Raw genomic sequence first — 72,089 nt, 5'->3', positions numbered from 1 at the left:
TTTTTTGTGGATATTTTGATGAAGTGGCAGCTGACATGGAACTGTGTTCTTCAAGTCATTGCAATATTTTTTGTTTGTTCGGATCTTTTAGATAATTGAAGTTAGTAGATTTTTTTCCAAGATGCGTAATAGCTAACAGAGTCAAATCAAATTTATAATGTTATTTTTTTTATTAAATTATCAATATGAAAAATAAAAAAGATTCTGCTTTCATTTTTTCAATTATTCATTTAAGCATAAAAAGTTCACTCTTTAAATTTTTTTAAGACTTACAATTATATTTCATATTTTTCCTCATATTACATTATTTCAATAGATAAATAATTCACTCTATAAATTAAAGGATTAATATCATAAAAATTCATCAACTTTACACGTTTTTTCATTTTAATCGCGCCATTTAAAAATCATCATTTTCATACACCAACTATCAATTTTTCTCAAATCCATACACCGTTCAAAAATCCGGTGAAAATCGCTGAGTTGGCAACCAGATAATGACATGTCATAACGAATCAGATAGTGACATGTCAGTAATTTTTGCCGGATTTTTGAACGATGTATGGATTTGAAAAAAATTGATAGTTGGTGTATGAAAATTACAATTTTTAAACGACGTGATTAAAATGAGAAAATATGTAAAGTTGGTAATTTTTTATGACATCACCCATAAATTAACTGCTGAACTTCTTAAATAGATCATATTTTTTTTACGTAAAATTTAGAGTCGAGGAATCAGGAAACGCACCCAAATATCTCAACTAGGTTGACACCCTCTTAGCGTAAACATCATTTTCCTCGAAACCAACAATAATATTAATGAAAAAAGGAGTTCGAGTACAAGAAAAATAAAGAACAAAAGACCCAAAGTTTTAGCAAAACTAAGGGATTACATAACCAGAAAATTCTGGAATAAGAAAAAATCTCCTAGGACTCAACTCAGATGAAATCCACTATCCAGGAAATCAATAAACTATGAATGAAGCCTATGTAAATATGAGAAGAATCATTCTGCTTCACTTGATTCCAGTAGCCAAAGTGCAAATCTCCACTTTACACAACCAATCAAAACCATCCAATATACCTTGCCACAGTAAATTGCAACTACCAAAGGAATTGTCAACTTAACATTAAACACAATAGCTCTAGAAACACATCCCAACTCTTTAGAAGAAACAACTCTGAGAAACAAAAACTCATCCTCAAACAGAAATCAACTAATTCTAAACCTTTCTTTGCCAGCCAAATCATCATACATTGAAATAGAGCAGAAGTCTGGAGCTTGATACCACCACATCATTCCTTGGATAGAAACTCCATGACGAGCCAGGGTATCCGCAACTATATTGCCTTCTCTATAAATATGAGAAACGACAAACCGAATGTTGCTAATGTAATTAAGGCAAGCAATCCATTTTAGTCTCAATTTCCACGGAATTTGCCAATCTCTTCTCTTGAATAAGTTCACAACATAAATTGAATAACATTCTAGCCAAAGGTGGTCAAAACCCATATCTTTCTCTTTTAAAACGGCAAAAATTGCAGTTTCGATCTCCGCCCAAAACGCGAAGGCAGAGCCAAGATTAACAGAGAAACAGCCCTTACAGAATCCCCTCGCATTTCTAAAAATGCCTCCACCGCCTGCAGGTCCCGGAGTTCCCAAAGCTGAACTGTCTGTATTAACTTTAATCCACCCTGAAGGAGGGGGACGCCAAAAAATTGAAGTTACCTTTAAAGGTTTAGGAGAAACATTCCTGATTCGAAGATTAGATAAAATTTGTAGTTCTGAAATGGAATTATTACTTGGGCGATGGGAGAAAGAATCACATTCTTTTAAGGCACAAGATAGCCTACGAATCAGATCATGAATATTCGGTTGATTATCTTCAAAAATTATCAAATTTTAATGATTCCAAAGTAACCCAACTGAAGTTACCACTGCTACATTCCAAATATCAAAAACTTGATGGCTGAAATTCTCATTGGAGGCCTCCAAAATCAGATTTTTCAAAGAATCATCAGTGTTAATCCTCCGGCCAAAAATCAAACCAACCGTATTCCATAGGTTTTGAGCGAAAGGACATCTGACAAAAATGTGCTCAATATCTTCTACCGCAGCATTACAAAAATTGCATCTTGAGGCCATATTAAAACCTTTTTTCTGCAAAGAGCAATCAGTGGGTAAATACCCAAGAAAGGCTCTCCAACAAGTCATCGATCTCGACGGAGGAAGATAAGCCTTCCAAATGAACTTCGACCAAGGAACCGGATTTCTCGCGCCAATGATCATGGAGTAATTCAGATTAACTTTGAAATTACCCTCCAGAGAATGAACCCATAAACAAGTATCTGAAGTATCATTACAAGGAATGATAAGACTGATTTCATTTGCAATGTCTAAAGGAATTTCATTAGGCAGGTGCCATGAACCATCAAAGAAATCTTTGGCGAGATCCGTCTTTTTAGACTGAATTGTGCAAATGGTAAATTCATCCGATTAGCAACTGAAGGAACAATTCATTCATCAGTCCAAAGATTAAGCTTCGAATTTTCTCCAATAATCCACCTACAATCAGCTTTAATTGAAGCATAAACCTCTTTGATTGAGCTCCAAACCGAGGAACCGATGGGGTGCTGCTTAGGAACACTAGAAACTGTTAAAAATCGAGTTTTTAAGACATTTAAAGGGAATACATCATAACTGATCATATCCCAAGCAATCTTAGAAAGCATAGCTTTATTCATAGCATGAAGGTTTTTCAAACCTAATCCTCCATCTTTATTAGCACGGCAACAGATTTTCCAAGGCACCGAAACAAGCTTAGATTTCTCAATGGAACCAGTTCACACAAAATTACGCATACATTTCTCTATATGGCTAATGAGACTTTTTGGCCATTTATAGATCGAGAAAGAGTGAAGAAGCGAGCTCATAATCACCGAGTTAACAAGAGTAACTCTCCCCGCCATAGATAACGCACTTCCTTTCCAACCAGAGAATTTAGAGGTAATTCTATCAGCAATTTTTTGTAAATAACATTTTCTAGGAGCGCCAATAAATAATGGAATATCGAGATAGTCGAAAGGAAGATTTCCTTGTTTAATATTCAAAAGAGAAGTAAGATTTCTTGCTCTATGATCAGTAACTGATTTTCCAAAAAATGCGGAAGATTTATCCCAACTCACCCATTGACCCGAAATAGAGCCATACATCTCAAAAATTGCTTTAATTGCTTTAGCATTTTTATCGAAGCTTTGCAGAAAAGCAATAAATCATCAGCATAAAACAAGTGAGAAATAAAGGAAGTACCTCTAGAATAACTCATGAGCTTGAGATCCCCAATTTGAACATAATAGGAGATTAAGCGAGATAAAAAATCCTCAGCAATGCAAAATAACAAAGGAGAAAGCGGGTCTCCTTGGCGAACACCACGAGAGCAAGAGAAATAGCCTTTAGTTGTACCATTAATCATAATAGAGATCCTTGCAGAAGAAAATATCTCCAGAATCCAGTCTCTGAAATGCAGGCTAAAGCCAAAGGCATCCAGAACTTCAAGAATGAAACCCCACTCCATAGTATCAAAGGCTTTTTTGATGTCTATTTTCATTGCCATATTACCACCAAAACAACTCTTGTTTAACACATTGATTCCCTCAGAAGCAGCTGCAATGCAATGAGAAATGGATCTATTTTTAACAAAACCAAATTGATTTTCTGATAAAATCCTTTCAGCAATGTTAGCCAGACGATTAGCCACAATTTTAGTAATCACTTTGAAGCAGAAATTGCTCAAAACAATAGGACGAAATTGCTCAATCATAATGGCCTCCTTAATCTTCGGGATGAGCACCATTATACTTGAGCAAAGACCCGAGGAGAGCTTGCCGAATTTGAAGAAATGAATCACCAGATTGCATAAATCTTTACCGACAATATCCCAACAATTCTTATAGAAAGCACCAGAGAAACCATCAGGACCGGGAGCACTAGAACCATCCATATCAAAAACAATTGCTTTGATATCCTCATTAGAAGGACATTTAACCAGCTCAACATTTTCCTCCTCTGTAACCATGTTGGGGATAATGGTTTTCACAATATCCAAATTAGGATAACTTAGAGGAGCAGCTTTAAATAAATTGTCGTAATAAGTGGTAATGTGATTCCCAATTTTCTCTGTATCATCAGTAAGAACCCCGTCAACAAGCATAGAATGGATTCCCGCTTTAGTCTTTCGAATATTACAAGAACGATGAAAGAATTCCGAATTTCGATCCCCCTCCTTGAGCCAAGAAATCCTGCTTTTGTCTTTCAAATAAATTTCTTTTTGTCTAAGAACCATGTCAAAAGCAGCATGGGCATCCATTTCTTGATTAAGCAATAAATCAGAGAAACCTGAATTGGAAATGTCATTTTGAATAGATAATAATTTATTTTCTGCAGCTTTGATGTTGGAGTCCAGATGGCCAAAAACATTTTTATTCCACTGCCTCAAATTCAATCTCAAATTCTTGAGTTTTCCCGAGAAGGAAATGAAAGGAGAAGTTTCATGAAAATGTTTTGTTAATTTTGGCAATTTATTTTAAATGAACAATTAAAAGTAATTGAGAGTGCTAGTCTAGTACAGAGTAATGTTATATAACCCAACATTTTTAACCCACCTTTTTGTACCGCCTGACGTGGTAATCAAAATCCACTCTTTGATTACCACGTCAGGCGGTACAAAAACGTGGGTTAAAAATGTTGGGTTATATAGCATTACTCAAAGCATTGCCTATAAAAAAGACAAGATTACGAAACTTTTCGAATTGATTTGTGCACTCTTTATTTTATTTACAAAAGGGAAAAGGGTCATTTATGCCCTTAAGGTTTGGCTTTAGGATCAAATAAGCCCTCAATGTACAAAAAGGTTCAAATATGCCCCTAACGTCTTAGAAAATGAACAATCAGGCCCCCGATTTGGACAACCAGGCCCCTAACGTTTCATTTATGCGTCAAAATTAGGGGCCTGGTTGTCAACATTTTAAGACGTTAGGGGCATATTTGAACCTTTCCGGACGTTGAGGGCTTAATTGATCTCGGAGATAAACCATAGGGGCATAAATGACCCTTTTCCCTTTACAAAATAACTTTTTGAAATTGAAAATACAATCATAATTTACAAATTTAAGATTTCTCTAAATTTCTTTTGTCAAAGTTAAATTATATTAAAATAAAATTCAAATACAACATAGTGAAGTATATATTAAAAAATTTAAAATAACAAAATATATTTAATAAATCTACTGAAAAAATTCGGATTACAGAAAGCTGTCAAACATATTTACTGCTAGCAGCACCGTTCCAACAACCAATCTCTTCTTTTTTGTGTGGAAACAGAAGAAAAGGGTAAGGCCAAAAGACCAGTCTTCTATTCATGCGAGGCAAAGAAACACCGATAATGTCATCCGTCAAGCAACCGAAGACCTTGTGAATCACATCGTCAAGAATTGTTAAGCCAACTGGTTGAGAAAACCCAGCATTAGCCATACGATCCTCACACCGGTTTCCTTCAAGCCACTCTCTTTTTTCAGCTTTGTGGTTTCCTTCCAGGACACTATATTTCTGCCTTCAATATTATTTTTGGTACATCTATATCATGTTCTGTATGTTAGTGGGTTAGCCGCACTCAGGACATGAGCCCTACGGACATTAGGTCTGCTTTCTTGATCACAGCCTACATGTAGTGACCGAATCTATGTATAATGAATGTCTTCTCTCATATGATCGTAGGTTAAAAGAATGAAATGAAAAAAAAATTATATATATATATATATATATATATATATATATATATATATATATATATGAACTCAAAATGATTTCTAGTTATATCTCATGCTCATTAAATTCTTGTATGGTTGTATTATTAATGATTTTAATTTGAATCAGTTCTGGAATCACCATCTAAATGCACTATATACTAGCAGTGGCTGAGACACATGAGAAGCAAGAGGGGCAATTGCCTCTCTTAATTTACAAAAAATAATAATTATCAAGTAATTTGTTTATTTTTTTTACATATTACATAAAAAATATTACACTTTGCCCCTCTTAGTTTTAATAAATTTTAGCTTTATATATAATATAATAAAAATATTACGTTTTGTCCCCCTTAACTAAAATTTATGGCTACGCCACTATGTATCCTGCCAACACAATGAATACCACGATCCAATTTTCTTTGATCTTATTTTAATAGGGAGACGAGACAATAAAGTTCGATATCTCAAATAAATTACTATGTGAAATACACTAAATCCTGATTTTTGAAAATAAAATTCCATCTTTGATAAAAAAAAAAAAAAATCCATCCCCTCTAATCAAAAGTTCACACGAAAAAAAAATTACCATTTGAAAATAAAACTCTAAAATTTATCAATATCTTCTTAATCACTTGAAGAAAAAAAATAAGTTGAAATTAATTACTATAGCTAATTAAGTAAAAAAATACATGATGATGATAAGAATTATGACAAAAAGAAACAAAAGCAGATATGATACTTTATATCAACAGCTACAAATTGTAGTATTAATTGAGCATGAAAATTTACTTGAATGCAAAAAGAAATAGGGGAAAGAATATAGAACCCACATATTTACACTGCAATAGTAGAATTGAAATTAACTTTTTAAATACATTTTTTTAGAAAAAAATTATCAAAGCCAATTGACTAAAACATCATAAAGATACTAATTTAGTTTTTCACGTGAATCAGTTGGACGGCTAAACTGGACTGCTTGACTGTCCATATAATCTCTGCGATCACCTATTAATTTTGCACTTGGTTTTGGAAACAGAGAGTCCCTGACTCCCAAAAAAACTGCAAACAAAGTTTCATTTTTGCTTGACTTGTAAAGTTGTAATTTATCTATAAATACGAAAATAAACTCATAAAATTATAATTCACAACTAAAAGTGATATTGCCCTTATCGATTAGATTTTAGAATCAATACTATTTATTTTTGTAAGTTTGCTTTAAATCAGAAACTCCCAAATATGTAGGCAAAAGAAACAGAGGAAAGCAATAGACCTTGGAAATGCATTAAAGCAAAGTAATGGATCTATATAATAATGATTCAAGTAAAAATAAATGGGTTTCTTTTTTAAAAATACTTCACTTTGTGAAATTTTTGTAGAAATACCCTTTTTATTTCGACTTCTACAACATTTTCTGTTGAGAAAATATCACAAGTGTACAATATCAAACAAATAATATAATACAAACTCTAGAAATTTGAATATCGATCCAACAAGGACAATACGACTCAACCACCAATATCAATTATTTTCTAATTGTTTAGCAATAAACGAGTATTTCTGTATTTAATTAATTAAATTGATAACTAAAATATCAATTAGGCGAACAATAAAACTAGACTACCAACTAAAATAAAAGCAATTATCAATTAACTTAATTAGGGTCTAAAACTATGGATTAAAAGATCAAGAGTTAGTATTATATCGTATGATTATTAATTTCAGGGATTATGGATATTCAAGCAAGAAAAGCAATTCAATGGAGAATCGAGCTATTCTAAATCATTAAACCCGCTCTTCCAAGTCTAAGATTAGAAAAACTATAATTTAACAAATTATTGAACACCTCACTTACTCTTGTATTATTAATCATGCAATTAGTTAATTAAACTATAATTATTAAGTAAACTCTAAAATTTCTTAATTAATCACTCATTTTCGAGTTATGATTTCTTAAGTTCTTAATTGCCGGTCTATCAAATTTTAATTCTCTCAAATTAAAAATCTAACACAAAACAATAATTTAGATGATCAAACTAAATTACGCATTAAGCAAAATAATTAAAAACAAAAATTGCTATTAATCCAAAATTCAAGCAATCAATAATTCATAATCAGATATCAGTTCCAAGAGAATTTAGCTACTCATTAAAATAAAATCAATAACAAGGAAAAGAGATGAAGAAAAATTCACAATTTAGAATTAAAAATACTAAAATTGATGAACTAATCTTCAATTTCTTGTCCGATTCTAAGATGAACTAATAAACATCCAAGAATTAAAGTGCTGGATATTATTAATGACTACTAAGAAAAGTTGCTAAACCTAAAACTAATTAAAAACTAAAGCTAAAACTATCTAAAAAATAATTTATCTAATTCTGAAATTATATGTAGTATTTATAGAGTACTTGCAAAATAGGAATAAAAGTTACCCTAATGCTTCTCTAATTAAGAGTAAAATAACCCAACCCAAAACCAATTTGGTTTTAAGTTGAAATAACGAACCGCGGGATCGTAAACTTGATTTTCCTTCCTCGGAGCATGTCTCGAACGAGACCATAATGGTACGACCGAAACAAGCATGTCTCGAACGGGATCATAAACTTGATTTTCCTTCCTCGGAGGATGTCCTTATTTGGAACGACAGATAAGTGTCTCGTTCGAAACACTGTCATTTTTCAATTCTTGCGGCCAACAATTCTGAATTCATACAAAGGGGCCAACAATTCTTTAATTCAGCTGCTTCTTTATTCTTCTTTTTGGCCAACTTAAACAAATTGATCTGCTTCCTTCTCAAATTGACTAGCTTATTTGATGCTTGCTTAGTTGGAGTGGCTTAATTGATTTCGATAAACACCCGACAATTCCGACTCTTCCAGATTACTTCGTCCCAAAATCCCGTGAAATTTACGGAGTAACACCTGAAACATTCAAATGACAAATAAGATCCGATATAATCAAAAATAATAATTAAACATGCGTTTTTTTATTCATAAAACAAACTAATCACTATAATTTTAGAAGTATTTTTACTCTTATCAAACATGCTTATACTTAACCTTTATTTGTCCTCAAAAAGGAAAATAACTCGCTCTATATACACACTAATCAACTCATAACATGCACCAAATACCAATCAACTTCGAATTCCCAACAATGATGAATTAAATGAATTAAGCTTTTAAACCCGACAACAATCAAGAATGCAAACAAAGTAATCGTGCAATTTCAGCGACATGAACCAATATCACCAAGAATACTATCACAATTTAACTCGACGATTCAAAATAAACATGCATTATACACTATCACTTGCGAATCACCAATGAAGTCAGATTATCACAAACTATCAACATGCATGGCACAAACTTATATAAGCGAAACACATGGCAATCAATCCTCACTAGGTTTTCACTCTGACACTCACGTGTTTAAGGGCAAGAATAAATTTAAGCTCACCATTGAAATACATGTGAATTTACCATAAGTTTGCCTATAATCCCGGACTCCACCACTTAGTTCGGTAATTGACACAAATCAAATGGACTTAAAATGGATTGTATTGAGGTTAAGGGTAAATAGTAGGTAAAAAGAGAAATTAGGTGTAATTGACTTGATAATATAATCATAAAAAGGAACTCTATTTTCAAAGATTAATCTAGCTCAGTTTTTGTAATTTGTTGAACACTTTTTTTTTTGATATTGCCTCTACTTTTTATATTTTCTGATTTGTATTTCTTTGAAAGTTCTATCTCTTTGATTTTTTTACTTCTTTTTCTTTTCTCTTTTCTATTAGCTTTTTCAAGGCAAATTTCTCTTTTAAGCACTAAAAAGTTCAACTTCAACGTATAGCTAGAATAACCAAAATTAAGTACTGATATATTGTTCCACAATACAACAAATACATCACCAAGTCAAAGGTAGAAAGAGGTATAAGCAGAAGGGTGAATGTGTTCAAAATTTAGTATAAACAAGAAATAAGCTAAAGCTCAAATTGGTTAAACTAATGGAAAAAAGGGTAATCTTTTTTAGTGGTTTTAGGAAAAATGTGTAATCCTAATGCCATTATCATTTTCATGCCAAAAACTCAACCATGTGGTTTTAAACGGATACAAGGCAAGTTCTAAAAATTCTACACGTAATCAATTCACACAACAAGAAAATTTGTAATTTAAGGCTCAAAAACTCTCCAAATTGGTTGTGTATTACCATGTTTTCCACATTACATAAGAAAATGTCATGCATGCCGAAATGTGACAAAATACAAAATTTAAAAATCTAGCACCAAAATATCAATGACTCGCATCAAGCTTTTAGGCATTGTCTCGATTTTCACGGTTTGCTAACTTGTGGATTTATCCTAGTCTTATTGATTCATGTCAAACAAACTCGCACTTTTTCTTTGGAAGTATACCGACCACTATCAAATGTAAAAATAAAATTCAACATCATTCATCAATCATCAGGGAATAAGAAATCAACTAGAATTTGATACTATCATAAGATGACTAGCATTCTTCTAAAATCAACAATTACAAGCCAAAGGTTAAGTAATACCGCTTTGCAAAATTTCAGAATTTAAGCAAAACAAACCTAAAATGAAAACTAAAGCAAACAAAATAAAGCAAAAAAAAAACAAACACGACTTATTTTCTACCCCCATCGTCACACTAATTTTAGCTATGTTCGTGAAGCTAAAAAATAAAAATAAAAACAAAAAATAAAAATATAAATGGAGTTTGGGTTAAGAAAAACAAATCTCAATCGAATTGTGATGGCAGTGGTGATGACTCGGGCGATGGATAAGTGCCTGTGCCGGTGCTCCTAATATACGCTTGTGAATTCCTGCACATCAAACCAAACCACATACCAAAATTAACTGAACAACAATACATTAAAACACACTAACTAATCAAACTAAACAAACAAAATAAAAATAAAATAATAACAACAAACCTTCTGAAATGCCTCCCAAGTGCGCTTTAGTTAGAGTCCAAAAGTAAACTCTTCACGTAAGGTTGTTAATGATACAGCCTAACATAAAGAAGCCGTCTTGGTAATATTTTTTCCTTTTTTCTTGTTAGTTCCTTTAAATAAAGATATGATAACATATAGTATGCTTTTACTCTATAATAAAGAACAAGAGGAGTATGAAGCATATACATATGTACTAACTATTGATGAAATCAATTTTTCAATTTGGGAACGATGCAATACACTTGTAATGTCTTGGATTTGTAGAGCAGTAAATCAAACTATAGGTCTTTGGTTGCTTGTCTTGATAATGCCCTAGAGATTTGGATTATTTTGAAAAATATATTTAAGGAGATTCGTACAAAATTGGTGATTTGTAAGAACAAATCTCTCCACTTTTTGGACAAATATCTCATCTCTTCCACATTCTGTAAATTTCAATAGTGGATCTATTGTTAGAGCCATCCTTCTTAGAGGAACCTCTGATCTGAGGTTTGCTTGTGGTTTATACTGCAACGGAAATTGCAGCTCTTATGTTTTTGCCATTTTCATTGTTCAAACAAATAATATTTAATATATGATTTCTCGTAACAGTGGTTATCCTCAAGTAGTTTGGTCTGCTAATAGAAACAACCTGTTATCATAATTGCGACCTTGAACTTCACGTCATATGGAGATTTGGCTTGGAAAGATAGTGATGGGATGATAGCCTGGTCGACTAATTTTGGCAAGTCTGTTTCGGGATTGAACTTGACTGAAATAGAAAATCTTGTGTTTTTTTTATAGTGATAGAAATAAAGTTATATGGATATCTTTTGATTATCCTACTGATTATTTGGTTCTTGGGCAGAAATTAATATCAAGGAAGACACTTCTTCCTAGTACTTCTTCATCAAATTATTGCGGTATAATTCAACAATATACTTAAAGGCGCAAGATGTCTCAATTGCGTCAAAGGACCGAAAAGAGAAGCGATGTAATTCAACTATGTTGTGGTCTATCCTTGGATCTATTTTTGTTTTATTTCTTATTATAGGAATTATAATAGTTTGGACACGTGATAAAAGAAATAACGATAAACATTATTTGGACCAAATACCAGGAAGGCTTACAAAATTTTGCTATGATAAATTGAAAGCGTTTACCGACAATTTTTCCAATATGATTGGTAAAGGAGGATTTGACACTGTTTATAAAGGGAGTTTAGTTGATGGACCAAGATAACAGTGAAGTATCTAAAAGATTTAGGCCAAGGAAAATCATTAGTGGCTAAAGTTGAATCTATCGAAAGCATCCATCATGTCAATTTGGTAAAATAGATTAAATTTTTTTGACGATAAATCTCACATGAGTCTCGTTTTTGAGTTCATGTAGAATGGATTATTGGACAAGTATATATTCCATCAAAACCAAGCTTTTGATTTGATTGTTAACATCGAAAGAAAATAATTCTTGAGTAGAAAAGGACTGACGTATCTTCATGAAAAATGTGAACATAAGATCTTTAACTTAGATATCAAACCAGAAAACATTCTCTTATGCCAGAAATTTAATGCGAAAATCTGTGATTTTGAATTGCCTAAATTGGTTGATCGAACAAAAGAAAAGATGTGACAGGCTTGGGATGAACTAGAGGCTATATGGCTCTTGAACTTTTCAAACTTCACCATGTGGTCTCAGAAAAAGCAGATATATATAGTTTCGAAGTTGTTTTGTTGGAAATACTATGCGGAACACGAAATTTGAATAATTCTTAGCCAAAGGATGAAATGTTTTTACTTAGTTTTTTCATGAAAAAAGCAGAAGAGGGTAAGCTATTAGATATGACATATAATAATTCCAGCATAACTATGGAGTTAAATAGAGAAAAATATTGAAGATGATGAAGCTTGTTGCATGGTGTTTGTTTATAGATTGTCCATAAAGGCCATCAATGTCCACGGTGGTTAAAATTGTAGAAGGTGTTGTAGAAGCTGAATGCATTTGGATTTTAACATATCTTATTCGTCATTCATAACCATTACTACTCCAATTTTTGATTCTATTCTATCAGGACCTAGATAATTAATTTAGTTTCCTTATATAACCGTGGACATGGATTGACTCTTTCATTTTCTATTTCAGTTTCACAAATGCTTATTTTATTACCAAATTTGTAGTCGTGTGTTATTTTATGTTATTGTTTACTTGTCTGAAACGTTTGATTACCCATATGCAAATCTCTCTACTTCTTGGAAAAATACCAAGTCTCTTCCACATTTTGCAAATTTCACTAATGGATCTATCGTTAGAGCCATCCTTCTAAGAGGAACCTTTGGTCCGAGGTTTTCTTGTGGTTTCTATCGTAATGGAATTTTTTGCTCTAATCTTTTTGCCACTTTCATTGTTCAAACGAATAACGTTTTGCATATTATCTCTCGTAACATTGCATTCAACTTCTACGACACCTTCCGTTTGCAGAGATCATGCAACAAGCTTCATCATCTTAAATGTTTTTTCTATTCAACCTCATAGTTACTTGAGATGATTATATGCCAGATCTATTAGCTTTCTCTCGTTGAAAAAGCGGAATCATAAACATTCAGATAAAACGGAAAGTCATTCAAGAAAACGAAATTAATTATCTACGTCCTGATAGAATAGAATCTAAAATTGGAGTTGTAGTGGTTATGAATGATGAATAAGATATGTTAAAACCCAAATTACATTCAGCTTCTACAACACCTTATACGACTTTAACCACCGTGGACATGGATGGCCTTTTTGGATGATCTATAAACAGACACCATGCAATAAGCTTCATCATCTTCAATGTTTTTTCTCTATTTAACTCCATAGTTATGCTTGAATTATTATATGCCATATCTAATAGCTTATATTCTTCTGCTTTTTTCATGAAAAAGCTAAGTAAAAACATTTCATCATTTGGCTAAGAGTTATTCAAATTTCGTGTTCTGCATAGTATTTCCAACAAAACAACTCCTAAGCTATATATATCTGCTTTTTCTGAGACCACATGGTGAAATTTGAAAAGTTCAAGAGCCATATAGCCTCTAGTTCCACCCGAGGCTATCACATCTTTTCTTTTGTCTTGATCAACCTATTTAGACAATTCAAAATCACAGATGTTCGCATTAAATTTCTGGCATAAGAGAATGTTTTCTGGTTTGATATCTAAGTGAAAGATCTTATGTTTATATTCTTCATGAAGATACGCCAGTCCTTTTCTATCTCAAGAATTATTTTCTTTCGATGTTAACGATCAAATCAAAAGTTTGGTTTTGATGGAATATCTACTTGTCCAATAATCCAATCTACATGAACTAAAAAACGAGACTCATGTAAGATTTACCGTCAAAAAATTCAATCAATTTTACCAAATTGACATGATGGATGATTTCGATAGATTCAACTTTAGCCAATAATGATTTTACTTGCCTAAATCTTTTCGACACTTCACCGTTATCTTGGTCCATCAACTAAACTCCCTTTGTAAACAGTGTCAAATCATCCTTTACCAAGCACCTCGAACAAATTGTCTGTAAACGGATTCACTTCATCGTAGCAAAATTTTGTAAGTATTCCTGATATTTGATCCAAATAATCTTTATCGCCGTTTCTTATATTATGTGCCCAGACTATTATAATTCTTATAATAAGAAACAAATTAAAAAATATATCCAACAATGGACCACATTATAGTTGAATTACAACTCTTCTCTTTTTACATATCGTGCTAACGAGGTCACTGGAATGATAATGGTCAAGTATAGTTTACTCGCTCAAACGAATTCGTAAATAAAGCAACTATTCCTTTTTTTGGAGTAACATAAGTTGTTCCTTTGTTTGTTTTTAGCCAACAAATGAAAAGTCGTTGTACTCTTACGGTGGACTAAACTCTACAGCAGGAAACATGCCTTGATAAGTTATCGAGAGCAAAAACAAACTTATTTGAATCCAATTTATTGCTGAAGCACTATGAAGAATTTTTTTCTCTAATATCCACTTCTGCCTGGGAACCAAAGAATCAGTAGGATGATCAAAAGATTCCCATATAACTCTACTTTTATCATCATAAACCACATGATGTTCTGTTTCAATCAAGTTCAATCCCGAAATAGACTTGCAAAAAGTGTTCGTCGACTAGACTATCGTTCCATCACAATCTTTCAAGAGCAAATCTCTATCTAGCGTGAAGTTCAAGGTCACATTGATGTTGGAAGGGTTATTTCCATTTGCAAACCAAACTACTTGAGGTTAATCAATGTTACAAGAGATAATATATGAAAGGTTATTCGTTTGAACAATGAAAGTGGCAAAATATTAGATATACAATTTCCATTGTGGTGGAAACCTCAAGCAAATCTCAGAACAATGGTTCCTCCAAGAAGGATGGCTCTAATGATAGATCCATCGGTTAAATTTGCGGAATGTGGAAGAAACGAGGTATTTTAAAAGTAGATTTGCATATGGGTCATCAAACGTTTCGATATTCGACAAGTAAACAAAACAAAACAACAACATAAAATAACACATGACTACTGATAGGAGTAAAATACTCCTATGTTATCAAGTTATTTTTGCATTGCTTTGTACGTTTTTGTCATGTGTTTTAAGTAATTATGTGTCTTATTACGTGTGCAAGCATTTCAGGATAAACAGAGCGTATGTGAAGGTTTTTGGGTCCAAAAGCGCAAAGTATTGAAGATATCTTGAACTCGGAAGTTGGAACGAAGAATTGAAGCAAAACAAGGTTTAAGCCTTGTCTCTTTAGAGAAGGCCAAGAAAGCAATCGAGAAGCCTGTTTTAAGCCTTGTCTCGATCGAGAAGTATATTCTAAGCCTTGTCTCGATCGAGAAGTCTATACTAAACCTTGTCTCGATCGAGAAGTCTATTCTAAGCCTTGTCTCGATCGAGAAGTCTATTCTAAGTAGCTTCTCGATCGAGACATGTGTTAAAAACGAGATGCATAAATTTTCCAAATCAGGGTTCTCGATCGAGAAGCCCATTTTAATGAAGCTTCTCGATCGAGACAAGAGAAAAATCATCAAAACAAAATCAGCTTGGATTCTTGTGCTTATCTTGGCCCACTTCTCCTTTTGGCCAAACGCACTTGTAATACGGTATTTTTATTTTCCTTTATTGTTTGACTATTTAAGACACCTTATCTTTTTAGGTCATTTTATCCCATCATTGTAAGACATCAATCAAGTAGTTTGTAGTTCTATTCCTTTTGCTCTCAACTTTAGCAAGAGATCTTTATTGTTCTTTGTGTTCATCAATACCATTTTCAGATTTTGGTTTTTATTTCTTCTCAATAAATACAAGTTTCCATTGATGTTCAAGCTTTATATCTTATTGAATGAATACTTTCTCCATTAGTTACTACTCAAGGTATTTAATTCTTAATTTTACAATGTTTAATGTTTGTTGCGTGGATGTTGATGTTAATTTAGTTATGGTTGGCTAAACCTTTTGTTTGGGGGTTGTTAATGAAGGCATGCTAGTTGATTAGGGATTAGGGTTGTGTTGTGGTTTATGGCTTTGTTGTGGTTATGTGAGTTTAATGCCTAGATTGATGTGATCTATTAGCCTAAGATTAGGGCCTAATTAATTACGCGAGAATCATTTAATTAGGCGAACTTAGCTAACCACGAACCTAGGACCTAATCACGCTAGAGGAGTAGGTGGTCTTTTAAGTTTGCTTGTTTAATTGTATTTGATTGGTTTAGTTGAAATTTAATTACGCGAGAGCGATTTAGATTTCTTAGTTAATCAATTGCGATTTTCTTAGATCTTGACTTCGAGAGAGCAGAGTTAGGGCTTTAGAATAGTTTGACCCAAAGCCGGCGCCAATTATCAACCCTAATTATCTAGGATTTTATTGGCCCTAGTTAGCAACCCTTGAACGCTTTTACATCTTGTTTAAATCTGTTATTTTGTTAAGTTGTCTATTTAATTAGTTAATTGCTTAATTTAGTGTTTGTTTACTTTAGTTCTCTTTACAACTTTATGAAACGAAATCCATGTTTGTTTTATGCTAAACGAATTGAGTGTCAAACTAAATCATTCTCATTATATCTCTACATTTCTTGTAAGTTCGACAACGTGGACTTAAAGTTCATTATATTACAAATTGAAATTAATACGCTTGCGTGTTATTATCAAAAACTATAAATTTGGTAAATAAAATAAGCATTTGAGGAACTGAGAGAGAAAATGGAAGAGTAAGGAAAGCTAAAAATACAATAAGAAAAAAAGAGTTCTATAACTTGCAACTAATGATGAAATAAGAGGAATAAGAAGGTTTAAATACACAGCTTCAATAATATTTTTTCCAAAAAAAACTGTTATATTTATAGTAGGCAGAGTTTAATAAAAGATACAAGGTGGACAAAGTCAAAAGTCTATAAGAATTAAAACATTCAATTTATATAAAATTAGATAATTTAAGGCATTATATGTGTATTAATTTGTCAAAAAAATGTTAAATATAAGGTAGGTAAAGTCAAAAATCAATTAATTTTAAGACAACCGGCCTAATTTACTCTATAAGTTCATAAAATTTTATTGCTGATAAAAAAAAACCGTACCAAAAGAATCACTCTGAATTTTAGGACAACCACCCTAATAGATTTAAAAACAGTAATTGAGTGCAAAAGCAACTCAGATTAGGGCAAGCAGATTTTCATGTAAAATTAGAAATATGACATGTTGGAAGCTCAAGTCCACACAATATGTTGCTACTCTTAGGCTGATTCTTCTAGTATTGCTTCTTTTGCAAGCATTGAGTCAAGCCTTGTTTTCTTTTAAAATTTTATTTTTATTTGATATATATATATATATATATATGAAAACGTCCCCCTTACTTAAGATCACTAAAAACTCGTTTTTCTACTTTTTATTTCATTTTCTATCTGAGACTCTAGTTCTCAAGAATATATTCAAGCATTCCTTGGAGTCCCTTTTAACACTAATGTATATATATATATAAATAAATAATATAGAAATATAAGAAAACAAATTCTTCGGCAGATGAATCAAATATTTTATCTGTTTTTCAATTATCCTACTTTAAACATATAACAAAATGAGTAGTTTTAATTAAATAATTGTTTAATAGTATACACTATTAATAGTGCAACTAGCGTTGTGATTATTCAATATATTAGAATAATAAAAACTCATCGATAATAATTATAGATAAATATTTAATTATTTTAATATGATTTAATTATATATATATATATATATATATATATATATATATATGGATCCCACCATACATGCTTTTTAGATCCGCCACTATGTATAGCTATTTATACAACTTACTTTATTTGTTTTCATTTACATTAGTTGTTCATACTATCTTTCCTTTATTAACTTAATTTGATTGTTTTGGAACTTGACTAGATTTTTAAAAATTTAAATTAGATTAGGTGAAGACTAATTGTTCTCCATGATTAAATGAAACAACCGACGATGTTAGGTTGTGGTAATTTTGATTATAAAATTAAACTCTTTCTTATAAAAGTAGAATGGTTGTATTGGAACCAATAATTAATTTACGTTTAGTTTTTTAGTATAATTTTCTTTTTTGCTCTTTATTTTATATTAATTGTAAATACATTTATAAGATAATTATTGATATGTATAGTTTTAAAGTACAATTAACAAGGAAAAAACAAAAAACAAAAAAGTATATATTTTATGTCTTCATAATATGTGTAATAGAAATTTTCTAAATGAGACGGATAAAGTATAAAATGACAGCATTAAAATGAATGGAAAACAAATCAAAAATTCAAACAGCATAAAAACATTTTACGTAATAAAATTATACTAAGATGAAAAGCATAAATGAGCGAAATTATTAATTCTAAAGGATAAGAGACGTACTCAGGAGTGTAACAAAATACATAGCCGGTATCGGATTGGTCACTCATCTTTTCCCATTTGATGCTTCTGTAGCTTCTCATATCTGAATCACAACTCAGATTCTTCGGCAATGTGGATAATTCAAAGGATAAGTTATTATTAGTGGGGTGTGCATTCGGTTTTTCGGTTCGGTTCGGAAGTAAAATTATCAAAACCGATTGATTTTTTAAGAATTTTAAAACCGGTCAGAATTTTGACCAAAAAAATTGGTTCGGTTCGGTTTTCGGTTTTACCGAAATAGGAAAAAATTATTTTTTCTTTAAATTTTACTCATAAAAAATTAAAATTAAAATTAAAAATTTAAAAAAAAAATTAAATCTAATTCAATTGTAATGTTTTACATACAATAACACTTGAATATGAAAAAATAGTACTATTTTTTAAAAATAATAGTAATATTTCTATAAAAAAAATTAGTAAATTTTAAAATATCGGTTTTTTTTTTCAGTTTTTCGGTTTTTGAAAACTCAAAACCGAACCAAACCAAAATATATAAAAAATCTTAATTTTAAAACCGAACCGGCAATTTTCGGTTCGGTTTTGCACACCACTGTGAAAGTCTAATGCATGTATACCAATTTCTTGCTTTCTAAACTGATTTTTGACATGTAGAGCAAAGATAAAGAGATGGTAAGGTAGGCTTTAGTTTATAGTAGAGTGCAAAGTTATATTATAAACTACTCTTGACCCAATAAGCAAATTCCATACAAGTCAACCAAATATTAAAAACAACCACCACCATGATGTTACAAAGATTGCATTAATATGTTTTAGCAGGACACAGTTGGATAAGTATCTCTAGAAATAATTATTGATAAGTACCTTTAGATCGGCAGCAAATAGCGAAAGGATGAACAAATCGGCCATGAACCGCAGCAGAGAAAAAATCCTTTCGACTAACTTTGAGATCAGTAACAATGCAGACACCAAGCTGATCAACGAATTGCAACATATCAGTCAAAATTAAAATCCAACTGCAGTAATTCACTACTAGAAATAAGCAAATTACCGACAGAAAAATCTTGATTTAACGATAGATTTCAACCTTTTAGCGAAGGAAAACTTATTTAGCAACGGATTTCAGCCTTTTAGTGATGAAAATATCTATTGCTAATTGTTTTTCTAGTAGTGATTTCACATTAAATAAAGCAGAAAAGGAAAACTTTAGGAGATTAATCATACCACAAAGAAGAATACGGCTTCTCTACAAGCCTGATCCGATTGTTTAACAACTTCACATACAGTTGGATCTAGAGCAGTGTCTGGACTTCTGATGAAGATTAACAAATATCAGAAACCATATCAAATGATCATAAAAAAAAACAGAGAACTTATCAACTAACAAATGAGCTAAAATCAAAAACCTATTTTTTTTGAATTTAAACTGCAAATGATTACAAAACCAAAATGAATCTGTCAAACTGAAATCAAAGAGATTTGAAAAGAAGAATTTCAATCTTCAAAATATATAAAAAGAAGAGAGAAAAGATTTGTCTCTGAAGAAAAATTTATGATGAGCGTTTAAAATCTACTACTATTTAATTAATCCATGGATGTCCATTTTAAAAATTTATGATGAGCGTTTAAAATCTACAAAAAAGAAACAAACGCAAATAGGACACTTATATGATCACAACATAAAGTTACAGCATCTAACTTTCTTTTATAAAGTAAAATTTCAGGACCAAACACTCTAACACTACAACTAGAAAACATTGGTTGAACAATAGCAAAAAGATTCCAGCCATGGGTTAAATAAATTGCAGCCACTAACGTGATCATCCTGGATTGAGGCGAGTTAACCTAAAATCAAACAAAGAGACATTACGAACTGCAAAATCAGGACATCCCGTAAGCTAACAACTTCGAAATCGAAGGAAACGAAAAGAAACGTAAGTATGCACCTCATAGCCCTCGATAAGATCCGTAAGAAAGCTACGACGAAGGGCCTCTCTCGGGGATTCTGCGTCACGCATTGAGGACAGCCACCTTATCGGCATCAATATGACCCCTCCTTCTTGCTGGCGAGCTATTCAGACCATTAATGATATGTACATGCAAAGCACATAATCACACATATCATATAAATAATCCAGTTGATATGTCCTATTTTCCTATTGTTGTTTTTGGTTGCTTCTACTTTAAAGATGCCTTTTATCATGTCTCACAAATCTTGGAAAAGAATCAAAACTTTCATGACGATTCACTCATATTTTATCAGAAAACAAACTCAGAGAACAAACAACTATATTGATTGGATTGTAAAACTACAAATCAAAGTTTAAAGCTAGAATATGGAGCTCTATTTATACACAGTTTATGAGCTTTTACATGAGCTGTAACCAGCTGTAAATGAGCTGTAATTAGCTGTTGATGAGCTGGAATTTGTAGCAGCAATGTTGGAGCAGTAAGCATGTTGATGGAGGCAGCAGCAGAAATGCATATATCGTGTTACCCCCCCTCAAGCTAGACATATGTAATATATCTAGCTTGATAAGGCAGCAAAACCAATTTTTACAGCAGAGATAGCCTTGGAGCAGCAGCAATTTTGCAGCAGCAGAAAAAATAGCAGCACCATATAAAAAACCATTTAAATGCCATTAATTGGACCTGAGACTCTATAAGGACATGCCTCACTGGAGATGAATAATTGCACATGCCACATCACCATTCAATTCAGCCAATACAAGTTGCATGAATAATTGTTGCTACAAGTATCTTGCTCCAGCTCAATAGCTCTTCTCCTATAATAGCTTCATAAGGCAAGGAAGCAAGTTGTTGTCAACATTTGAGCACCTGCACTCAACAAAATAAGGGCAGCCAACCACATAATTTCTTTTATAATTTGCAGCTCAATGAAGCGTCTCTTCCATATTTTCACTATCTCTATTTCCATCTCCGGTTTTATGTCAACAACCTGCCCCAAAGCTTGCAAAAAAAAAAATGCTCTCCAAAAGCCATAACAGGGACTCATTAATAACTCTTCATGAAGCAAGTGTATGCTACTCTTTGAACACATATCTTTGTTTTGTCTCTCTGTGAATATTGTGACCAGTAGCTTTGATATATTCCATTTCTCATTGAGAAATTTTATCAAACACAAAGTGAGCAAGACTGAAAACTCATTTGTTTCACAAATTCTCATTCTATTCATACACAGCTTGTTCAAATTGTAAGATCAAAATAACACAAATCAAATATAGCTACATCCTAAAGCAAAGAATGATGTAAATCTAAGAGATTTCAGGAATCAAAGAAAAGAAACAGATCAATCCTTGAAACAGAAATCAATTTGAGATTAAAACTCAAATGATAACAAGAGATATGAAATTGATATTTGTGAGAAACAAAAAAAAAACTCAAAGAATTAGAGATACAAAACTCAATTGATGAGAACTGAATCTACTCAACAAACATGTATCAAGATAGCAACGAACTGAATGCGATATTGGAAGAATTGAAAATGAGAATCAAATCAACATTGAACTGAGACATAATAAAACAGAATCGAAATATAAAACTCAAAGGAATTTGATAGAACCAGACCTGATTTATGAATCAGAAAGAGAACAGACATTAATCGAAGAAAAATTGATGAGAAATTGTAATATCCCGTAAAATTTTAGATTCATTTTCGATAATTTCCGACAAACTTCTGGTCGTTTTGAAGTAACTTGAACGTTAGCGGTTTGATCCTAGTTGAGTTGGGTTGGGATTGATTTTTGGTTCAACCATTTGTTTTTTTTAAATTAATTAAAAACAAAAAAAAATAATATAAAATTCAATTTCGGCCATTCCCGTTCGGGAATTGAAATTCCCGAACGGGAATCTCTTTTTGGGCCTGGTCTCGTTCGAGACCAGGCATTCCCGAACGGGAATCATGGCCTGAAAGGCCATTCCCGTTCGGGAAGCATATCAGCCCATGGACCCTTCCGTGTGGCCCTTTTCGATCTCATTTACGGCTCACTTCCCTACGTTTTTTTAAGTCGATTTCTTCATAGAAAACCTAGATCGCACTGCAATCTAACCCTAGCCACTCTCCTTTCGTTCTTTCGCTGAGTATCGAATCCGTAATCATCCTCCAAAGATCGCTGTTCAGTAAGTGTTTTAAATTCCTTTGATTTTCAGATTTCATGCTTTGAACACACTTTGGTTTTCTGATCCGTGTGAGTTCGTTTCTAGATCGAAACTGATTCCGTTTGATCTCAGACGTTCTAGACTCCCGTACCTTCGATTCCCTAGCTCGGTTTTGCTAAACGGTACGTGATCGACCTCGTTTCCATTCGCCGTACGGTTTCCGTTTTCTATTTTGGCCTTCACTGTTCTTGATGAATTGTTGCTGCCGAATGATTCCTTTCCTTTTGGCTATGTTTATGCTTGATTAATGGTTATCAATCTCTTAGTATGCTAGTTGTAAATCGTTTTGGCTTTCGGATTGTGATTGTTCCATCGTAAATTGGTGTCTCGGTTGAGTTTGGATATAAGTAACTTGTGACAATGTTGTTTGAGAATTCATTGTTCCCATTTGCTTCGGTTTTACTTCTAATTGTTGGGTTTTTGATTTTAGTATTATAATGTAAAATCATATAGAATTAGGAAGCTTTGATTTTCTAATGGTTGATTGAGAAGTTGCTGCAAATGGGTAGCATTGGCTTAGGCGGGGATTTGTGTTTGTTTAAAAGCAAAGAGATGGTCAATTGCTCACTTTGATCACCAAATGTTTTACTCAAATCAAATAAATCCTTAATGTTAAACTTTAACTAATAACTTGAATTTAGATTTGATTTATAATTATTTAGTTAAAAACAATAGCTATTATAAATTTAACTAATATAATTACTCGGGTAATTTGATTTAATTTAGAATATCAAATTTGAATAAAATTGGTTAAATTACAATTTAGCCCTTGAACTTATTTTATAACTTAATTAAGTGGATCGTTGGTTGGTTATTTTATATTTTGATTTAAATATAAATAAAAGCAATTAAATTGATTTTGGATATCAAATTGGCTAAAGTACAATTTAGTCCCTAATTGGCAAAAGTACAATTTAGTCCCTAATTGGCTAAAGTGCAATTTAGTCCCTAAAATTTTATAAACTTAAAATGGTTAGATTTTTGGGTTGTAACTTGGGTTACTTAAAATTGAACTTATTGAGTTCCGCTTTTAAAATGGATTATTATTTTATTGAATTATTTTTATAAATATAAACTCGGGTTTATATTGATCAATGTTTTGAGTCGGGTTAGACTTGGGTCACCCGACAAGTGAGGTTAGCTTGGTAGTTAATGATAACTCGGCTAACCTACTATTTGGAAAATAATTTAGTATTTAAAGATTATTAAATAATATTTATAAATTGGATTTTAAGCGAGAACTCAATGGACTTGTATTAATTGGGCTTTATTATATAATTTTGTGTTAATTTGGTTTGTTTTATTCCGACGTGTTATCTGTGCTAGTCCTATGTGGTGTCTAGTACTCTCTAGAGTTAGGGTCTGTTTTTAATAATTATTTTATTTGTCTAGACCCGTCTATTGTTCGCGCTCCAGAGGCGAACCAGGATTAGTTGCTTGCCGGTTTTCACGTGGATTAGCAAGCAGTGAGTTTGTACTTACTATTTACCGCTTTATTAAGTAAATTGTTATTTTAATATTAAATATATATACTGTACGTATATTTCGAATTGTTTTTATATTATGGCTTCTAGTTGGAACATGCTACCTAATGGGCATCAATAGGACTGCGTGCGCACCGGTAAAGATCTGGAAAAGGTAATTATGGTAATGTGGTAACTCGGTGTGAGCATAGCTCTCGGGACCAAGTAGAGTAACTCGGTGTAGCTCGGCTCTCGGGACTCTGGTATAAGTGTGGTCAGTGGTAACTCGGTGTAGCTCAGCTCTCGGGACCAGACCTATTGGATTATGTTATTTATGTAGAATTGTGGATTAGGGTTCCAACTATTATTCGTAATATCGTATTTAAACGTTTTAAACGGTTTTAAAGATTTTCCACTTAATATATGTAGATAGTGGTATAAACTCATCTCAGTATATCTGACCCCGTTGTTTTCCCAAATTTTCCCCAGGGTTATGATCTGAGAGAGTCTGGTGATCTCCGCATTTACTTTTCTTCGGAGGTTCCACTTATTTTAGTAGAACTGTAAAACTGTTTTATTCTTAGACCGCAGTAGTAACTAGACGTCTTATTATTATTATTATTTATTTTGTCGGATTGGTTCGACTGGTTATATTGCTCTAGCATGCTGTATTATTTACTTTGATTCCTGATGAATCTATTTTAGACTCGGATTTGATTAAGCATGTTATATTAACTGTTTAATATTATAACTGCTAGTTTTAGGCTGAAGTCTCGGTTGCCCCCGAGCATTGGTTTTCTGCAGGTTTATGTGTTTATGGGATAAATGAAAGGCTAGCTACGGGTTTTGGTACTACATTACCCATACCCTAGCGCCGGTCGCGATTCATGAAAATGGGTCGTGACAGAAATAACCTGAAATCAAAAGTAATCGACAACAGCGAACCGAATAATCGAATAGGAACCTGAAATCGAAATTGAAATCGTTGATAGCAACGATTCAACAGAGGGCTTGAATCTTCAGCACCGATAGCGATGAACTGAAACGAAACTTGAAACTGAAATTTGAGACACTGATAGCAATGCTCGTAAACTACAATAAACTCAATCCGAATCGCTGGGTCTGGACATCCAGATCGATACAACGGAGAAGAAACAAATCAATAAATCTGTGCTGGGACTGGACATCCAGTACAGTTAACCGGAGAAGAAACACTCAATCTGAAACGCGGCGTCAACACCGGTGGCAACGCCATCTCCCGGGCTCGGACCCGCTCTGATACCATATCAGAAAACAAACTCAGAGAACAAACAACTATATTGATTGGATTGTAAAACTACAAATCAAAGTTTAAAGCTAGAATATGGAGCTCTATTTATACACAGTTTCTGAGCTTTTACATGAGCTGTAACCAGCTGTAAATGAGCTGTAATTAGCTGTTGATGAGCTGGAATTTGTAGCAGCAATGTTGGAGCAGTAAGCATGTTGATGGAGGCAGCAGCAGAAATGCATATATCGTGTTATATTTATTTTCCAATTACTTTTTGTGGTTGCTTCTACTTAAAGATGCCATTTATCATCTCACTATTCCTGGAAAAGGACCACAACTTTCATTTTTTTCTTCTTCCCTTTTAAATTAGCTTTCAAATTTTTGTCTAATATAAATTGTATTGATAATTGAATAATTAAGGGGTGTTTAATAACCCAACTTATTATTTAAATTGATGTACTCCTTCCGTCCCAATAGAGTTGTCCACTTTAAGAAATTTTTTTATCCCAAAACTCTTATCCACTTTCAAAAAGTAACTAATTTTTACACTCAATTTTCCTTTATTACCCCTATTTAAATCCACTAATAAGTAAATTGAAAGTAAATTGCAAGTGGACCCTATATTAAATAGAGGTATGACAAAAAAAGTAAGGAAAATTTTAAAAAATCTAAATGGACAATTCTATTGAGACGGGAGGAGTATTAAGCATTTAATTATTGTAAGTTGGTTTGTTAACTTAAAAATGTTCAACTTAACTTGTCAAAAACCACTTAAAATAATAAGACATAAATTTTAACTTATTTTTTTACTAAACACATTAAATTATAAATATCAATTTTATTATTGAATAAATTTTATATTTATATTTTTTTAATTATTACACACCAATAAAAATTGTTTTATTTCAGATATATTATTTTTTTTATTTTTAATATTATAATGAGCGTGCTATACTTAAATCAACTAAAATTATAAATTATTATATTTTTTATTATAAATATTTTATTCTCTAACTGTATTTTTTTTTAAAGTTTATACAACTTTTATTTAATATTTTCTCTCTTAAATATCACTTGGACTTCCGTTTTTAACACACAATATTTATTGTAAAATGTAAACGGCTTTTTAGAGTTTTAAAAATTAAATAATTTATTATAAAGACTAATTTTCAAGATAAAGAGGGACATTATCATAATCTTTAAGAACAAATTATCAATATATGCAAGTTTATAATTTTTATTTATAATATCTATAATTTTTATTATATTATTTATTTATATTTAAAGGATTAAATAATACTATATAATTTATATTTATATTTAATAATATATTTTTAAAATAATCAATATTCAGAGGTTTAATATATAAATATAATAATTGTCACGACCCATTTTCATAGATCGTGACCGGCGCTAGGGTATGGAAGAGGTATGATTTTTTTAATGATTTCTAAAAGAAGAGTGCTTCAAATTTATTCAGCTAAAATAACTTCAAATTTAAAAAATATGATAAAAAAATATAAACATAACTAGTTTGAGATTTTAGAGATATGAATATTAAGTTCCTAAATGGTCTAAAAAGGATTGCTAAACTAAACATTTGAGAAATTTATCAAGTCATGATCATAGAAAATTAGACATGTTCATGGGCTGGGTTTAGACAGAATTTAGTGGACTTCAATAATTTTTAAAGAGGAATTTGCACAAAATACTTCTTTTTAAAAAATAATTAAAAAATACTCCGTTTTTTGATTAATTATTTTTTTACCTTTTTTTTTGAAAATTTATTTTTTACTCCGATATTTATTTTTTTACTTTGAAAAAATTTGTAAAAATATTCCGATTTTTTTTTCAAACTGTTTGAAACTGTATTATAAATGGTTTCAAAGATGTCTATTTTAAAAAAATTGAATATAATAACCCATATTTTTCTTTTATATTTTTTTAAATTATTTTTAAATTTGTATTATAATTTAGTGCATTCCGTCGAACTTTAAGCAATTTATTACTATTATTATTAAATTAAATATATCAAATATTTATATTATTTATTCAAAAAGAAAAGAAAAGAAAAAGATAAATATATTGCCATACAAAATAAGCCATGCATCTCCTTATTATTTTAGGGTTTTTTACACAAATCCCTCAAAAGTGCTATAGTGTTTCACTTTTCCCTCACCATTTTGATTTTGGCAAAAATCTCCCAAAAAAAAAAAAAAAGTTTTCAAGAATCCCTCATAACCAAAAATTAAAAAAAAAAGACAATATTGTCCTCACTATTTGGCAACATCTCATTGGTCTATATTTTAGTCAATAAAATGTTGACACGTGGCAAATATGGGTTTGGTTAGACCAACCAACCAACCACAACCGACAACCGGTCAAATTCCGGCCCGACCGACCGGTCAACAGAGGTCAACGCCCGGTCAACGGCGGTCAACGCCCGGTCAACGGCGGTCAACGCCCGGTCAGCGGCGGTCAACGCCCGGTCAGCTCGGTCAGCGGCGGTCAACTCCCGGTCAGCGGCGGTCAACTGTAGTGGTGAGATTTTAAAAGAATTAATAAAATATAATTTTGCTCTTAGTGGGATTCGAACCCATGACCTCTCACTCTTTGTCCATGTGCCTAACCACCAAGGCAAGACATGCTTGTTGTCTTTATTTACTCTTTAATATTAATACATGTACTATTTAATAATGTATAAAAAAGCATATAAACTAAATATAACCTACTAAAATGGTTGATTATAAATGATATATATTACAAAACACTAATAAAGTATTACTCTTGTCAAAATTTAAATTAAATTTACTCTAATTAAATTAATAGTAGTGTAAATTAAATATTAACTTAAAGTAAACTAAGTTAAATAGATTTTATATATTAATGTATTACAAACACAATTAATTTAATATCAACTCGACAAAAACTCAAAATAGATTATATAAGTTAATTGAGTTGATATTAAGTTAATTTTTAAAATTATAATAATTTATTAAAAATTTATCTTGCATTGACATGTAATTTACAATGAGTTGACATTGAGTTTACATTAGGTTGACATTGAGTCAGCGTTGAGTTACTAAGTTTATATTGAGTTGATATTAATTTACATTTTAAAATTAAAATAATTTTCTAAAAGATTACTTCAGATTGACAATAGGTTTACATTGAGTTAATATTATAATTATATTGAGTTGACATTAGGATTATATTGAATTGACGTTAGGTTTATATTGAGTCGTCATTAAGTAGACATTGAGTCGATCTTCAGTTGATATTAAGTTAATTTTTAAAAATATAATATTTTACTAAAAAAAATTACTTTGGATTGACATGTAGTTTATATCAAATTTACATTGAGTGAACATTGGGTTTACATTGAGTTGACATTTAGTGAACATTAGGTTCACATTGAGTTGACATTGATTCAACGTTGAGTTATTAAGTTTATATTGAGTTGGCATTGAGTGAACATTAGGTTCACATTGAGTTGAGATTGAGTTAACATTAGGTTCACATTGAGTTGACATTGATTCAACGTTGAGTTATTAAGTTTGCATTAAGTTGATATTATAATTATATTGAATTGACATTAGGATTATATTGAATTGACGTTAGGTTTACATTGAGTCGTCATTAAGTAGACATTGAGTCGACCTTCAGTTGATATTAAGTTAATTTTTAAAATTATAATATTTTACTAAAAAAATTACTTTGAATTGACACGTAGTTTATATCAAGTTTACATTGAGTTGACATTGAGTAGACATTAGGTTCATATTCAGTCAACATTGATTTATTAAGTTTACATTGAGTTAATATTAGTTTACATTTTAAAATTAAAACAATTTACTAAAAAATTACTTCATATTGATATTAATTTTACATTGAATTGACATAAGGTTTATATGGAGTTGACATTAGGTTTATATTGAGTTGACATTAGGTTTACATTGAGTTGACATTAGGTTTACATTGAGATGACATTAGGTTTACATTGCGTTGACATTGAGTCGACGTTAAGTTAATGTTAAATTTACATTGCGCTGATATTAAGTTGACATTAAATTTATATTGAGTTCAAATTAAGTTTATATTGAGTTCACATTAAGTTGATATTGAGTTGATATTCAGTTCACTTATTTTAAATTTATTTTTTTGTTCATTTTAATAAAACCTTAGATAGTTTAATTCAAATTACTATTAATTTATCTCATTTCATAAATTATTTTTAGTAGTATAAATAATGAAGTTGACATTGAGTTGATATTGAGTTTACGCACACCACGACGGGTACCACTACCACGTATCCGACCATGACCACTTCGGTCCGACCACCGAACCACCATATTTATTAATTTTAACAAACAAAATATATTTTTCAATTTTAACAAGTGAAAAATCTTACTAGTTTTACTCATGTATGAATAAAAAGTGAAATATAAATATTTTTATTTTTTTATTATGTAATTTTTTAATAAATAAATTAAATCAGACTAATTTAATATTATATTTATAGTAAATTTAATTTAATTAGATATTTATATTTTATTTAATTTGTATTGTAGAACTAATTTCATTTTAATAAATTAATTTAAATTTATAATCAGTTATATATATATCATATAGAGCAAACATTGACAACAATAAGGCCTTGTCTTGATGGTAAAGCACAAAGTCTTTCATTCAAAAGGGCAAGGGTTCAAATCCCCTTATCCACAAAATGGTGTTTTATTTAATTTTTAATTATCTAACCAACATTGGTTCAACCATTAAAAATGGTTAGACCACAAACCATTGTTGGTCCGACCAGCAATGGTCCGACCTGATGTCAACCGGCCGTTGACCGGCGTTGACCTCCGTTGACCGGCGTTGACCGGCCGTTGACTTCCGTTGACCGGCCGTTGACTTCCGTTGACCGGCCGTGACTCCCGTTGACCGGCCGTTGACCGGAAATGGTCCGGTCAATAATATTCCGACCAATGGTTTGATTTATAAAAAATGGGGAAATTATTGAGTGTAACAAAAACACAATAGGTAAAATACACTATAGGGATAAAATAGGAAGAGTAATTATAAAAAGGTAGGCATGGAAAGTTTTTTTAAAATTTGAGAGATTTTTGCAAAAAATGAAATCATGGGTCACTAACATAAACTTTTCAATTTTTGAGGGATTCCATGACATTTTCTCATTATTTTATTCACTTATATTTAATGGCCCATTCAATTTTTTATGGACAAATTATACTTAGCCCATTTCCTTTTCTTTTACTCTATGTTTGCTACTCAAATTAAGGGAGTTGTAGTACCGCATTTGTTGCAAATTTCATCCCTTATTCTTTCCTTATATTTAGGTTATTTTAAACAATTCCTTCAACCTTAATTATTTTATCATTCTTAAACTGAAACCCTAGCCGCCCTCTCCCTCTGAATCTATTGGTGTAATTCATCCTCCAAGTGCTTGTGTTTTCGGTAAGCTTTTGTCCTTAAATTTCTGTTTTGAGCTTTTAAACGGCACCTCCGTAATTTGGATCGTTCTCATTCGTTTTAGCGTTAAATTTGGATCCGTCTCGTCCTAGTGGTGGTAGACACACGCCTCTACGATTCCCAACTTCGTTTTTGCCTAACGGTACGTAATTGATTCCGTTACATTCGCCATCGTCTCACCGTTATAATTTGCTCTTAACTGTGATTCTTTGTTTCCTTGCTGCCGATCTCTGAGGCATGTTTGTTGGTTTGATTCTTGCTGTTTGATGTCTATAATCTCATGGGTTGCGAGTTTGTGGCTGAATCTTTAAGGTTTAAGATTTGTTTTTTTCATCGTCGTTTTATCGTTTTAGAATATACTTGCTCTGTTGCTCATGAACTGTTTTCGGTCGATCGGTGGTTTGCTTGCTAATGTAATATTCATGTGTCATTTAAGTGTTATAAATGTTCTTGTGGTTGTTGCCTGGTTTGAGTTTCTCGGATCGTCTTAAGTCGCGATTGTTTGGGTCCGTCTACTGTCATGCGTTGTGCATGGTTTTTCTTATCACTGTGATTCTTTTAATCGTCCAATCTTCTGTTCTTGGTTAGCAAGCATCGTTGTTTTGAGGAATGACTTGACTGCCTTTTTATTTTTCTCATTCTTTTAGTTTGATGATTACTTGAGATAAGCTTTTGACATATGACTGTTATAAGTTGAGTTCTTTGATAATTGTTGGCCTTCTGCGTGTTTAATTACTGTATTTATATAATGCAAGTTGGTTGGAAGGTTTGGTTTTGTTTTTTTAATTTCATGGTGTCTTGGTTGTTGATTGGCGGCAGTGGACAAGTTTGAATTTGATTGGTTAGTGTGTGTGCTATTGGTGTTGGCTTTTGGCATAATTTAGTTAATTATCATTCTTATATGCCTTGTTAATATATTTTGTTTATTCAAGATTAATAATTTGGTTAATTATCAATTTAAAACCGGACATTCAATTGTCGTAATTTTAAATTACTAATCAATAATATTATTTAAATCTAAGAATAATGTTGACTTTATTTATTATAGAAATTATTTTATAATTATAATCGTAGATCGATAATTATATTTTTAATCAATAATTTATAATTACTCGGGTAATATTAAATTAGAAAATTGATTTCGACTTATTCATTTAGCGGTTTAATATTATTATTATTTATAAATTGAAATTTCTTTGAGAATTAATATATAAATTATTATAAATCTTATTTTAGTTTATATGTGATTTTATAATTGACTATATTAAACAAGAATTGGGGAATTCACTTAATTTGATAAATAATTATTATCAATTACTAATTAATTAATAATTTGAGATTTTTGGCTTAGTGGGCTAAAGTGATATTTTAACTTTATTCTGTTATTTAATTGTTCGAGATATTTTGCCGATAATTATAATTACTTGGGTTTCAAGTTATTGAGTTCATTTTGATATTTAATCAATATTTTTATTAAATATTAAATCATAAACTGTGGTTTATAATTCTGAAATATCAGTTGGGTCGGTTTGGACTTGGGTCACTGACATGTGGGTTTAGCTTAGTAGTTTTAAGAAACTTGGCTAACCCACTATTTGAGAAATGGATTTTATTTATCATTTAAATATTATTTTAATAATATTTTCGGATTGGATTTAAGTGCGAACTCAATAGTCTTGAATTATTTACTGCATTATAATTTATTTGAGAATTGTGTCTCTCTGTGATTCATCTGGTTATTTAATTGTGCTAGTCCTACGTGGTGTCTAGTAATCTTAGAGTTAGGGGTCGTTCGAATTTTAACCTATTTATTATTTTAGACCCGTCGACTGCTCGTACTTCGGAGTCTACGCAGGGTTAGCTGTTTGCCAAGATCACGTGGATAAGCAAGCAGTGAGTTTGTAGTGCTATTTACCGCTTTATTAAGTACCGCATTGTATTTTAATATTATAAATGCTTTTGAACTGTTTTTACGGATTATGGAACTGGATTGAAACGAGCTACTCGATAGGCTTGTATCGAGACTGTGTGCACCGGTAAGTACTCTGGAAAACGGCAGACTATGGTCTTACTTACGCTGGTAATTTGACGAGGATTTGTTCCCGTCCACTCTGGGTTTATTTTTCAGTATGCTATGTCATACTTACGCTGGGATCTTTTCAATACTGTTTTCCATAATCATATTATATTAGTATAAACTGTTTTGATTTAAGGGTTTTAAACTTAATAAATGTAAATAGTATTGCGAACTCATCTCAGTATATCTGACCCCGTTGTTTTCCCAAATTTTCCAGGTTTATGATTTGAAAGCTGGTCCACTCCGATTCTTTTATTCTTCGGAGGTTTTTATGTTATTTAAACTAGTTACTGTTTTCGAACTCTTAGACCGTAGTAGAACTAGTTTATACATTACTTATTATTGCACTTTGGGATTGTTGATTTGATCGACAATTTATTATTGGCATGTTTACTCTGGAATATTTTATTATTATGTTTAAGGCATGCTGTTGAACATTTCATATATTTAATTTATTTATATTAGAACTGTAATATAAATTGATAGACTTAGGTTGAAGTCTCGGTTGCCCCCGAGCAATTTCTGCAGGTTAAATGTTTATCTGATTTCCGCGAGGTTTGCTACGGGTTTTGGTACAACCATACCCCATACCCTAGCGCCGGTCACGATTCATGAAATTGGGTCGTGACAAACTTGGTATCAGAGCTTTGGTTTCACACCAAGGCCATTTGCTTGCTATGTGTTCACTCTGTTAGGTCGTTATTGAGTCATAGGTACTACTGCGGAATTAGGTTCATGTCTTTTCTTTGAAACGTCATCTTTTGATTTTAAAATTTTCTGCCTACACCGATAGGATTGCGTCATGTCAGTCATTAATTATGCTTTGATTTGATGCTTTTAATTTATTATATTGATGTTATTTCACTTGGGTGATTTAATTGCTTTTGATTTCTCGGGAAATATTATGTTGGTAATTTTCTTTATGTCATACTTGGGTATGATGTTAATTGCCATATATTAATGATGTTGTTTTTAACTTGGGTGATATATTTTGATTGTTATACTTTAATGACGTCGTCGACTTTAAATTATTTTGTCAATATTTCTGGTTTTGGCCGTGAACTTAGATTTCAAAAAAAAAAAAATTTGTTAGGCTTTGACATTGTTTTGGGTTAAATGATTTTTGACCGAAAATCTTTTTCACGTTTTGTGAATTACGTTGTTGGCCACGTATTGGTTTTAAATTACCTTAAGGATATTATTTTTGCCTAACTTGTGTTTTAACGCAAAAAAAAAAATCAAATGGACAGTCTGGACACGACACCCTAAAATATTATTTTCAGTATCTTGCCAGTAAAATGAAATCCGTTTATTTCAAAGTTTTACATTTGACTAAGGATTGGAAAATGGTTGTTATTTTGAAAGAAAATGAAATTCTTATATTTAAAAAAAAATTAAAATGTTACGTCTAACTTGGTATAATTTTGATTTAAGTTGATGTGTTGAAAATGTTATTGTATGATTTAATTTTTCATCAATTACGGGTTGTTTTGAATTGTCACCATGTCGGTAGAAATTCGTTGACCATATAAGATGTTGAATTCTTAATCTTTTGATATTATTTTGGTTATCTACCCTAATGAGAGTTGTTTTACTGCAAAATGCTTTAGTGATTTTCGGTTGTGTGATTAATTCTTGATATATATTACTATGTTATCATCATTGTATCTCGTGTTTGATTAAGTTAACCCATATCAGTTTTTGTCCTCGTTGACCTCATTGTGTGGAGTAGCACGTGAGAGTATTCCTCGCTAGTTTTCTTTGCCTTAATTCTTGTATTGGTGTCGATGTGCGATTCGAACCTTCATTTTCTTTTACCCTGCGATTAGTTTTGATGTTATTTTTATTTTAGCCGGATCTAGCGTTTGACCGTGGAAATCGAACTAATTGATTTTCTTATCATTAAATTTGAGGAGCGATTATCAAGAGCTTTTGCAGATTCGAATTCTGAATCTGTCCTGGTCTGAGGAAGGCGATATGAGTTATATTACTCAGCATCGGTGGAATAATTCTTCTCGTGAGTGTTTGCCTCGTGCGTGGAAATTTCGAGCGTTATGCGTTTTTACGTCGGGCTCGTTTGTGATAAATTGTAGTATCAAAATCTTTCGGTTTTTGACATTCTGAAAAAGAATGTGGAAACTGTGTTTGAGGTTGATCGGTGTAGTAATATACTGGTGTTCTCTTTAATTAGTAGATCGGTGATATACCAAAACTGATAGTGGAGCTGTGAAGGCGGTCGTGTTGCTTTGTTGTCTTTGGAAAATCTTCAATTTGTTCGAGGTGGAATTCGTTGTTATGTAAAATTTTAGTTCCATTGTTGATGTGAGAGAATTCATTAATGACGATTCCGATTGGTGGACTTAGATAATGGAGGTGGATAAATATATCAAGATGGACGAGTGCACGTCTCACAGAGTGTAATGTCTAGAAAATATTTCGAAGAAAAAAAAATTGATTTCAAATGTTAACTTCTTAAAGAAATTGAATGTTTTTTTTATCACGTAACTGTGCCCAGACATGTCATGAACATGCATGCCACGAATAGGAAACTGCATTGAACATTGAGTATGATCATTAATTAAAAGAGAAATAAATAATTGATACATTCATTTAGAACATTCATCACGACATTAAATTATTAAGGTTGAATGCAACTCTTTGGTGATGAGAGCTGTCATCACCCTGGCGCACAATTATGTAAAATAAATTTTACCAGTGAAACTTTTCAAGAAAAATGTTTTTATAAACTCGCGAGTCATATCGTGAAAATGGTGTTTAAAAAGTTGATAAATTTCAAACGATTTTGAAATTTTGGTTGGAAACTAGACAAATACTTTGTGACGACGGTTGTAATTTAGGAGAAATTGTATGGTAAGGAATTGTTTTATATTTTTGGAGTATCAGTGTTTTGTAATAGGAACTATGGTTATAAGGTTGTACTCGAGGTTTAGTTGTGTTAAGTGCGGGAAAATATTGAGTTCGGATTAAAGAATTTTGTCAGCTCATAGTATATAATTTGAGTATTTTTTATTTAAGAAAATTGGTTATGCTATGCGTGTTTATTTACACTGAAAGACTTAAAAGGAATTTTATTTTTACAGATTCGATTTTCTGTACAAAAAGGTTTTGATACCGATATAGAAATTTTTTTTGTAAATAAAGAAATTCTTATTTGTGAAAATTTTAACTTTTTGAGAAGTGATGAAACTTTATCAGTTTTGATTTAAAAGTGGATTTTAAGTTTTTCTAAATGAATGATTTTAAAAAAAATTATGAAACTATTTGAAAGTAAGGTTTGGTTATGATTTCAAATTGAGAGTATTTTATTATGTTGATGAGTTTACAAATAAAAGGATTTTTCAACGGGTTAATTATTTACGGTTGAAAGTGAAAATGAAATTTGAGGTACCAGTGATTTCAAATTAAAGGTGGATTGCGTTATTATATAATTGTGTTCGCGGAAAGCGTTTTTATATAAAATTTGGTTTCGAGCATAACCAATAAACCGATTAATTAAGATTGATCTTAATGATCTCCGGTAGGATTCGAGGTTTTAGTAATTTAAAATAAATTTTTAGGATAAAAGATTTTGTTGTCAGGAGTTTAAGTTATGTATTCTTTAGAAATTAGTGTGCTTCTTACGTCTGAGTTCGAAAAGTTGGTGATATTGTCGTACTGGTCTTAGTTAGTTGAACCGAGACGATTATAGTGGTATTTAATTTCCGTCGTTATTTTGTGAGAGCATATTCGACCAGAATGGCTTTTTGTTTTGCTGTTAAGTCTTTTCATATGAGATAATTGGTGTTGTGACCACTAAGTGATATAGTGCTTAGGCGTTAAGTGATGTAAGATTAATTACAATAAGAGTGTCTGTGTGTATCGGATTTTAGAATTGGAGTTTGGCTTCGTATGATTACGATTTGAATTTCGGGATTCGTTTCTACACTTGTAGTATTGCTTTGGTAGTTTTTGAGATTTGAGCCTATAATTTTTGAAATTTTTCTCGTATAGCGTGTTGGTTATTCCCGGTTGGAAAATAAATTTTAGTTCATTCACGCGTGGTGTTTGAGAAGTCGTTTGAGGTACCAAACTGTTGATCTCAGAAATTTTTTCCGCGCATGCGTGTGGTAATCATTCGAGTTTTCAAATCAGTTTTTAATTCGAAGTCGTATTTTAATAAGTTGGGAATAGTTTAACACCCTATATATTTCAGCGTGTTTTGATTAAATTATGTTTTGTTCGCTTTAACTCTCCTCAGTTTTAATTGTGGCAGAATCATCTTTTTGTGAGAGTTTGTTTAACCTATCGAGATTGCAGTTGAGTTCTGCTTAAGTTGAATATCGTGGTTCGTATTTTGTTTTCGTTGAGTTGTCACCTGGTCGTAAAGTGTTTCTGGAAATCGGAAATTGTTATGCGTATTTGTTTCTTTCGTTCCGATATAGACGCGTTGCTCCGTATTTTTGAGTCACGTGTGATTTTATACGTGCTATAATTAACTTTATATTATTTTGGTTATGATAAATTCGAGGACGAATTTTTTTTATAAGTTGGGGAGAATGTAATAACCCATATTTTTCTTTTATATTTTTTTAAATTATTTTTAAATTTGTATTATAATTTAGTGCATTCCGTCGAACTTTAAGCAATTTATTACTATTATTATTAAATTAAATATATCAAATATTTATATTATTTATTCAAAAAGAAAAGAAAAGAAAAAGATAAATATATTGCCATACAAAATAAGCCATGCATCTCCTTATTATTTTATTCACTTATATTTAATGGCCCATTCAATTTTTTATGGACAAATTATACTTAGCCCATTTCCTTTTCTTTTACTCTATGTTTGCTACTCAAATTGAGGGAGTTGTAGTACCGCATTTGTTGCAAATTTCATCCCTTATTCTTTCCTTATATTTAGGTTATTTTAAACAATTCCTTCAACCTTAATTATTTTATCATTCTTAAACTGAAACCCTAGCCGCCCTCTCCCTCTGAATCTATTGGTGTAATTCATCCTCCAAGTGCTTGTGTTTTCGGTAAGCTTTTGTCCTTAAATTTCTGTTTTGAGCTTTTAAACGGCACCTCCGTAATTTGGATCGTTCTCATTCGTTTTAGCGTTAAATTTGGATCCGTCTCGTCCTAGTGGTGGTAGACACACGCCTCTACGATTCCCAACTTCGTTTTTGCCTAACGGTACGTAATTGATTCCGTTACATTCGCCATCGTCTCACCGTTATAATTTGCTCTTAACTGTGATTCTTTGTTTCCTTGCTGCCGATCTCTGAGGCATGTTTGTTGGTTTGATTCTTGCTGTTTGATGTCTATAATCTCATGGGTTGCGAGTTTGTGGCTGAATCTTTAAGGTTTAAGATTTGTTTTTTTCATCGTCGTTTTATCGTTTTAGAATATACTTGCTCTGTTGCTCATGAACTGTTTTCGGTCGATCGGTGGTTTGCTTGCTAATGTAATATTCATGTGTCATTTAAGTGTTATAAATGTTCTTGTGGTTGTTGCCTGGTTTGAGTTTCTCGGATCGTCTTAAGTCGCGATTGTTTGGGTCCGTCTACTGTCATGCGTTGTGCATGGTTTTTCTTATCACTGTGATTCTTTTAATCGTCCAATCTTCTGTTCTTGGTTAGCAAGCATCGTTGTTTTGAGGAATGACTTGACTGCCTTTTTATTTTTCTCATTCTTTTAGTTTGATGATTACTTGAGATAAGCTTTTGACATATGACTGTTATAAGTTGAGTTCTTTGATAATTGTTGGCCTTCTGCGTGTTTAATTACTGTATTTATATAATGCAAGTTGGTTGGAAGGTTTGGTTTTGTTTTTTTAATTTCATGGTGTCTTGGTTGTTGATTGGCGGCAGTGGACAAGTTTGAATTTGATTGGTTAGTGTGTGTGCTATTGGTGTTGGCTTTTGGCATAATTTAGTTAATTATCATTCTTATATGCCTTGTTAATATATTTTGTTTATTCAAGATTAATAATTTGGTTAATTATCAATTTAAAACCGGACATTCAATTGTCGTAATTTTAAATTACTAATCAATAATATTATTTAAATCTAAGAATAATGTTGACTTTATTTATTATAGAAATTAATTTATAATTATAATCGTAGATCGATAATTATATTTTTAATCAATAATTTATAATTACTCGGGTAATATTAAATTAGAAAATTGATTTCGACTTATTCATTTAGCGGTTTAATATTATTATTATTTATAAATTGAAATTTCTTTGAGAATTAATATATAAATTATTATAAATCTTATTTTAGTTTATATGTGATTTTATAATTGACTATATTAAACAAGAATTGGGGAATTCACTTAATTTGATAAATAATTATTATCAATTACTAATTAATTAATAATTTGAGATTTTTGGCTTAGTGGGCTAAAGTGATATTTTAACTTTATTCTGTTATTTAATTGTTCGAGATATTTTGCCGATAATTATAATTACTTGGGTTTCAAGTTATTGAGTTCATTTTGATATTTAATCAATATTTTTATTAAATATTAAATCATAAACTGTGGTTTATAATTCTGAAATATCAGTTGGGTCGGTTTGGACTTGGGTCACTGACATGTGGGTTTAGCTTAGTAGTTTTAAGAAACTTGGCTAACCCACTATTTGAGAAATGGATTTTATTTATCATTTAAATATTATTTTAATAATATTTTCGGATTGGATTTAAGTGCGAACTCAATAGTCTTGAATTATTTACTGCATTATAATTTATTTGAGAATTGTGTCTCTCTGTGATTCATCTGGTTATTTAATTGTGCTAGTCCTACGTGGTGTCTAGTAATCTTAGAGTTAGGGGTCGTTCGGATTTTAACCTATTTATTATTTTAGACCCGTCGACTGCTCGTACTTCGGAGTCTACGCAGGGTTATCTGTTTGTCAAGATCACGTGGATAAGCAAGCAGTGAGTTTGTAGTGCTATTTACCGCTTTATTAAGTACCGCATTGTATTTTAATATTATAAATGCTTTTGAACTGTTTTTACGGATTATGGAACTGGATTGAAACGAGCTACTCGATAGGCTTGTATCGAGACTGTGTGCACCGGTAAGTACTCTGGAAAACGGCAGACTATGGTCTTACTTACGCTGGTAATTTGACGAGGATTTGTTCCCGTCCACTCTGGGTTTATTTTTCAGTATGTTATGTCATACTTACGCTGGGATCTTTTCAATACTGTTTTCCATAATCATATTATATTAGTATAAACTGTTTTGATTTAAGGGTTTTAAACTTAATAAATGTAAATAGTATTGCGAACTCATCTCAGTATATCTGACCCCGTTGTTTTCCCAAATTTTCCAGGTTTATGATTTGAAAGCTGGTCCACTCCGATTCTTTTATTCTTCGGAGGTTTTTATGTTATTTAAACTAGTTACTGTTTTCGAACTCTTAGACCGCAGTAGAACTAGTTTATACATTACTTATTATTACACTTTGGGATTGTTGATTTGATCGACAATTTATTATTGGCATGTTTACTCTGGAATATTTTATTATTATGTTTAAGGCATGCTGTTGAACATTTCATATATTTAATTTATTTATATTAGAACTGTAATATAAATTGATAGACTTAGGTTGAAGTCTCGGTTGCCCCCGAGCAATTTCTGCAGGTTAAATGTTTATCTGATTTCCGCGAGGTTTGCTACGGGTTTTGGTACAACCATACCCATACCCTAGCGCCGGTCACGATTCATGAAATTGGGTCGTGACATTGAAACCTTTTAAAACTGTAATCGAAATTGTTTTTTAAAACGGTTTCAAATTAGTTTTTAAGAAACGGTTATAAACCGTTTGAAACCCAACTAAAAACCGTCTTTGAAACGATTTATAAATATTTCAAATTTTATTTTATTTTCTGAAACCGTTTGAAACTATTAGAAACTGTATATGAAACGTTTTGTAAAATAGTTTCAACTTATTTTTTAAAAAACGGTTATAAACCGTTTGAAACCTAATTAGAAACTGTCTTTGAAACTCTATTAGAAACTGTATTTGAAACGTTTTGTAAAACAGTTTCAAATTGTGTTTTTTGAAACTGTTTGCAACTGCGAAGTAAAAAAAATAAATATTTGAAATTTTTAGTTACGTTAATAAATTTTCAGTATTTGAGGTATTTTTTGATAAATATTTATAGTTTTTGAAGTATTTTTGTAATCACCCTTTTTTAAATAAGACCAAATCCGGCCTGAATCAAGTTGGGCTTATATTTTCTATCCAAATTCAGCCCTTACATTCTATATATGCGGGTTTATGCAAGAAATGAAAGCCCGAACACACCCATAGAACATCAGGGTTTTTTCAAGATCGAGCAAGGGCCGGGCTTGGGACAAAAAAATTAGTCTCCAAGCCAAGCCCTAAGGACATAAGGTATTTTTCAAAAAAAAATAAAGAGATTTGCATATTGGTAATCAAAGTTTGCAGCATTTGACAAGTAAATAAAATAAAACAACAACATAAAATAATACATGACTATAAATTTAATAAAAAAATAAACATTTGCAAAATTGAGAGAGTTTGATAGTTTGCAACTAATGAAGAAATGAGAGGAATATGAAGATTTAAATAACAATTTTAATATTATTTTTTTAATAAATCGTTATATTTTAGATAGATAGAGTTTAATGGAATATACAAGATAGGCCAAGTCAAAAGCCCAAAATAAATTAAAACATTCAATTAATACAAAATTAGTTCATTTAAGGTGTGGCATGTGCACTAAAAAAATTAAAAAAAAAGCTTGATCTTAGATGTTCTATGATTGCTCCTTTGTAATGTGAAGATTCACAAAATCACAAATTCTTACTGCTCAATGATACATGGTATTTCTCATTCTATCCAGACATCATATTCTTTAGAATTCACGATTTCAATCATTTATACTTTCCATCTTATTGAAACTTTATTATGTGAAATGCTTTTATGCTATTTGAATTTTTATTTTTTTCCTTTCATTTTAATAATAGCATTTTGTATTTTACCTGCTGAGTCCTAATGTTTTTTTTATTTGGTTATAATTATTAATTACTCTATTCCATTTAAAAAGTTCTTGTTACACATATCAAGAAGATTTAAAACAATTGTTTTTCTTTTCTTGTTTTTCCTTTGTATATTGTATTTTGAAACTATACATATCATTAATTTTCTTGTATATATTTACCATTAATAAAAAAAATGTTAAAAATAAAAATTATATTAAAAATATATAATATGACTTTTTAGATATGAAGAGCCGTTGTTCATTCCAATTCAACCATTCTACTTTTAAAGGAAGAAAGTTCAATTTTATAGTAAAAAATACTACAACCTAATATCATGGATTGTTTCATTAAATCATCATGGAAAATTAGACATGTTCATGGCCTGGGCCAGACCGGGCTAGACGTGCTTTACTAGTTTTTAAATAAGATCCAGTCCGGCATGAGCCCGGTTCGGGCTTTATATTTTCTATACAAACCCAACCCTTACAATCTATATATACGAGTCTGATCCGGGCCGGACTTTTTCGGACTTATATAAGAAACTTTAAAAAATGAAAGCTCGAACACGCCCATAAAATAGCAGGCTTTTTTCAGGATCGGGCCCGAGCCAGGATCGGGAGAAAAAATTAGTGTCCGAGTCCAGTCCTAAAGAGACGGGATATTTTTCCAAGAAATAAAGAGATTTGGATATGGGCAATCAAACGTTTCAGTATTTGACAAGTAAATAAAATAAAACAACAATGTAAGATAGCACATGACTACAAATTTAGTAAAGAAAATAATCATTTATGAAACTGAGAAAGAAAATGAAAGAGCATGGACACCTAAAGAATACAATAAGAAAATAATAGTTTGATAGCTTAGAACTAATGAAAAAATAATAGAAATGATAAGATTTAAATACACAACTACAATTTTTTTTTGAGAAACCGTTATATTTGAGGTAGACAAAATAGACAAAATCAAAAATAGACAAAATCAAAAATCCATAATAAATTAACACATTCAATTAATATAAAATTAGATCATTTAAGGTGTGACATGTGCTCTAAAAATAATAAAAAACCTGATCTTGGATGTTATATGATTTCTCCTTTGTAATGTGAAGATTCACAAAATCACGGATTCCTACTGCTCCATGATACATGGTATTTCTCATTCTATCCAGACATCATAAATGTAGATTTAAAGACATGCAAGTTGGCTTCTTCTAAGAGTTGTTCTTGTAAAGCTGCAATTTATATTAATTTTGTTGGGTCAACTTACTTGCCAAATCAGGTATTTTTATTAGCCATAAAGATAATAATTATAGCATAATTAGGTATAATTCGACAATATATTTAAAGTTATAAAATGTCTCATTTGCGCCAGACGACTGGAAAGAGAAGAGCCGTGGTCCATCCTCGAATCTATTTTTGGTTTGTTTTTTATTATATAAATTGTTGTAATCTGGGCACGTAATAAAAAAATAGCAATAAAGATTATTTGGATCAAATACAGAAAATGCTTATAGAAATTTTGCTATGTGAATTAATTTCGTTTACAGACAATTTTTTCAGAGTTCTTTTTAAAGGAGGATTTGACACTATTTATGAAGGAATCTTAATTGATGGAACCAAGATAGCACTGAGGTATATAAAAGATTTAAGCAAAGCTAAATCTTTCTTTGTTAAAATTTAATCTATTGAAAGCATCCATCATATGTCAATTTGATAAAATTGATTGTATTTTGTGATGATAAATCTCACATGAGTCTTGTTTTATAGTTCATGCAAAATGTAGTATTAGACAAGTGGATATTCCATCAAAACCAAGCTTTTTATTTGATATAGAGAAATAAAATAATTCTTGATATAGGAAAAGGACTTGTGTATCTTTATGAAAAATGTACACATAAGATCCTTTATTTAGATATCAAACCAAAAAACACTTTCTAATTCTAGAAATTTAACAACTCATATTCTTTAGGATTAACGATTTCACTCATTTACACTTTTCATCGTAGTGAAACTTTATTACATGAAATGCTTATATGCTATTTGAATTTTTTTTCCTTTTATTTTAATAATGGCATTTCATATTTTACCTGCTGAGCTCTTATGTTTTTTTTGTTTGGCCGTTATAATTATTAATTACTCTATCCAATTTAGAAAATCTTTGTTACACATATTAAGAAGATCTAAAACATTTTTTTCTTTTTTTGTTTTTCAATTGTTAATTGTACTTTAAAACTATACATATCATTAATTTTTTTATATTTGTGTTTACCATTAATAAAAAGTAAAGGATAAAAAGGACAACAATATTAAAAATATATAAAGGGATATTTTAAATATGAAGAGTCGTTATTTGTTCTAATTCAACCATTCCACTTTAAAAGAAGAAAGTTCAAGTTTATAGTAAAGAATTCTACAACCTAATATCATGGGTTGTTCCATTTAATCATCATGAAAAATTAGACACGTTCATGGGCTGGGCCCAGACCGGGCTAGACGTGCTTTACTAATTTTTAAATAAGATTAAGTCTGGCACCGGAGTTTATATTTTCTATCCAAACTCAGCCCTTAAACTCTATATATGCGGGTACAGGCCGGATTTTTTCAGACTTATATAAGAAACTTCAAAAAATGAAAGCTCGAACACGTCCATAAAATAGCATGGTTTTTTTAGTATCGGGCCCGAGCCAGGATTGGAAAAAAAATTAGTGTCCAAGCACAGTCCTAACACTACAACAAAAATTATATATTATGACATTGAATAAATGTAATTTAATATCAAAAAAGCGTTGCTTAAAATTTATATTAACATTTTTCACAAATATCATTAGAATGTTACATTAGCCGGTGTCGTTAGGTGTTTAAATAACATTTAGTGCAAATGTTTGTAGCAATTTATAGCAACATTTTAGAATATTTCTAATGACGTTTATTAAGTATTATTATAACACCATATGTAATAATATTTATAAAGTGTTCCACTATCAATTTATCAATATTGGTTAATAGTTTTTGCACTATTATTTACTTAAACATTTGACATTATTTTGCACAATACTATCATAATTGTTCTATTGTAATTAGTTTTCTTGCGTTATAATAGATGTTGAGTGTTCATACAATTCATTCATTAATATTAAAATAAAAACAAACAAAATACATCAACCAATAAATAAATAATATTGAACATAATAAACTAATAATTTTATTTATTTATTATAATATATATTTGAACATTCTTTATAGAATCTAAAAAATTGCAGCAAAAATTTAAATTCTACTGTTCTGCAAACTGTAAATTCAAGTACAGTTGTTATCAACATTTTTCTTCCTTAATACATGTAACACTCTGATTTCTTGTTAGCTGCAGTTGCAATTCAATAGATTTCTTCAACGTCTCATGATCTTCATTGTTATTCAAAATAAATATAAAAGTTAAGGGACGATATAAATTAATAAAATAAATTCAAAAATAAGTAATACTTTTAAAAACTGAATTTTCAAAAAAATACTGCTTACTAATTAATTGTACCTCTGTGGCCAATCAATCACCTTACCAGTTATCGTTGATCAAATCTAATTAATAAAAGATAATTGCATAATTTCAATTTTAATAAAGCTTTAAATAAAACAAAGATCTAGATAGAAAAGATATTGTGAAAAGCAAATAAAAAAAAGGTCAGCTAATAATGAGAAGTGGGATAAGAGGTAAATTCTGCAGTGCCACGAACGTTACCGGAGGTAAAGAACAATGACTTGGGAATATTCCTTCATGGTGGATAATATTTCTTGACTGTCTTTAGAATTTGAAGATAATGATGTGCATAAAAATGTGAGTAATTTTAGTGGAGTTGGTAATGGGGACGTTAGATTTGATAATATTCATAATCATATTGCTAGTGATGCTGATGAGTTTGAACGAAAATATGCTCATGATATATAGAAAAATATTGTAGTATAGAGATAAATATACTTTCCACAAACAAAACAAGTTTTTTAGAGAGAAAATGGAGAAAGTGGAGAGAAAATAGGATGAAAATCAAGATAAAAATTAAATTTAAAAAGTGATAGGATTTTATTTTAAAGAAGTGATAAGTTGTTTTGCTCATAAATAAAAAATTTGTTATAACATATATTTTTACAGTGTCATTTATTGAAACATCACTTTAGCAGCATTGTATTATTTAAAATAATATTGATCAAAAACGTTACTATAATTATGTCGTGAGAGATTGTTTTTGTTGTAGTGTAAGGAGACGGGATATTTTTCCAAAAAATATAGAGATTTGGATATGGGCAATCAAACGTTTCAGCATTTGACAAGTAAACAAAATAAAACAACAATGTAAGATAACACATGTAGGGGTGAGCAAGAACCGAACCAAACCGAAAAACCGAACCGAACTTTGTTGTTTGGTTCGGTTTTTCGGTGAAAACGGTTTGGTTCGGTTTCTACTTTAGGTAATGTTTGGTGTTCGGTGTTCGGTTTGGTTTGGGTGTTTAGAAAACCGAACCGACCAAAAAACCAAATTAACCGAACATTAATATAAAATATATATATATTTTAAAAAATAATATTCATATATACTTATATTAATATGTATTTTGTCTTTATATCTTAATTATTGTTGATGTATGAGTTAATAATCGTTATATAATTATATATAAAAGTTTATTAGACTCTAATTATTTAAGTAGAGGGACAAAAACATATGTATATATACTTTTTCAATTCACAAATCCTAATATTTGTAATTATTAATGGAGGTTTTTATTTTATTATGTAATAATGTATTTGTAGTTTTAATTTATGGGCTTCACTTTAACTTTTTATTAAAAATTATAGACTTTATTTTAATTTTTTATTAAAAATTATAAGCTTTACTTTAACTTTTTTATGGCTTTTAAAAATCCAAACCGATAAAAATTATGGAAACCGAACCGAACCGACCGAAATTTTTCGGTTAAAAAAACTTTGGTGTTTGGTTAAATAAAGAACGGTTTGGATTGGGATTTTCCCAAACCGAAAACCCGAAAAAATTCTAACCGAACCGAACCGACCGATGCTCACCCCTAAACACATGACTATAAATTTAGTAAACAAAATAATCATTTATGAAACTGAGCAAGAAAGTGAAAGAGCAAGGACATCTAAAGAACACAATAATAAAATAAGAATTTGATAGGTTAGAACTAATGAAAAAAATAATAGGAATGGGATGATTTAAATACACAACTCCAATATTATTTTTTCAAAAAACTGTTATATTTGAAGTAGACAGAGTTTAATGAAACATAAAAGATAAGAAAAGTAAAAAGTCTATAATAAATTACCACATTCAATTAATATAAAATTATATCATTTAAAGTGTGACATGTGCACTAAAAATAATAAAAAGCCCGATTTTGGATGTTTTATGATTTCTCCGTTATAATGTGAAGATTCACAAAATCACGGATTCTTACTGCTCCATAATACATGGTATTTCTCATTCTATGCAGACATCGTAAATGTAGATTTAGAGACATGCAAGTTGAATTCTTCAAAGAGTTGTTCTTGTAAAACTACAATTTATATCAATTTTTTTAGATCATCCTAGTTGCCAGATCAGATATTTTAGATAATAATTATAACATGATTAGGCATAATTCGACAATACATTTAAAGGTGCAAGATGTCTCAATTGCGTAAGACGACCGGAAAGAAAGTTGTGGTCCATCCTTCGATCTATTTTTGGTTCGTTTCTTTTTATATGAATTGTACTACTTTGGGCACAAAATAAAATAAATAGACACAGTTTATGAAGAAATCTTAATTGATGCAATCAAGGCATATAAAAGATTTAAGCCAAGCTAAATCATTCTTGGTTGAAGTTTAATCTATTCAAGCATTCATCATATGCCAATTTGGTAAAATTGACTGGATTTTGTGATGATAAATCTCTCATGAGTCGTATTTTTTAGTTCATGCAAAATGGAGCATTGGACAAGTGGATGTCAAAACCAAACTTTTTATTTCCAACAGAGAAAAAAAAATTCTTGATATAGTAAAAGAACTTACGTATTTTTATGAAAAATGTACACATAAAATCCTTCACTTAGATATCAAACCAAAAAACATTCTCTAATATCAGAAATTTAACAATTCATATTCTTTAGAATTAACGATTTTACTCATTTACACTTTCCATCTTATTGAAATTTTATTACGTGAAATGTTTTATGCTATTTGAAGTTTTGTTTTGTTTTTCTTTCATTTTAATAATGGCATTTCACATTTTACCTGCTGAGCTCTTATGTTTATTTTTGTTTGGTTATAATTATTAATTACTCTAACCCATTTAGAAAGTCTTTGTTACACATATTCAAAAGATCTAATTTTTTTTCTTTTCTTATTTTTCCTTTGTTAAATGTACTTTAAAACTATACATAAAATTAATTTTCTTATATATGTGTTTAGCATTAATAAAAAATAGAGGATAAAAAGGAAAAATATATTAAAAATGTACAATGTGATTTTTTAAATATGAAGAGCCGTTGTTCGTTCCAATTCAACCCATTCTACTTTTAAAAGAAAAAAGTTCAAGTTTAAAGTTAAAAATACTACAACATAATATCATGGGTTGTTTCATTAAATTATCATGGAAAATTAGACATGTTCATAGGCTGGGCCCAGGCCGGGCTAAACATGCTTTACTAATTTTTTAATAAGATGTCCGGCCCGATCCTGGTTCATGCTTTATATTTTCTATCCAAACCCAGCCCTTACACTTTATATGCGGGTCCGGGCCGGAGTTATTCGGGCTTATATAAGGAACTTAAATGAAAGCTTGAAAAATGAAACTTTAAAAAAATGGGCTAGGTATCTCAAAATTAATTGAATCTGTTGATTCAGTTTTGACTTTGCATATCTCATATTTAATATTTTTTTGAAAAACTAGTGCACAATTCATACTTCAAATGACTTAATATTACATTAGTTGAATGTTTTAATTTATTATGGACTTTTTACTTTGCCTATCTTTCTATGTTTTATTAAACTCTGCCTCCCTCAATATAACAGTTTTTTGAAAGAATAATATTAAAACTGTGTATTTAAACCTTCTTATTACTCTCATTTCTTCACTATTTGCAAGTTATCAAACTCTTCTTTTCTTACTGTGTTCTTTAGCTTTCCTTACTCTTTCATTTTCTCTTTTTGTTTCACAAATGCTTATTTCTTTACCAAATTTATAGTAATGTGCTATCTTATATTGTTGTTTTATTTTGATAACTTGTCAAATGTCTAAACGTTTGACTATCCATATGCAAATCTCTCTACTTCTTGTAAAAATATCACGTCCTTCTAAGGCCGGTTTGGTCTTAAATCTTTAGTCCTAACCTTGGCTGGAGATCGAGCCTGGAATATTTGATATTTTATGTGCGGTTCGGGCTTTTTTTTGCAATTTCTTATAAAAGCCTGAAAAAACCTAGCCTGAGCCCACATATATAAAGTTTAAGGGACAGATTTGGATAACATATATGAAGTCTAGACCGACTCAGGCCTGATTTGGGCTTACTTATAAATTAGTAAAACCTGCGGAGCCCGACTCAAACCTATGCCATGAACATGTCTGATTTTTCATGAACATGACTTGGTAAATTTTTCAAAAGCTTATGTTTGCAATCCTTTTGATCATTTAGGAATTTAATATTCATAGCTCTAAAATCAAACTAGTCATATTTATATTTTGATTGTTATTAAATTTTCTAATTTGAAGCTATTTGAGCTGACTAAATTTGAAGTACTCTTCTTTTAAAATTCATTAAAAAGTTACACCGGTATATGCCAAAGCATTTTTCACAATTTTCTATTACCTCTAGTTTTTCTCTTTGAAATAATCTCTTTTATTTACGAGGGCTTGAATTTTCAACATTTCATATATCTGTTATAAATTTAATGATAATATAAACCAATATTTATGAACTAAACTAATTAGCAATTAAGAGCACTTAGAACAAGCCAACAATGAAACAAATATTTGGGAGAATTTCACTCTTGCATAAATTATTTTCACTTATAAGATTTACATGGAGTGGAATCTATTTATAGATAATTTCACCCACCATGTAATTAATGCATTTACATGCATGTCAAAAATGGAGGATTGAAATTTTTCACTTAAATTAGATATGTAAATTTTGTCATACTCACACACTATTCATAACACTCCCCCTTGGATGACAAAATCTAAATTACGCTATATTGTACTGCCTCATTAAAAACCTCACTAAAGAAAAACCTAATGGGATAAAAACTTTAGTTAGGGAAAAAGAGTTCAGTGCGTAATTTCTCCCCCTCATTGCAACATAGATAATCCTTCACATATTTCGCAGATGGTGCATTACAACGTTATGTACATGTGTTCTAAATATTGATGTAGGAAGTGCCTTGATGAAGAGATCAGATGAATTATCATTTGATTGAACATACTGGATGTTAACTTCTTGATTCTTTATAAGTTCTTGAGTGTATGAAAAGAATTTTGGAGGTATATGTTTAGTTCTGTCACTCTTGATGTACCCTTCCTTGATTTGTGTTATACATGCAGTCAGTGTTTTAAAAAACGAACCGGTGACAGGACCGGCGTAGCCAACGGTTCGCGGTCCAATCGGTTCAACCGCCGATTTAACCGGTTGGGTGAAATGGCGTTGAAATAATTGTGCACAGCAATCCAGTCGAGCAATTATATATTTAATCTTTTGTTTCTTTTGTCTTTGAAACAACCATATATATAATCTTTGTTAATAAAAATTCAAGATAACCCATCTAAACACAAAACCCAATAAAATTGGGACCCACTAAACTTTTATCACGGGAACCACCTTCAACTTCACCTTTATCATTTGGATAATCTTCTTTCTTTTTATGTTCAACTTCATCTAACATATTGCAAAAGTTCCTTTTATCACTGTGTAAAATAGATCTCTCGTTTAAAATCCGTAGTGACGAAGAAAAACGAACTTTATAGAGCCAAGAAAAACAAAGCGACATCGGCAGGTTAAAGAAGAAAGCGAGACAAGCGGTTAACAAGATCTAGTGTGAATTTGAAATAAAATCTGTGTTTAATAGATCTGAAAATGAAGAAAACTTTTTTTTTGATTAGTTTCTAGCTTCTTTTTTTTTCTTCTATAAGTTTCTAACTGACCGGACGGTTTTATGGTTCAGAACGGTTCCCGGTTGTAATATCCCGTATTTTTAAATTATTATTTTTTTAAAATTTTAATTATAATTTTTGCATTCCGTTAAGTTTTAGGTAATGTATTATTAGTAGTAGTAAATATTTTTATTTTATTTTATTGGAGTCGCTCGTTGATTCGGTCGTGATTCGATTCATGTTTGGTTGTATTATTAATTTTTTTTAAAGAAAAAAAAAAGAAAAATAAATATAAACATAATTTTTTTTATGCATGACAATAAACCCATGCATAATATTACTTCTTCCTTCTCACGTAATGCTAGCCCATTTAATATTTGCATATGGCCAAAAGCCCATGCAATTTATGTTTCATTATCAAAGCATCAATTGGAATTTTCACAGCAGTATAACTTGATGCGTCCTTTATTCTTTTTATTCGTTTTATTTTGTTAAACCCTATTCTATTTTCTTTCCTCTTTTGCGAAACCCTACCCGTCATTATTTTTTTTGAATTTCCTGAGAAAACGCTGCACAAATCTCCCTCAGATTCATTCCGATTTCAGTAGGTAAGCCGTTCATAATTTTCAGTGTTGTTTCATGCGCTACTTCCGTTCTTAATCATTTTTCTCATGTGTTTTAGAACCAAATTGAGCTCCGTTTCGTTCCAGCGATTGTAGACTCATTTATCTTCGAGACCGAGCTTTGTTTTTTAGAAACGATACGTTATCTTTTCCGTTATAGCCGCCGCCGTTTATCGTTTTAATGTAATTCGCTGTTTTGAGTTCTAAATCGATCTCTCCGTATTTTGATTCGTTCGTAGCCGTTTCTAGATCTAATTCAGTTCCGTTTCTTTTCTGTGATAGTAGACTCGTTTCTCTACAACTTTGCTCTTGGTGTTTTTCCAAACGGTACGTAAATAATCCCGTTTCAATCGCCGTCGTCTTATCGCTTTATTTTGTTCTTAACCGAGATTGTTGTTTTAATTTGCTACCGTTGAGTCGTTCTCTTTGGGTCTTGAATTTATTGTCATATTGATTAGTTTCAGATTATATTATTGTGATAGGCTGATTTTAGGACCCTGTTTATTGGGTTTGCTAAGAAATTGTGAAGGTTTTATTATTTGGAAGTTAAGGTTCATATTGATTATTTCTGCAATTCATGTTCTTGAGGAAGACGAAGCTAGAGTTAGGGAGTTATTTGATATGAGATGATATAATTCTCATGGTATAAGTTTTGGGTTACTTTAATAAATTAAAAATTATCTTTTGTTTGAAATTGATTATGGCGGGTCTCTGATGTACTTGGCAGAAAGAAATTATGTGTTGAATGGAAGTGATGGCTAATTTGATAATGTGATCCTTAAGTTGTTATGACTTTATCAAATTGATTCTTTAAGATTAAATTAAATTAATCACTTCTATTTTGTTAATTGATTTAATTTTAATCTACGAATTTAGTTTCGACTTATTATTTAACAATTTAATAATATTATTATTTATGATTTTAAAATTACTTTGGGCGTCATTATTTTAAATTTAGAATTAATATTAATCTTATTATAATTTAAATGATTTGGATTTAAAATATTTATTTGATTCATTATAAAGGGAAATTTGATATTTTTATCTAATATATAAATTTTAGAGGATTTGGCTTAGCGTGCCAATTTGGCTAAATTTATAAATTAGCCTTTTATTTATTTATTGATTTATTTAATGAGATATTTTTCCGGTAATTTTTAATTACTCGTGTTTCAAGCGATTGAGTTCCATTTTGATATTAATTAATATTTTATTTAATTATAATTATAAACTGTGGTTTATAATTTTGGATTTATCGTTGGGTCGGGTTAGACTTGGATCGCCCAACATGTGGGCTTAGCTTGGAAGTTTTAAGAAACTCGGCTCAACCACTATTTGAGGAATTTATTTAATTTTTCATTTAAATATTATTTTAATAATATTTTCGGATTGGATATTAAGTGTGAACTCAATAGTCTTGAATGATTACGGTATTATAATTTATTTGAGAATTTTGCTTCTCTGTGATTTTATCTGACTTATTAATTGTGCTAGTCCTACGTGGTGTCTAGTATTCTTAGAGTTAGGGGTTGGAGCGATTTTAACGTATGATTTATTTTTAGACTCTTCGACTACTCGTGCTCAGGAGTCGAACCAGGGTTAGCTGTTTGCCGAAGTTTCACGTGGATAAGCAAGCAGTGAGTTTGTAGTGCTATTTACCGCTTTATTAAGTACCGCATCGTATTTTAATATTATAAATGTTTGTGAACTGTTTTTACGGATTATGGATCTGGATTGAAACGAGCTACTCGATAGGCTTGTATCGAGACTGTGTGCACCGGTGAGTACTCTGGGAAACTGCAGACTAAAGTCTTGCTTACGCTGGTATATATTTATGACGAGGATTTGTTCCCGTCCACTCTGAATTTATCAGTATGCTATGTCATACTTACGCTGGGATCATTTCAATACTGTTTTCCATAATCATATTATATTAGTATAAAAATGTTTTGATTTAAGGGTTTTAAACTTAATAAATGTAAATAGTATTGCGAACTCATCTCAGTATATCTGACCCCGTTGTTTTCCCAAATTTTCCAGGTTTGTGATTTGAAAGCTGGTCCACTCCGATTCTTTTGATTCCTCGGAGGTTTTATGTTATTTAAACTACTTCTGTTTTGAAACTCTTAGACCGCAGTAGAACTAGTTAATATATTACATTGTTATTGCAGTTTGGGGTTATCGATTTGATCGATTATTTATTATTAGCATGTCTACTCTGGATTACTTTAATATTATATTTAAGGCATGCTGTTGAGCATTTTTGGATAATTAAGTTATTTATATTAGAACTGTAATATAAATTGCTATACTTAGGTTGGAGTCTCGGTTGCCTCCGAGCAGTTTTTTGCAGGCTTAAATATTTAATTGTTTTCCGCAAGGCTTGCTACGGGTTTTGGTACAACCATACCCATACCCTAGCGCCGGTCACGATTCATGAAATTGGGTCGTGACACCGGTTTAGTCCGGTTCGTCCGGTTTTAGCCGGTCCAATCTGGTTAAACCGGATTTCCGGTTCTTAATTACATTTGGACCGGACGACTGGCCGGTTTACGGTTTAACCGGTTCAACCGGCCAGTCCGGTCCGGTTTTTAAAACACTGCATGCAGCATTATCTTCATATAAGACAGTTGGACTTTTATGGACCAGAAGACCACAAGATTTTTGAATGTGTTGTGTTATTGATTTGAGCTACACACATTCTCTACTTGCTTCATGTAATGCAATAAGTTCAGCATGATTTGAGGAAGTGGCTATAATTTTTGTTTCTGTGATCGCCAAAAAATTGCAGTACCTCCACTCGTAAATACATATCAAGTTTGAGACCTAACCTTATAAAGATCAGACAAATAACCTTCATCTGCATAACCAATCAATTCTAATTTTGAATCGTTAGAATAAAATAAACCAAGAACAGTGCTTCTAGGAAGATAACGAAATATATGTTTGATTCCATTCCAATATCTCTTCGTGGGAGTTAAACTGAATCTTGCTAATAAATTGACAGAAAAGGATATGTCAGGACGAGTGCAATTAGCAAAATACATAAGTGCCCCAATTGCACTGAGATATGGTACTTCAGGACCAAGAATATCTTCATTTTCTCCACAGGGACGAAATGGATCAGTTTCAACATTCAGTGATCGAACAACCATAGGAGTACAAAAAGGATTTGCTTTATCCATACCAAAACGTTTTAAGATGTTTTCTATATAATTTGACTGATGCACTAATACGCCATTGTGCACATGTTCAATTTGTAAACCAAGACAATATTTGGTTTTTCCAAGATCTTTCCTTTCAAATTCATCCTTTAAGTACACACTTGCTTCATTGATCTCACTGCCTATTCCAATAATATTTAAATTGTCAACATACACAACTATAATCACAAATCCGGATGTTGTTTTCCTAATAAAAACACATGGGCAAATAAGGTTATTCACATAGCCTTTATTTATTAAATAATCGCTTAAACGATTATACCGCATGCGCCCTGATTGTTTCAACCCATACAAAGATCATTATAATTTGATTGAATACATTTCTTTGGGTTTTCTATTTGATGCTTCAAGCATTTTAAATCCTTCAGGGACCTTAATATAAATATCGATATCTAGCGATCCATACAAGTATGCTGTTACAACATCCATGAGACGCATTTCAAATTTCTCAAAAACTGCAAGACTGATTAAATATCAAAATGTAATTGCGTCCATGACAGGAGAATATGTTTCATCATAATCAATTTCAGGTCTTTGAGAAAAGTCTTGAGCAACAAGTCTAGCTTTATATCTTGTGATTTTATTTTTCTCATTTCGTTTTCGTATAAAGAACCATTTGTAACCTATCGTGTTCACATCTTTAGGTGTGAGGACAACAGGTCCAAACACACTTCTCTTGGTAAGGGAATCTAATTCAGCCTGCATAGCGTCTTTCCATTTGTCCCAATCATGTCTATTTTGACATTCAATGACCAATCTCGGTTCAGGATCTCAATTTTCATTTATGATATCACATGCAACAGTATATGTCACGACCCAATCTCAGAGATCGTGACCGGCGCTAGGGTATGGGTATGGTTGTACCAAAACCCGTAGCAAGCCTTGCGGAAAACAACCAATCATGTAAACCTGCAGAAAATCCAATGCTCGGGGAAAACCGAGACTCCAACCTAAACTAGCAGTTTAAGTATAAATACTTCCATTAAATAACAATTAACCAGATTTAAATAATAACAATACCAAAGAATAAAATAAAGCTAGTCAGACCAATCCAACAAACAAACTAGAAAATATAGACTTCTAGTTTACTACTGCGGTCTAAGAATAAAAATAAGTTTGATAATTTATTTTAATAAAATAAACTTCCGAGAAATCAAAGGATCGGAGTTGACCAGCTTTCAAATCATAAACTTGAAAAATTTGGAAAACAACGGGGTTAGATACTGATATGAGTTCGCAATACTATTTACATTTATTAAATTTAAAATCCTTAAATCAAAACCTTTTATATTATATAATATGATTATGAAATAACAGTATTGAAATGATCCCAGTGTAAGTATGACATAAAATACTGAAAAACTCAGAGTGGACGGAAACAAATCCTCGTCATATACCAGCGTAAGAAAGACATTAGTCTACCGATCTCAGTGTACTTACCGGTGCACACAGTCTCGATACAAGCCTATCGAGTAGCTCGTTCCAATCCATATCCATAATCCTTAAAAACAGTTCAAAAAATTTATAATACTAAAATATGATGCGGTACTTAATAAAGCGGTAAATAGCACTACAAACTCATTGCTTGCGTATCCACGTGAATCTTGGCAAACAGCTAACCCTGCGTAGACTAAGAAACACGAGCAGTCGACGGGTCTAAAACAATATATAAGTTAAAACTCATTCAACCCCTAACTCTAAGAATACTAGACACCACATCGGACTAACACAATACCAAGTGTCGCACAAGCATAGCCAAAGCAAAAAGAAAAATTAATTACATATCAAAATACGAACCACCTTGAATAGACACAATACCAAAAATTAATAAGTCAAGTCTATTGTATTCCCGCTTTAAAATCCGATCCGGAAAATATTACTTAAATAATATTTAAATTATAACTTAAATCCATTAACTCAAATATTGGGTTAGCCGATTTACCAATAACTACCAAACTACCTCACATGTCAGGTAACCCAAGTCTAACATGGCCCAAAATATTTTATCAAAAATATAAATCAGAGTTTATAATTTTCAAAGTTTACTTTAATAAAATAAATATATATTTATCCAATTATAAACCATAGTTTATTATTATCAAAACAAAATAATAATCAACATTTTAAAACGGAACCCAATAGCATTAACTTCAAGTAACCCAAGTTACCACCACAATAGTTGACTAAAATAAATTAAAAAAAACGTTCAAAATCTCAAACGTCAAACTGACACGCCCAGTCAATATTTAAAATAAAATATAATTACCCAAGTGATTAATAATTTCCAACAAAATCCATCGCTAAAATAATTTAATAATTAATTAAAAGGATAAATTATAAATTTAACCAAATTGGCACGCTAAGCCAAAATTTCAGAATAATTACTATCACCCGAGAATTTATAAAATTATAGATTGATAATAAATATCCAATTCCCATTTATAATAATAATAATAATAATAAATTAAATTATAAATGAATTCAAATATTATTTTTAAATTTTTAAAACAATATTATCAAATTGTCAAACTTTCAATTTAAAATGACATCCCCAAATTAAAATCAAAACCAATTACTCAATAGATAAAACTTAACTTAAGGAATCAATAGGTTTTTAAGCAAAACAAATCAGTGACCTAAATAAATATTTAGCCAATAAAAATCAAATCAGTCAATCAACAATTGACACCTCATCATCTTCATCATAAGAACAAACCCATCCTTAATCAACTCCAAACATCAACAGTAACAGAAAACGAAACTCAAGCTTCCCCCAAATCAAACCACATCAATTTCTTAATAAACAACACATTGAATCAAGAACAAAACCTCAAGCAAAGATCAAAAGAGTCATCCAACACAAATAAAAGAAACCGAAGTCAAAGGAAACCATTTAGAGAAACTATGAAACCGAGAAACCCAAAACGTAGAACATAAAATCGAACGAGGAACCATTAGCTAGGAGATCAATGATTCAAAACACCCAAAATACAAGAGTTTACAATCCTTAGATGCCATAATCAATACCCAAGAAGGAAACAAACATTCGGCAGAGAATCAAAACAAGATTCTCAGTTAAGAACAAAAAAATAAAACGATAAGACGACGACGAGTGAAACGAGATTATTTACGTACCGTTTGTTAAGTTTCTTTGAGACTTGGAGGAAAATAATACTTCATTAATGGTAAGTATAGTTCCCCCTTGTAATAGAATAGTAGCTCTTCCAGAGCCTTCAATTAATTTTACCTTATCAGATGTTGTACTGACATTTGTCTGACATCTTTTAAGATTTGAAAAATATATTTGGTGTTTGCGTATAATGTGGGTTGTCACACTATCCACAAGACATATGTCTTGATTATTGAACTTGGACGAAACAACATGCTGATAATTATCCATATGCTTCTTAATTCAAACAAAAAAAAATTCATTATAAGAAATTATAGAATAACACAACAATATATAAGTAAATAATAAAAACATTACAATACATGCTGTATTAGTTTTCATATCATTGTTCTCAAGAAAATCAGAAACATCTAAATGACAATATATAAGTAAATAATAAAAATATTACAATACATGCTGTATTAGTTTTCATATCATTGTTCTCAAGAAAATCAGAAACATCTAAATGTGTCATGTCTATAGAGTCATTATGCATCAGACTGTGGTCAAAATTATCATCAGAAATGTAATATCCCGTAAAATTTTGAAATTTATTTTGCGGGTTTTGGTAATAGCTTGAGTCGTTTACGAAATTGAAATTCGTCGGAGATATTCAGGAGTCGTTTACGGATTTGAAATTCGTTTGTTGGTTTGGTAAGGTTCATTTTGAGTTTGGTTTAGCCTTAGGGATTTTTATTTTGGTTGGGCCTTGGAGTGGCCCAACCTTAGATTTGAAATCACAGTGTTGAGATGAAACAGGAAGACTCCTGTTGGCTTCCGTTTCTCCTTTTAAAAAACAGCTGAAAATCCGATTCCTTTGTCCCTTTAAATACGTAATGTTTAAACCCTAATCTTTTCTTCAAACTTCATCAAACTTTAGCCTCTCTTTTCCTCTCAAAAAACTTTCCAGGAATTCGGCACCAAATTGTTGTGGAAATCAGTAAGTTTTCAAACTTCATAATTCTGTTTTGATGTTATAAACGGCACTTCCGTTCATAACTGATTTCTCATCCGTTTCAGAACCAAATCGTGTTCCGTTTGATTTCTGAGATAGTAGACTCGATCCCCTACAGTTCCAAAGTTTTAGTTTTGTAATTGGTACGTTATCCTTTCCGCATTAGCTGCCGTCGTCTCATCGTATTTTATTGATTATAAACTGTTTTGTCTAGATTTTCCTACTGCCATTCCTTTGTTCGTTTCATTGCTGAGTTTTGAAGTTTTAAACTATGATTCCTTGGTATTTTCAACTGAATGCCTTGATTTTGTCTTGTGCTTGAGCTTCGGTTTCGGTCGTTCTTCATTGCTCTTAGATCGGTAATTGAGTTTTGCACTTTGATCTTATTTTCATGGTTCTGTCAAAATCATCATATTGTTTATCCAAGCTTATTTTGATTCTGAGATCATTGATATTGTTAGGGTGATTATAATCTGTTGATTTGGTTGCTTAATATGGTTAGGTTGTTAAGAATTGATGAATTAGGTTGTTAAGAATTGAGGAATTGATGAATTATGGAGTTGGCCACTGTTACGTGTATTTGGTTATGTAAAATGGAGGAAGATGAGGACATGTCATGGTTTGATTGGCTATCATGATTTATTATTGGTTAAATAGTGACTTTAGTCATTGAATTCTTATGTTTTAAATCTATTGATTCCTAAACTTATCTTTTAACTATTTTAGTTGATTTTTGATTTTAAATTACGAAAGTGATTTCAACTTATTTATTTAGCGGTTTAAATAATATTATTTTATAATTTGAAATTACTTCGGGCATTAATATTTTATGTTTAAATTAAATATTAATTTTATTATAGTTTATACGAAATATTATATATTGACTATATTAAATAAGTATTGGGGATTTTATTAAATTGAAAATTTGTCAAATTAATTATATTATTTCTAAGGCATAAAAATAATATGTGAATATTTAAAAAATTAAATTAAAAATTATTATTAATTATTATTTAATTGTTAATTGATATTTTTTACTTAGAATGCATTTGGAATTAAATTTATATTTTAGCTTTGTTTGTTATTTAATTAATTGAGATAATTGCCGGTAATATTTAATTACTTGAGTTTCAAGCTATTGAGTTCTATTTTGATATTAATTAATATAAATTATAAACCGTGGTTTATAAACTCTGGAATATTAGTTGGGTCGGTTTGGACTTGGGTCACCGACATGTGGGTTTAACTTGGTAGTTTTGAAAAACTCGGCTAACCCACTATTTGAGGAATTGATTTTATTTATCAATTAAATATTATTTTAATAATATTTTCGGATTGGACTTAAGGCGAACTCAATAGTCTTGAATTAATTACGGCATTACAATTTATTTGAGAATTGTGTTTCTCTGTGATTTATCTGGTTATTTAATTGCGCTAGTCCTACGTGGTGTCTAGTGATCTTAGAGTTAGGGGTCGTACGAATTTTAACCTATTTATTATTTTAGACCCGTCGACTGCTCGAGATTCGGAGTCTACGCAGGTTTAGCTGTTTGCCAAGATCACGTGGATAAGCAAGCAATGAGTTTGTAGTGCTATTTACCGCTTTATTAAGTACCGCATCGTATTTTAATATTATAAATGTTTGTGAACTGTTTTTACGGATTATGGAACTGGATTGAAACGAGCTACTCGATAGGCTTGTATCGAGACTGTGTGCACCGGTGAGTACTCTGGGAAACGGCAGACTAAAGTCTTGCTTACGCTGGTATATATATTTATGACGAGGATTTGTTCCCGTCCACTATGGGTTTATCGGTATGCTATGTCATACTTACGCTGGGATCATTTCAATACTGTTTTCCGTAATCATATTATATTAGTATAAAAATGTTTTGATTTAAGGGTTTTAAACTTAATAAATGTAAATAGTATTGCGAACTCATCTCAGTATATCTGACCCGTTGTTTTCCCAAATTTTCCAGGTTTATGATTTGAAAGCTGGTCCACTCCGATTCTTTTGATTCCTCGGAGGTTTTCATGTTATTAAACTAGTTTCTGTTTTCGAACTCTTAGACCGCAGTAGAACTAGTTATTTATTTCATTTGATATTTCACTTTGGATTTGTCGATATATTCGATTATTTATATTTGGCATGATTACTCTGGATTACGATATTATTATATTTAAGGCACGCTGTGGGATATTCAAGATATTTAAGTTATTTATATTAGAACCGTAATATAAATTGCTACACCTAGGTTGGAGTCTCGGTTGCCCCCGAGCAGTTTCTGCAGGTTTAAATGTTTAATTGATTTCCGCAAGGCTTGCTACGGGTTTTGGTACAACCATACCCATACCCTAGCGCCGGTCACGATTCATGAAATTGGGTCGTGACAAAGTTGGTATCAGAGCTTTAGTTTCGAACTAAGGCCAAATTTTTGCATGTTACGTGTTTATCGCTTTAAGGCATGTTAAGTGTTACTGTTGTGTCATAGGATCTACTGCGGATTTAGGATTCAAGTTTTGTCTTTTGAAACGTCATCTTTTGTTTTCAAAACTTTCTACCTTCATCTTTAGGGATGTTTGAGTCGGTCTTATGTGTTACTAATGTTTTATTTTCGAAATGTTTTTGCTTTACTCTGGAATGTTAGTGTTATTACTCTGGATAAATTGTTGATTTGTGAACTATTAAATTGTACTCTGGGTGTTGCCATTTGGGCATTGTTTGAGATTTGTTGTTTCATTCTTAGGAATGAACACTCGTGGGCGTGCTGCAGCTCAGGCTGAGGCTGAAGCTGATGACGCTATGTCGATTGAGGTTGACCAGCATGAACCAGAGGTTCAAGTTGGCAGGGGACGTGCAGGTGGAGTTCCGGCTGGTAGAGGCCGAGCTGGCAGAGGTCGGGGTGGCAGAGGTCAGGCTGCTGGAGGCAGAGGTAGGGGACGTGGTGGTGCAGGCGTTCAGGCACCAGGTGTACCACAAGCTCCTATTGACCCGTTTGACTTCACGACGTTTTTAGTCGGGATCACTGCACTCCAGAATAATCAAGTGCAACTGCAGGCGGGACAGATCGCCATGCAGAACCAGTATGCTATGCTGGGACAGATTGTGCAGCAACAGGTACCACAGGCTGGTGGTGTTGCAGTTGGTGGTGCTGGAATCGCTGACAAAGACTTGGTGTTGGCTTATTTGAGGCTGAAGCCGACTGAGTTTGCGGGCGACGGCGACGCCCTAGATTTTCTGGAGGAGGTTGAGCGGAATGCTCAGAGACTACAGGCTTCTGAGAGACAGACCGTTATGCTAGTAGAGATGTCCTTGAAGGGTGCTGCAAATGACTGGTTTCGCAGGGAGATTCGCGCAGTTATGGCTACTATTACATGGGCGGACTTTGTGACAGAATTCAAGGAATTTTATTTACCTTTCTCAGTGACAGAGGGTTTCAGAGACAGACTGCTGGTTCTGAGGAGAGGAGACAGATCAGTACATGAGTACACTACTGAGTTTGTGAGACTGAGTCGCTTTGCCTCCAGATCTGCAGACTGAACAGCAGAGGGTGAACGACAGATACGTAAAGGGTCTGGGTGTTGACTTTATTAGCCTTCTGACTGAGACGACCAAGGAATTTTCTGCTGTAGTGGACAGTGCCCGTCGGATGGAGGCAAATTTACTGCACTTTGGGAAAATGACTGAGACGAAGAGGGCGAGCGGTGTTGTTCAGAGTATTGGGCAGCAGGGTGGTAGCAGCAGCTATCAGCACAAGCCTTCCCAGTACAAGAGTCAGAAAGTGGGTGTTCGAAAAGGGTATCAGCCGTATTCTCACAGTTCTGATTACAGTGGGAGTAGCCGTGGATCTGGTCGCAGTTACAGTGGTACTTCTAGCGTCCTGTTTTGTCAAAACTGCAGGCGCAGACATTCGGGACAGTGCACAGTGGCACCAGGTAGTTGCTATGCTTGTGGCCAACAGGGTCACTTTGCTAGGGAGTGTCCGTCATCTGGACAGCAGATGTCATCGGCTAGTGTTGCTCAGTCGTTCTTTCAGCAGCAGAGACCCGTTTTCACTCCTTCAGCAGGGTATTCTCAACCTGCCGCTTCGTTTGGTGGCCAGCGGGGCCGTGGTTCTGGAGGGCGTGGTTTTGGTGGCCGTGGAAACGGTGGTAGAAGCTCCAGTAGTTATAGTTTTTCTCAGGCACCGCAGCAGGGACAGGGTCAGGCCAGAGTATTTGCTCTGACTCCTCAGGATGCTCGTGCATCAAACGCCGTGGTGCAAGGTACTATTCCCATTTCATTTATAGATGCCTTGGTCTTATTTGATGCGGGTGCAACACACTCTTTTGTTTCTTCGAGTTTTGCTGCTAAGTTGAGTGTGACACCATCTAGGTTGTTAGAGCCTTTATCTGTATCTACGCCTTTGTCTGATAGTGTTGTGGTGGACGTGGTCTTTCCGTCTTGTTCTGTGGTTATACATGGTAGGGATCTTAGTACTGATTTGATTATGCTTGACGTGTTATCTTTTGATGTCATCTTGGGGATGGATTGGCTTTCACGCCATTTTGCTTCTATCGACTGTCGAGGGAAGTCTGTATTGTTTGGGATTCCTGGTGATATGTCTTTTTCCTTCCAAGGGGAAAAGACAGAAGCACCTAAGAATCTAATTTCGGCGATCAAGGCCAAGCGTATGATGGGCAAGGGTTGCCAGGCTTTCTTAGCAGTGGTTCGTGATTTAGAGGGTGACAGTGGTGACGTGCATAGTGTTCCGATAGTGAATGAGTTCACTGATGTGTTTCCAGAGGAGTTGCCTGGATTACCACCTGATCGTGACATCGAGTTCTGTATTGATGTTGCTCCGGGAACAGCTCCTATTTCGATACCTCCGTATCGGATGGCTCCTGCAGAGCTGAAAGAGCTGAAGGAACAGTTACAGGAATTGCTTGATAGTGGTTTTGTCAGACCGAGTACTTCTCCGTGGGGTGCTCCTGTGTTGTTTGTCAAGAAGAAGGATGGGTCATTTCGGCTGTGTATTGACTACAGACAGCTGAACAAGGTTACTATCAAGAACCGGTACCCTCTTCCTCGTATTGATGATTTGTTCGACCAGTTGGAGGGTGCTAAGTGCTTTTCGAAGATTGACTTGAGATCCGGGTATCATCAGCTTCGGATTCGAGACGTCGATGTGCCTAAGACTGCTTTCAGAACGCGGTATGGGCATTTCGAGTTTCTGGTCATGTCTTTCGGGTTAACTAACGCACCAGCAGCGTTTATGGATATGATGAACCGGGTATTCAAGCCGTTTCTGGATCAGTTCGTTATTGTGTTTATTGATGACATACTGATTTATTCTCGGAGTGAGAAGGAGCATGCTTTCCACTTGAGAACAATATTGCAGACTTTGCGTGAGCATCAGCTGTATGCTAAGTTCTCGAAGTGCGAATTCTGGCTGGATCAAGTTACCTTCTTAGGACACGTGGTGTCAAAGGATGGGATCAAGGTTGATCCGACGAAGATTGAGGCGGTTATGGATTGGCAGAGGCCGAGGTCAGTTACCGAGATCAGAAGTTTTCTGGGGTTAGCTGGCTACTACCGTCGGTTCGTGCAGGATTTCTCCAGAATATCTGCACCGATGACTAAACTGACACAGAAGGGTGTTAAGTTTGAGTGGACTGACAAGTGCGAGGCGAGCTTTGAGAAGCTCAAAGAGATTCTGACTACAGCTCCTGTGTTAGCCTTGCCATCTGGCATTGAGGGGTTCACTGTATATTGTGATACGTCTCATATCGGTTTGGGGTGCGTTCTGATGCAACATGGTAAGGTGATTGCCTATGCTTCTCGCCAGCTGAAGAAGCATGAGGTGAATTATCCTACTCATGATCCGGAGTTAGCAGCTGTAGTTTTTGCTCTCAAGATATGGAGGCACTATTTGTACGGTGCGACTTACGAGATCTTTACTGATCATAAGAGTCTGAAATACATCTTCGATCAGCGTGAGTTGAATCTGAGGCAGCGCAGATGGTTGGAGTTACTGAAAGACTACGATTGTACTATTCAGTACCATCCGGGTAAGGCTAATATGGTAGCCGATGCGTTGAGTCGGAAATCTTCGGGCAGTTTGGCTCATATTTCTGAGGTTGGGCGGAGACCCATGGTTCGTGAGTGGCATAGTCTGTTAGCTTCGGGATACGGATTTCAGGTTTCGCAGAGAGGTTGTGTCACGACCCATTTTCATGAATCGCGACCGGCGCTAGGGTATGGGTAATGTAGTACCGAAACCCGTAGCTAGCCTTTCTTTTAATTCATAAACACATAAACCTGCAGAAAACCAATGCTCGGGGGCAACCGAGACTTCAGCTTAAACTAGCAGTTATAATAATCAACAGTTAAAATAACATGCTTATTCAATTTTGAGTCTAAAATAGGCATAACATGAATAATCCGAAATAAATACATAACATGCCAGAGCAATATAACCAGTCAGACCAATCCGACAAACAACTGTAATAATAATAATAAAGACGTCTAGTCAACTACTGCGGTCTAAGAATAAAATAGTTTGACAGTTTATCAAAATAAATGGAACTTCCGAGGAAAAGTAAATGCGGAGATCACCAGACTCTCTCAGATCATAACCCTGGGAAAATTGGGAAAACAACGGGGTCAGATATACTGAGATGAGTTCATACCACTATTTACATTTATTAAGTGGAAAACCTTTAAAACGTTTAAAACATTTAATAACGATATTACAGATAATAGTTGGAACCCTAATCCACAATTCTACATAAATAACATAATCCAATAGGTCTGGTCCCGAGAGCTGAGCTACACCGAGTTACCACTGACCACCCTTATACCAGAGTCCCGAGAGCCGAGCTACACCGAGTTACTCTACTTGGTCCCGAGAGCTATGCTCACACCGAGTTACCACATTACCATAATTACCTTTTCCAGATCTTTACCGGTGCGCACGCAGTCCTAATGATGCCCATTAGGTAGCATGTTCCAACTAGAAGCCATAATATAAAAACAATTCGAAATATACGTACAGTATATATATATTTAATATTAAAATAACACTTTACTTAATAAAGCGGTAAATAGTAAGTACAAACTCACTGCTTGCTAATCCACGTGAATACCGGCAAGCAACTAATCCTGGTTCGCCTCTGGAGTACGAACAATAGACGGGTCTAGACAAATAAAATAATTATTAAAAACAGACCCTAACTCTAGGGAGTACTAGACACCACATAGGACTAGCACAATTAACATGTCGGAATAAACAATCCAAAGCACACACAAATAATGCCCATTAGGTAATAAAGCCCAATTTAAATAAGTCTATTGAGTTCCCGCTTAAAATCCAATTTATAAATATTATTTAATAATTTTAAATAAATAATTTCCAAATAGTGGGTTAGCCGAGTTACCAATAACTACCAAGCTAACCTCACTTGTCGGGTGACCCAAGTCGAACCCGATTCAAAACGTTTATCAAATATAAACCCGAGTTTATATTTATAAAATAATTCCATAAAATAATAAACCATTTTAAAAGCGGAACTCAATAACTTCAATTCAAAGTAATCCAAGTTACAAAACAAAACTTAATTAAATAAGTCAAATAAAAGTTTAGGGACTAAATTGCACTTTAGCCAATTAGGGACTAAACTGTACTTTTGCCATTTAGGGACTAAATTGTAATTTAGCTAATTTGATATCCAAATACAATTTAATAGCTCTTGCTTTATAATTAAACAAAATATAAAGTTATTAACCAAAAACTTATTTAAATAAGTTATAAAACTCGTTTAGGGACTAAATTGTAAATTTACCAATTTAATATTCGAGACCCAAATATAATCACCCAAGTAATTATATTAGTTAGATTTATAAATGGTTATCATTAACAACATTTTCATTACGATTTAAAACTAAATCCAATTTATTAGATAAAGTTAAACTTAAGGGATTAATTTGATTTGATCAAAAATATAACATTATTGAAATGGTAAATTAACCATCCTCAACCCTTTTAAACAACAAAAGCCCGCCACACCTCATGAACAACATGCCGAACTCCATTTTTAACCTACTGCACCTAAATCAAGACTTCAATCCATAAGATTTTAATCCATTAAACATCATTCTTAACCATTCAATCCATATTACTAATCCTATCTTAATAATAACTCAAGATCACAAAAAACGTATCAATGGTAGTCGAAAGAAGGAATACGTTCATGGAGCCGAGATTTAGTTTCATAGACCCATCACCGAAACAAACGTTTTAAATCAACAACTACTAACATTCCATAAGATTTAGAACCATGAATCAAGTAAAATGATATCCACATAGAAGAAAACCATTCGGCAGTAACATACAACTCAAAACAGAATTTATAAAGCTTAAGAACGGAAACCGTACGGCGATTGAAACGGGATCGATTACGTACCGTTTGACAAAACTGAGATAGGGAATCGAAGGTACGGGAGTCTAGAACGTCTGAGATCAAACGGAATTAGTTTCGATCTAGAAACGAGAGAGAACGATCAAAAACACAGAGATGGCGATTAAGGCAAAAATCTGGAAATTGATGAACAAAAAAAAACTTACCCGAGCAGCAACTTTGGAGGATGATTACAGCTACGTTTCTCAGCGAAAGAACGAAAGAAAAGTGGCTAGGGCTACCTTGCAGCGTGATCTAGGTTTTCTATGAAGAAATCGACTTAAAATAACGTAGGGAAGTGAGCCGTAAATGAGATCGAAAAGGGCCACACGGAAGGGTCCATGGGCTGATGTGATTCCCGAACGGGAATGGCCTTTCAGGCCATGATTCCCGTTCGGGAATGCCTGGTCTCGAACGAGACCAGGCCCAAAAATGTGATTCCCTTTCGGGAATTTCAATTCCCGAACGGGAATGGCTGAAAACTATTTTTTTTATTTTTATTTTTTGATTTAAAAAATATAATTGGTTAAACCAATAAATCACACCCAAACCAAACAACTCGAACCAAGCCACTAATATCGAAATTACTTCAAAACGACCGGGAAAAATGATGGAATTTAAATGTAATAAAATGCAAAATTTTACGGGGTATTACATTCTCCCCAACTAATTAAAAATTCGTCCTCGAATTTAAATAAAACCATCGACATACCACATAACATAAAGTTACACATCCAGTTAAACAAAATGTACAAAGCCGATAAGAAAACATATCCACAAGATACCTATCGTAAATTAGGACAACAAAATATAACGAAACTGCACACGACCTCTGTCATTAAATAACAGATCAAAACCAAGAAACCAACCCACTGTCGTTGATGGTATTCCATGTCCAACGGCATACGCACGCGCGTAAGCAAAATTTAACAGGTTGTCCCTCAAAACACTTCAAAACCTTCAGTTGCAAAAACTGAACACACTCAAAGGTCACCAAAGTACTAACACAACTTTCACTAGGCATAACGATAACATAACTCTAGGGCAGTTCAACTAAGATACAACAAGATCTACTACCCAACACTCGGCTAATATACTAGGATAATTAAGATCCAATCTCCAATCGCATAACCGACACTGGCTCGCAATATAAGCGATCACAACACACTTATGCACCAAATCCTGTTTCTAGCAGTAGATGCTCCAACTCATAATAACACAATTTATTCAACTGAGAGTCACCATTTTCCCATACCGGAGTGGTTTCCAAAGCCAGCTCGAAACTCATCTATTACAAAATCCTCAATATCAATACATGGTTAAGCGTTAAGCTCAACTATAGCTCTACAACTCCAAACTCTTTTGCCTTAAACAAAACAATAACCTTGCAATATAGTTGATAAAATTTATCATTCCTAAACCCTTACTTCCTTTTACTTAGCATCTCTACTTCAAAATGACCGATAACAAACCCAATAACTTCAGAAAATATTTCGGTTCCAAAACAAACATGATAATAATCATCTAATCCTAACGATTGGTACCAGCTCGATAATACTGTTAACTTGTGAATCCACAACACAAAAACTCATAACGCAATTCAAAGAAAAGCGAACATCTCTCATGAATACAAAATAAATTTCTATATCAATTAAAAAATAATATCCATCATAATGATTCTTCCAATCACTCAGAAACATAACGCCATGACTACTCTGCACACTGACTGCATCTGACAACATAAAATTTGTCACCCTTACCAAGGGTTCAACAAATGACCCAACGATATCCATTATTACGATAATACCCTCTATAACAAAATCAATCAACCTATTTTAGTTGTCGAAACCTATTAACCGCGATTTCGATATTTAAATCAACTACCTCAAATAACAAAATCGAATTCAAATCCTCAAAATTATTCAATCAATTGACTAAAGCCTCGTATACAACGAGAGATCAATACGATCAGATTGATAGTTATGCTCAAAACCAACTCCTGTGGGAATAAAATCTTTTAATATCAAATATTTTATACACAAAAAGAATTTCCACTTTGATTAAAAGACTCTACGTCTTACACCTCCTTTTCATTCGAAATCAAAATACCCTTACCGTTGAAAAACCATCGGTTTTGCAAACCCTTGAAAAATTTCAAGACCTCCACATTTAAATCCGAAATTTCCTCTTACTTTCCAATACATTTGCAAATCTATAAAACAGTTTAATTGACAAAAACTTATGTTCTTTTTAATTCAAACTTGCTAAAACACTTATTAATAATTTATACTAAAAAAAAAAAACCAACTGTGGCAGAATTTTCCGTATTCAAAATACACATTGATGTTTCAAGCATCCCAAAATTTTAAGTCGCTTCTAAATTTTTTTCAAACAAAAACAAAATTGAAGAAATCGCTCAAGCGAAAAATTTATTATCCCTTTTGAATCAATTTTGACAAAAATTCTCCATTTCCTCAGAAAGATAAAATCAGCAATGTAAATTTCTTGTTTATAAACATTCCTTATATCAATACACCAAATTTTTTTTGAACAATTTCAAATCTGAAAAGATAAAGTTTCGATTAAAACAAAAATATAGTGTATATACACACATGGAGCATAACCAACATCCTTAATCCACAAATCCTTAATTATCATGAAGCTTACTATTTAAAAAAAAACACTATACCGCACTTAGCACAACTATATCTCGAGCGCAACCTCAAAATCATTCTTACTCACCACTACAAGATTCTGATTCTACAGACCATAATCTCACAGAAAAAAAACATCTAATAACCATCATCATCATCACAGAGTATATGTCTAGCTACCTTCCGGTAACAGTTTCAAAATCATTTGAAATTCCACAACTTTATAAATACATTTACCCCAAAGGGATTCGCGAGTTGGTTCTAAGACATCTTTCTAAAAACACTTTGTCGAAAAAAAAATCTATCTTACATAATTGTGCGCCAGGGTGATGACATCTCTCATCCCCAAAGAGTTGCATCCAACCCTAATAATTTCTATGCACGTGATGCATGTACTATTATGCATGTATCAATTATTATTTTATCTTATATTTAGTGAACATGCTCTGTGTTCAATGCAAACCTATTCGTGACATTCAAAATGCATGTTCATGATATGTCTGGGCACAATTACGTGTTGAAAATATTTCAAATATTTCAGCAAATCAATCTTTGAAATCCATTTCTCAATCAACATTTGCTAGACGTTACACTCTGTGAGATGCACTCGATGACCTCAAAATATTTCTCAAAAATTTCCTTACTTGCACCTAGCAACATTCGATGCTATACAACAATTCCTCATAACAACTTCATTACAACTCTATTATAAAAAGTATCTAACTAACCTCAATCCAGACTGAGCATATAACCAAAGAAAATAGCACATAAAATATGTTCCTATAAAATTTACCGCCAGCTCCCGCATCGCATCATCAGACTTGATGGAAACACCAGTGTATTAATACATCGATCTATCTTTTCGGTTCAGAGTTTGCAATACCCATCCTAGGATAATCAGAAATCATCAACCAATCCAAAGGAAGTACCTCTCTTGTATTCCTCGATATCGAAACCCAAGGGTTTCGATCCACAAAACAGAAATAGTAAAGCCCCGCGCAACCCAAAACCGAAACAAAAGGGAAACAAGATTTAAAAAAAAGATCTTACTCAAAGGTCAAAACTATACATCAAGGTAAGCCAACCATAACCACATGATTAGATCATCTCACGTGCTACACTGCACGAAGAGACAAAACTAACACAATCAACTTAGTCCAACAGACAAGCGAGTTATAAAACACAAATTCTGTTCACAAGATAACAAATCTGTAAATCGCAAACCACGTAACCATGCCATTGAACACAATTAACTCAAGCATACTTAAAACAAATCAGGATATGCCACAACATTTCCTTGAAATCTCATTATAAATTTACCATGTAAATATATCGTCCTTTAATAGTACGCTTCAAAATTCGCTTTGAAATTAAAAACAAATACGAAAACTTCCAAATTTTGCTGAGCCCCAAGGTTAAAACAAAATCACATTTTGTAAAAATCTCTTCTTATTAATCAGTTGCTTTAAAACGGATACCCAAGTATCTCAGACAATAAAATTATCGAGCTAGCCGAGTCATTACAACTACCAAGCTCAACTCCTAAATTTGGGTGACCCAAGTCGAACCCAAAACAATCGTTTATAAAACGTATTTAAAATATTTATAAATCCGGAAAAGTATTTTAATAAAATTTCCATCCCTTCAAATTTTGGGAGCTCAATTTAAACCAACCGCTAAACGGTAATTTAAAACTCAAGTGAGA

General features: G+C 32.2%; 3 protein-coding genes and 3 long non-coding RNA genes across 12 annotated transcripts; 3 read left to right on the top strand and 3 right to left on the bottom strand.

Annotated features, from left to right (window-relative positions):
- Positions 1–881: 881 nt before the first annotated feature.
- On the bottom strand, positions 882–5,530 carry LOC126672819 (uncharacterized). Its single transcript, XM_050366770.1, has 8 exons — positions 5,329–5,530; positions 3,311–4,396; positions 2,941–3,233; positions 2,596–2,820; positions 1,923–2,467; positions 1,230–1,850; positions 1,085–1,181; positions 882–953 (listed from the first exon to the last, which is right to left on the bottom strand). The coding sequence occupies exons 1-8, from the start codon at positions 5,528–5,530 to the stop codon at positions 882–884; spliced, it is 3,141 nt and encodes a 1,046-aa protein (XP_050222727.1).
- A 2,628-nt stretch (positions 5,531–8,158) lies between these two features.
- Positions 8,159–25,946, bottom strand: LOC126672097 (uncharacterized). Of its 7 annotated transcripts, none has more exons than XR_008790303.1 (5): positions 25,859–25,946; positions 19,900–19,987; positions 19,540–19,648; positions 18,679–18,779; positions 8,159–10,839 (listed from the first exon to the last, which is right to left on the bottom strand). XR_008790303.1 is itself a non-coding variant. In XM_050366011.1 (4 exons), exons 1-4 carry the CDS (start codon positions 25,888–25,890, stop codon positions 10,550–10,552), a joined length of 330 nt encoding a protein of 109 aa, XP_050221968.1. In that variant the 5' UTR covers positions 25,891–25,944; the 3' UTR covers positions 8,159–10,549. The 7 variants fall into 7 exon arrangements, 4 of the variants coding, with proteins under 4 accessions (XP_050221968.1, XP_050221969.1, XP_050221970.1 ...); XR_008790304.1 differs by lacking the exon at positions 25,859–25,946 and adding an exon at positions 20,082–20,336; XR_007639231.1 differs by lacking the exon at positions 25,859–25,946 and having other exon boundaries at positions 8,159–10,650; positions 10,762–10,839; positions 19,900–20,042.
- Positions 25,947–30,915: 4,969 nt separating this feature from the next.
- LOC126672098 (uncharacterized) lies at positions 30,916–33,463 on the top strand. The gene is made up of 4 exons (XR_007639237.2): positions 30,916–31,062; positions 31,142–31,219; positions 32,898–32,970; positions 33,372–33,463. It is a non-coding gene; the product is annotated as an uncharacterized LOC126672098 (long non-coding RNA).
- A 4,477-nt stretch (positions 33,464–37,940) lies between these two features.
- Positions 37,941–40,091, top strand: LOC130015228 (uncharacterized). The gene is made up of 3 exons (XR_008790305.1): positions 37,941–38,196; positions 38,276–38,353; positions 40,032–40,091. It is a non-coding gene; the product is annotated as an uncharacterized LOC130015228 (long non-coding RNA).
- Positions 40,092–49,776: 9,685 nt separating this feature from the next.
- On the bottom strand, positions 49,777–51,214 carry LOC130015281 (uncharacterized). The gene is made up of 3 exons (XM_056105070.1): positions 51,023–51,214; positions 50,581–50,748; positions 49,777–49,893 (listed from the first exon to the last, which is right to left on the bottom strand). The coding sequence occupies exons 1-3, from the start codon at positions 51,212–51,214 to the stop codon at positions 49,777–49,779; spliced, it is 477 nt and encodes a 158-aa protein (XP_055961045.1).
- A 579-nt stretch (positions 51,215–51,793) lies between these two features.
- LOC126672099 (uncharacterized) lies at positions 51,794–54,144 on the top strand. Its single transcript, XR_008790306.1, has 2 exons — positions 51,794–52,267; positions 53,503–54,144. It is a non-coding gene; the product is annotated as an uncharacterized LOC126672099 (long non-coding RNA).
- The last annotated feature ends 17,945 nt before the right edge of the window (positions 54,145–72,089 follow it).

This window comes from Mercurialis annua, linkage group LG3, assembly GCF_937616625.2.
Source record: "Mercurialis annua linkage group LG3, ddMerAnnu1.2, whole genome shotgun sequence".
Classification (NCBI taxonomy): Eukaryota; Viridiplantae; Streptophyta; class Magnoliopsida; order Malpighiales; family Euphorbiaceae; genus Mercurialis; species Mercurialis annua.
This window is presented reverse-complemented; position numbering and strand designations above follow the sequence as displayed.

Excerpts from the sequence above, each read along its gene's own strand:
- LOC126672819 (XM_050366770.1), bottom strand. The coding sequence starts at position 5,530 with ATGGCTAATGCTGGGTTTTCTCAACCAGTTGGCTTAACAATTCTTGAC. Across the intron at positions 2,468-2,595 it reads TTTGGAGCTCAATCAAAGAG|TCTAAAAAGACGGATCTCGC; the intron begins GTTTATGCTTCA and ends TGCACAATTCAG. Across the intron at positions 1,182-1,229 it reads GATTTGGCTGGCAAAGAAAG|AGTTGTTTCTTCTAAAGAGT; the intron begins GTTTAGAATTAG and ends TTTGTTTCTCAG.
- LOC126672097 (XM_050366011.1), bottom strand. The coding sequence starts at position 25,890 with ATGGCATCTTTAAGTAGAAGCAACCACAAAAA. Across the intron at positions 19,988-25,858 it reads AGTAGAAGCAACCACAAAAA|AAGTCCAGACACTGCTCTAG; the intron begins GTAATTGGAAAA and ends AATCTTCATCAG. Across the intron at positions 19,649-19,899 it reads AAGCCGTATTCTTCTTTGTG|CTTGGTGTCTGCATTGTTAC; the intron begins GTATGATTAATC and ends TTCGTTGATCAG.
- LOC130015281 (XM_056105070.1), bottom strand. The coding sequence starts at position 51,214 with ATGTCGCTTTGTTTTTCTTGGCTCTATAAAGTTCGTTTTTCTTCGTCA. Across the intron at positions 50,749-51,022 it reads GTTCCCGTGATAAAAGTTTA|GAAGGGTACATCAAGAGTGA; the intron begins GTGGGTCCCAAT and ends ACACAAATCAAG. Across the intron at positions 49,894-50,580 it reads CATCAATATTTAGAACACAT|TTTGATTTTAGAGCTATGAA; the intron begins GTACATAACGTT and ends AAATATGACTAG.